Raw genomic sequence first — 60948 nt, forward strand, 5'->3', positions numbered from 1 at the left:
CGTGTAACAACCAGTGCAACTCAGAAAAGGCGACGGGTGATAGCAGTAGGCGACGCTCTTCTGAGAGGCACGGAGGCACCCATTCGCTGACCTGAGGCACTCTCTGGAGAGGTGTGCTGCTTAGCGGGGGCTTGTATCAGGGATGGCGCTGAGAGCAGTTCTCTGGCTGTTTCACGTGGGCACCAGTGAAGCATCCGGGAGCAGCCTGAAGATGATGAAGAAAGACTATAGAGCCGTGGGAGCAGCGATCAGGGACTCTAGGGCGCAGGTGGTTGTTTCACCCATCCTCCCTGTCAAAGAGAAGGGTTTGAAAGGTCCAGTCAAAGCTGGCCAGTCAATAAATGGCTACAGGACTGGTGCCACAGCCAGGGGTTTGGCTGCTGGAAGCCATTGTACACCAGGGTAATTACGATGTAGTTGCCATCACAGAAACATGGTGGGATGACTCGCATAGCTATAGTGCTGCCATGGATGGCTATAGACTCTTCAGGAAGGATAGGCAAGCGAGGAGAGGTGGGGTGTGGCCCTGTATGTCAGGGAGTGTTATGAATGTCTTGAACTAAATGATGGTGATAATGGGATTGACTGTTTATGGGTAAGGATCAGGGGGAGGGCTAACAAGGCAGATATTGTAGTAGGAGTCTCTTATAGACCGCCCAACCAGGATGAGGAGGCAGATGAAATATTCTATAAACGGCTGGGAGAAGTCTCAAGATCGCGAGCTCTAGTCCTCGTGGGAGACTTCAATTTGCCGGACATCTGCTGGGAATACAATACAGCAGGGAGGGAACAGTCTAGAAAGTTCCTGGAAGGTACTGGGCATAACTTCTTAACACAACTAGTGAAAGAGCCAACTAGGGAAGGTGCCCTGCTGGATCTGTTGTTTGTAAACAGGGAATGTCTTGTGGGGGATGTGATGGTCGGAGGCCGTCTTGGCAACAGCGACCACGAAATGATAGAATTCTCAATTCTGGGAGAAGCAAGGAAGGGGGTCAGCAGAACTGCCACCTTGGACTTCCAGAAAGCGGACTTTGGGCTCTTCAGGAGCCTGGTTGACAAAGTCCCCTGGGAGGCAGTCCTCCAGGGCAAAGGAGCCCAGGAAGCCTGGATGTCTTTCAAGACGGAAGTCCTAAAGGCGCAGGAGCAGGCTGTCCCCGTGTGCCGGAAGACAAGCCGTCGGGGAAAAAGACCGGCCTGGCTAAGCAGGCAGCTAGTGTTGCAGCTTAGGGAAAAAAAGAGGATATACGGCCTTTGGAAGGAAGGGCAGGCCGCTCAGGAGGACTACAAAGAGGTAGTGAAGCAATGTAGGGAAAAAATCAGAAGGGCCAAAGCTCAGCTAGAACTAAACCTGGCTTCTGTTGTCAAGGACAACAAAAAAAGTTTCTATAAATATATTAGCAATAAAAAGAGGACCAAGGATAATATCTGTCCTCCAGCAGATGGGGCCAGTAACGTAGTAACCAAGGATGAGGAAAAGGCTGAGGTACTTAATGCCGTCTTTGCCTCAGTCTTCAGCAGTAGGACCAGTTGTTCCTTGAGTTCCCCGACCCCTGAGCTAGAATACAGGGATGGGGAGCAGAATGAAGCCCCTGTAATCCAAAGGGAAATGGTGAGGGACCTGCTTCAGCACCTGGAGGTGCAGAAATCTATGGGGCCGGATGGGATCCATCCAAGGGTACTTGAAGGAGCTGGCGGAAGTGCTCACCAGGCTACTCTGCATCATTTATGAACAGTCCTGGATAACCGGGGAGGTCCCAGCTGACTGGAGGTTGGCAAATGTGACACCCACCCATAAGAAGGGCCGGAAGGAGGATCCAGGGAACTACAGGCCAGTCAGTCTGACATCGGTGCCTGGGAAGGTCATGGAGCAGATCATCCTCAGTGCCATCACACAGCACATGCAAGAGAACAGGGTGATCAGGCCCAGTCAGCATGGGTTTGTGAAAGGCAGGTCATACCTGTCAAACCTGATCTCCTTCTATGACAAGGTGACCCACTTGGTGGATGAGGGAAAAGCTGTGGATGTTATCTACCTGGATTTTTGCAAGGCACCTTTTGTTATCTACCTGGATTTTTGCAACACACCGTTTCCCATAGCATTCTCCTGGAGAAACTGGCTGCTCATGGCCTGGACAGGTGTACTCTTCGCTGGGTAAAAAACTGGCTGGATGGCCAAACCCAGAGAGTGGTGGTAAATGGAGTTAAATCCAGTTGGTGTCCAGTCACGAGTGGTGTCCCCCAGGGATCGGTGCTGGGGCCCGTTCTCTTTAATATCTTTATCAATGATCTGGATGAGGGGATCGAATGCACCCTCAGTAAGTTCGCAGACGACACTAAACTAGGGGGGCATGTTGATCTGCTTGAGGGTAGATTGGCTCTGCAGAGGGATCTGGACAGGCTGGACAGATGGGCTGAGGCCAATGGTATGAGGTTCAACAAGGCCAAGTGTCGGGTCCTGCACTTGGGTCACAACAACCCCATGCAGCGCTACAGACTGGGGACAGAGTGGCTCGAAAGCTGCCTGGCAGAAAAGGACCTGGGGGTGTTGGTGGACAACCGGCTGAGTATGAGCCAGCAGTGTGCCCAGGCAGCCAAGAAGGCCAACACCATCCTGGCCTGCATCAGGAATAGTGTGGTGAGCCGGACGAGGGAAGTAATCATCCCCCTGTACTCGGCACTGGTGAGGCCTCACCTCGAGTACTGTGTTCAGTTTTGGGCCCCTCACTACAAGAAGGACATTGAGGTGTTGGAGCGTGTCCAGAGAAGGGCTACAAAGCTGGTGAAGGGTCTGGAGGACAAACCTTATGAGGAACGACTGAGGGATCTGGGGTTGTTTAGCCTGGAGAAGAGGAGGCTGAGGGGAGACCTTATCACCCTCTACAACTACCTGAAAGGAGGTTTTAGAGAGATGGGAGCTGACCTCTTCTCCCTGGTGACAAGTGATAGGACAAGAGGAAACGGGTACAAGTTATGTCAGGGCAGATTTAGATTGGATATTAGGAAGCATTTTTTCACTGAAAGGGTTATTAAAGATTGGAATAGGCTGCCCAGAGAGGTGGTGGATTCACCATCCCTGGAGGTGTTTAAGAAAAGGGTAGATGAGGTGCTTAGGGACATGGTTTAGAAGTGGTGGTGTTTTTATCAGGGTAGGTTAACGGTTGGACTTGATGATCTTAAAGGTCCCTTCCAACCTCATTCTATGATTCTATGATTCTATGATTCTATGATTCATTGCCCTTCTCTAGATACCCTCCAGTACCTCAATGTCCCTCCTGTAGTGAGGGGCCAGAAACTGAACACACTACTCAAGGTGAGGCCTCAGCAGTGCCGAGAACAGGGGAACAATCACTTCCCCAGTGCTGCTGGCCACACTATTTATGATACAAGCCCGGATGCTGTTGGCCTTCTTGGCTACCTGAGCACGCTGCTGGCTCATACACAGCCGGCTGTAGACCCATACCCCCAAGTCCTTTTCGGCCAGGCAGCTTCCCAACCACACTTTGCAAGAACTGTAGCGTTGCATGGGGTTGTTGTGACCTAAGTGCAGGACCCAGCACTTCTCCAGCATCTGATTCCCATGACCTGCCTTCCTGGCCTGTGATGGGGGGTTCCCAGGAGAAGAATGCGGGCTGGGGCTCCAGGCACATGGGCCCATAATGGGACTCAGAAATCACCTGTGAAAGCAGGATTGCTGAGTCCATGGGGCAGGGAACCACCCCCCTCCCACAGCAGGGAGAAGACCCAGGGGCCCAGGCTGCCTGTCCCCGTGCTCCTCTCCTGCCCCAATACCAAATGGTGCCATTTGGTGCTCACTACAGCCCCGGTAAGAACCACTTTCTCGTTGTGCCTCCAAAGCACCGGCTGCCCCGAGGGCTGGCACCGTCTGCCCTTCGCCTCTCCCAGCCTCATGGGGGTCCACTCCAGTTTGCCCTAATCTGCCCTTCTCGGGGCTTACGCAATGGGTGGGAATGGGGATCTCCTTTACAGAGACACGCCAGGTGTCCACACTCCCTCAGTCACTCTGCTCATTGCCGTGGTACAGCCAGAGAGGACCCAGGCGTCTCGGCACTGGCAGGCGAGAGGGAACAGGGACACGGACACACACACATGCAGAGCATAGTTTTGCTGAAGGGGTTTATTGATCATTAGAAAGGAATGGCCCAGGGCTCCCAGGGGATCAGGTGGGGTCATCCAGGATGATCATCTCCTCATGCTGCTGGAGGGGAACAGGGCAAGGGTGTCACCACCAGTTCCTGTCCTGAAAGACAGAGCCCCAAACAAGACCCCCACTGTCAACTGGAACATGAGAGTGTCCTTTTCTGCCACTGTCTCTCTCTGCAGAGCCCTGGGGAAGGAGCTGGGAATTGGAGCCCTCAACAGACCCAGGACTCGACTTGGCTCTCCTGAGACCATATGGCACCCAGAGTCCCTCGCCCAGTGTGTCTCTACCCTGCGATGCCCCTAAATCTCCCAGAACCCTGCACAGCCCTCACGGTGATGCTTGGGGTGTGTATGGCACCAGAGACCCTGCCTGGCCTGCATGGTGACCCTCTGGGTCTGTAGAGCCCCACTGCGTGCAAGAAGCGGCATGGGGGCAGCTCTGTCCCAGTCACCCTGGGACATGGATCATGGACAGTCCCCTCTCTTTCCCTCTCCCTTAGCCAAGTTCTGCCCAACCCAGAGGGCTCAAGGATCCCACGGGGCTCAGCATCCTTTATGGGGCTGGAGACACCCTGATGCTGCTCACCTAGACATCAACGTCGACAGCCACACGTCTCTGGCGTGCAAGGTCCACCGCCAGCTCAGCCACAGGAGGCTGGGGAGAAAGGGAGAGTTAGGGACACCCTTGGGTGCACTGGGGTTTACTGGGAGACAGGGGAAAGCAATGGGGTCCTTGGGGAAGGTGCCTCCAGTAGGAAATGAGGTTGTACGGTAGTGCACAGAGAGCAGTGGGGGTCATGGGAAAGGGGCCCACTTGGGTACTGGCTGTGTTCTGGGGTATCCTGGGGTGTACTGGGTTGTAACGGGAGAGATGGGAATGCAATGGGGGCCCTGGGGAAGGGGGCCTCCCTGAGAAAAAAAACTAGGGTGCAGGGGTGTTTTCTGGTGTTCAGTGGGGTGCAGCGGGGTGTACAGGGGTATGCTCAGACACCCTGGAGCTTTGTGGCCATGGGAGAGGAGGGTCCAGGGCCAGCAGAACTTGTGGTACCCACCTCAGACCTCTTCACTCGCCCCAAACTGAGCCCGTACTGTAGAGAGAACATGAGACCTCACTCATCAGTGGTCGAAATTGCCCTCCCGTTCCCCAGACTGGATGTCCTCCCAGTCAACCCCACTACTTACATCCAGGTTATAACTTCCACTTGCTTCGAAGAACGCCTAGGAAAGGAAAACAAATGGGTGATCTGGATTAGACCTTGGTGGGATTGTGGGTGGGGCACAGGTGTCCCTAGTCTCCCTAGTCCAGTGGTGTTCCCCTGCTTGGAGGGGGAAATCCTTTCTGCTTCTCCCAGCTCCATTCCTCCAAGTTTCACCGGGGGTATATGTTTGTGCAGGGACCAGGGGTGGGGATGGAGACAAGGATAGCATGGGGAATTCAGGGCCTGCAAAGAGGATGGGGGTGGGTGTGGGGGGTAAAGGAGTTCAAGTGGAGGCAATATGGGGACTTCAAGCGAGGTGGTCGGTGTGGGCAGGAAAAGAGGACTGCAGAGGACCAAACCAAGGAGACTGGGAGAGTGTTTGGGAGTGGGGGTTGAAGGAAGGTGATTGGGGGACACTACCACAGTGGACAGGATGAAAGGCAAAAGACTGAGGGGAAAGACTGAAAGCAAGTCATTGGGAATGATAAACGAAAGAGTATTTGGGGACTCTAGAAAGGACACTGAGGAGATCTAAGGAGGTGATGTCTGAAGGTCACAAAACGATAGGATGGGGAGGCCCAAAAAAGGAGATGTGGGGGCACCAAGATGAGAAAGTGGCAGGTGCCATTAGAGGAGTTTGCAGTGGACTCTCCCAGGGAGGGGACAGGTCTGACCACTCATTGAGGAACTCAGGCTCTGGGCACCAGAAGGTTAATTGCAGGGGAAACAGAGACAACAGACAGAATTGCGGGAGGCAGAAAGCTGCATTGCTTTGGGCTGGAGGTGCATGGGAGCCTGGAGGAGCTCCTTGTGTGGGAAAGGGAGAGGCCAAGCTCACCACTACAATGTCATTCTGCAGGACAGCAGATGTCCTGCCGCCAGGACTCATCCTCAGCCTCGAGCCCCTCCACATGGCATTGGGGACTCACCTCAGCATCATTCGGGGTGCACAGCAGGATGGTGAAGAGGAGGGCGACGCTGAGCACTGCGACCTTCATCTTCCTCTGTGGTGTGGTGAGTCCCGGGTGAAGGCGGAGAAGATGAGGGGCAGATTTATCCCTGCCCAGACTCCTTGCCCCTCCCAGCCCCGAGAGTCACCAGGGCCAAGCCAGGCTTGGCAGAGACACCAGCCCTGGCAACAAGCCCAGCCCCGGCAGAGAGTCAACCCCCTCCTCCGGCACAGATCCAGCCACCTTCCCCGGCATCACTCCAGCTTCCCTCCCCGGTCAGCTACGCAGGAAACTGCTCAGGCATCAGCGGGTGGTGAGGGCAGTGTATCCCTGACAGCTGCACACCCTACGGAGGACAACCAGGGGCATGGGCAATGGGGACAGCTGGGTGACTGGCATATTCAGTCACTGGAGACAATGGGGAGCACGGGTGAGTGTGTTGGGTCCTGGGAGTTGAGGGCTGAGCTTGAGGGAAGTACTGGGTACTCGCAGTGCCCAGCTCCACCCCACCCCATTCTCCTTGCATTGCAGGCCCCAAACCGGTACAGTTCCGAGCCACAGGCTCCCCAGAGCAAAGAACAGAGGGGAAAATCCCGTGCCCTCCAGACAGCATCAGTGCCACTCTGCCGAGCTGCCCCTGCACTGTGGGTCCCAGTGGCCCTGTCCCAAACAAGGCTCTGGCTCCAGCCCTGTCCCTGGCTGGGACTTGGCCACAGCTCACCAGAGGCCCTTGTCCTCACAGAGTGTCCCTTCCATGCCCTCGTCATCTGCGCAGCCCAGTGCTGTCACTAAGCAGGATGTGGCCATTCAAAGGGACATGATGAAGGAGGTACTTGTGCCCGGGCAGCCACCCGCAGCTAATTGTGGGGACAGAGCTCTCCTGGTAAAAGGAGGGATGTTTGTCTCCACAGCATCACTGATAAGGTCTGTTTGCCCAGCGCCCATGGCACCAGGACCCCTTCAGCAAGCTTGGTGCTTCACAAGAGGGCCCAACTGGGGGGAGTCAGGGGGGATAAAGCATCTTGGATGCCGGGGCTCCCTCCAGCCCTGGCAGCGGGCAGAGCCCACAGAGGAGGGCAGTGCCGGGGGCACTGGGGAGAAGCACATCTTGGGGGTCCCCACACACTGGAGCCCAGAGGTTTCATCCTGGGGGAGCAGCCTGACACCCGGGGTGTAGCTGTCCTTCGTCAAAGCCTGGTGAGAGGGGAGTCCTGCAGGAGTGAGGCTTAGAGCTGATTGGGTGATGGAGCAAGACGTAACTGTGGGGAAAACACGGCCCTCACTGTCCATCTGTCCCCACTGACACGCTTCCAGCGCTGCAGAGCGGCCTCTCCCCTCTCCTTCTACCCCCATCCCTTCTCCTCCCCTTTCGTTCCTGCCTCTGTTGGTCTCCCTCTCCCTCCCTGCCTCCATCCCTGGGGTTCCTACAATGGGGCAGGGGAAGATGCATCTCCAAATGCTGGAGGGGAGAGCTGGGGTGATTGCTCAGGCTCCAAACCTATATACATGTTCAAGATGAATGGATGAACCAAGTGTTTCCACCAAAGCAGCAGTGCATGAACGTTTCTTTTCCCTCTTTTACAGAGGGAAAACACACCTTTCCCTCTGTAAAACAACGGGATACCTCGCTGCAGGTCAAAGCCTGAGGACAGCAACTGTACTACAACTTAATTTGGAAAACAAATGTGAGACAAATTCCACTGCCTCACAGAAGTGACTGCAGGAAAAACAGAGAAACCTCCACAATTGCTCTCAGCACTGCTCAGAGAAGGTTGAGGGAGACAGCACAAGTAGGAGAAGCTACACTTTAAACCAACCTTGTAAAGTCTCTTGTCCACCTCTTTGTCAAGCTGGCAACCTCGTGACATTACACTTTTCCAATAGGCTACTCTTACCTAAACATGACCGCGTCCTTTTAGGTGTCATTAAACAGCAGATGGGATCTTCCTGAACAGCACCTTTAAGGTTCAGTGCCCATCAAATGCCATCCACCTGGTTTGAATTGAACTCAAAGGCAGCCCTGACCTCTCCTAAGTCAGTATTTCTCAAGTATAAAAGTGCATCAGTTCTATTCAAAATAGCTTCAGAATACTTCAGTTCTTTTCAAAATAGCTTCATAATACAAATAACATCACAATATATTTAAAGACGATAAATAATTCAACACTCAGTCACTGAGCTATCTGATAAGTAACACAAAAAGCAGAAGCAGTCAAAATGAAAATCTTCCAGGTGACTGCCTGCTCTTCAGGCAATTTCCAAAGCAAATATTCAAGTCAGTTGCCTTAAATCTTTTCACAGCTGATCCACAGCAGATCTCTTATTTATAGTTAGTGTCCCGTAAATATAGAACCATACCCATAAGCCTTAATAATGACAGAGAATGTCATGGAAGAATCTGAGCCATTCACAGTTCTCGTGAACCACTTATCAGTGTATTTCTATTTATCCCTTTTCACGTGGATAAAACAACACAGTCTTTCTTCAGTTGTGGCAGGAGTCAGTATCATCATGGGACATGGAACAAAACCAGCGACAGCTTGAATTCACTGAAACTCAGGCAAACCTCCCACTAAACCTAAACCAGATTTTGACCACCAGCCTTTGATCCCCAGCTTGTGTCTCATAAAAATAAATCAGCCTCACTCCCTCACAGACAGAGGACTCAAATAGAGCACTCTTTTACTTTCAGACCGGTGACAGGGACTGCTGGATGGTTTTGGAAGGGCAATTGGGAAGCACAGTGCGGTAGCTTGAATTAGTGGCACACAAAACTCAGAGGATGAGTTTGCAGAGGAACATGTCCGCCTTACAAAGTATCCATGGATGTGCTGTCATAATGCTGATGTCCCATGAACTCAGTAGGGGCAGGAGTCCAATGCCTTCAATGCTGCTGTGGCTCAGTGCAGCTGGTGGGTTTGATGGTCATTCCATGAGGTTACTTCTGACCATCAGCTACACAAAGAGGCAAGTGAATACATGCTGCATCTCCTGACTGAGACCTTTACTGGCCTCCCAGTGCTAGCTCACACCACCAGTAAAAATGCTGGTCTTCTTGGGATGCAGAAATCCATAAATATCTGTCCTTTTGTCTCTCTCTTCTTCCAGTTGTGTGCATCTACAGGAGGCACAGCAGGGGTGCCGGAGCTTCTTGATCCAAAATACGCCCATCATCATTAGGAGGGTGTCCCCGCTGACAGAGGCACCAGCTATTCCCTCTGCTGTTTGGGCAGTTGCATCCTCGAAGAGAGGAGTGATGGCCGATCCCGTGCGTGTCACAACTGGAAAGAACGGTGCATAGACACTGCACTGCTGGAGAAGGTCTTGCTTGGCTTATGCGAGCCAGGCCAGCAGCTTCACCCAGCGGCCCTCCCCACTGAGAGGGGAGAGCTGAACCACTTGTGTACAACCGCACACTGCCCCTGCCCCACACTGGCCAGAGGGTGCTGTGCAGGGCCCCCGGGATGGTGATGTGTGGGCCAGGGGTGCTGTGAAGGAAACCCCCCTGGAAAGCTGGGGAAAGCTGCAGGGCAGGCAGGGGGGAGAGGGAAAGGGAGGCAGTGCCCCTGGGGAGACAGCTCCAGCCCCCAGGCAAACATCCCTCCTCTTGCCAGGAGAGCTCTGTCCCCACAATTAGCTGTGGGTGGCTGCCCGGGCACAAGGGCCTCCTTCATCGTGTCCCTTTGAACAGCCACATCCTGCTCAGTGACAGCACTGGGCTGGGCAGAGGACGAGGGCATGGAAGGGACACTCTGTGAGGACAAGGGCCTCTGGTGAGCTGTGGCCAAGTCCCAGCCAGGGACAGGGCTGGAGCCAGAGCCTTGTTTGGGACAGGGCCACTGGGACCCACTGTGTGGGGGCAGTTCTGCATAGTTGGACCCATGCTGTCTGGAGGGCACGGGATTTTTCCCTCTGTTCTGTGCTCTGGGGAGCCCGTGGCTGGGAACTGTACCAGTTTGGGGCCACAGTGCAAGGGGAATGGAGTGGGCTGGAGCTGGGCACTGCGAGTACCCAGTACTTCCCCCAAGCTCAACCCTCATCTCTGGGGGCCCAGCATTCACCAGTGCTCCCCATTGCCTCCAGGGACTGAAGAACCCATTCTCCTGGCTGTCCCCATTTCCACAATTGTCCTCCCACCACTCAGCGTTCCCTAATCCCAGGGATCCCCCGTACTCCAAGGAGAGGGTCAGTCCCAGCCCCGCGTTTACCCGAAGGGGCAGGAGAGGGCTCAGAGAGAAGTCTACTCAGAGACCACTGGTTTGAGGCTGGAGGCATCTCTGGGGGAGTCCCAGAGGGAAAGACTGGCCCAGGAGGCAAGGGGCACTGGGAGATGGCAGTGCTGGGAGGTGAGGGGCACTGGGAGATGGGGGAAGGTCTGTGTTTGAGGAGCTGTTGGAGCATGGTTTTGTGTTGGAGCAGTGGGTCTTCACCATAGCATGTCCAGCTGTCAGTGGCACACTGCCCACCCCCCCATCGCCCCCTGCTGATGCCTGAGCAGTTCCCTGTGCAGCTGCTCCAGGTGGGAAGGTGGAGTGATGCCAGGGAAAGTGGCAGGATCTATGCCGGAGGCGGGGGTTGACTCTCTGCCGGGGCTGGGCTTGTTGCCAGGGCTGGTGTCTCTGCCAAGCCTGGCTTTGTCCTGGGGGCTCTCGGGGCTGGGAGGGGCAAGGAGGAGTCTGGGCAGGGATAAATCTGCCCCTCACCTTCTCGGGCTTCACCCAGGACTCACCACATCACAGAAGAAGATGAAGGTCGCAGTGTTCAGTGTGGCCCTTCTCTTCACCATCCTGCTGTGCACCCCGGAAGATGCTCAGGTGAGTCCTCAATGCAACAGGGAGGGACTCAAGGCTGAGGATATATCTTCATTGCAGGTCATCAGATCCCACCGGTTTCTTGTCCTGGTGCCCCCACATCTCCCCTTTTTGGTGCTCCTCATCCCATCCTTTTGTAACCCTCCAACATCACCTCCCTGGGATCTCCTCTGTGTTCTATCAAGGGTCCCTAAACACCATTCTGTCAATTGTTCCTATTCCTTTTCTTTCTGTCGTTCCCCTCCGTCCTTTGCCTTTCATCCTGTCCACTGTAGTAGTTACCACTGATCACCTTCCTTGAACCCCCACTCCCAAACACTCTCCCATTCCTCATGTTTTGATCCTCTTCATTGCTCTCCCTTCTTCCCCCACCTACCACCTTGCCTGAAGTCCCCGTATCCCCTCCACTTGAAGTCCTTTATGCGTTACTTCCATTCCACGTGTTCCTGTCCATTCAACACCCCCAGCCCAGTCCCTCTGGGGTCCACTAATTCACCCCAGTGCCCCGTCTTTGGGTCCTCCCCACCCCCATCCTCTTTGGTGGCCTTGAATTCCCCATACTATCCTTATCTCCATCCCTGCCCTTGGTCCCTGAGTGAACAGCCATCCCAGGTGAAACTTGGAGGAATGGAGCTGGGAGGGGCAGAAGGGATGGACCAGAGCAGGAGGAAGCTGTGGGCCTGGGGGAACTGGGGACACCTGTGCCCCACTCACAGTCCCACCAAGGTCCAATCCAGACCACCCATTCACTCTCCTTTCTTAGGCGTTCTTTGAGGCAAGTGGAAGTTATGACCTGGATGTAAGTAGTGGGGTTGACTTTGAGGACATCCAGTCTGGGGAATGGGAGGGCAATTTCGCCCTCCCGTTCCTTGCTGGGACCAAGGACATCCCAGTGACCAGTGAGGTCTCATGTTCTCTCTACAGTACGGGTATAGTTTTGGGCGAGTGAAGAGGTCTGAGGTAGGTACCACGAGATCTGCTGCACCTGGACCCTTTCCTCCCAGGGCCACAAAACTCCAGGGTGTCCAAACATAGCCCTGTACACCCCCCTGCACCCCATTGAACCGCAGAAAACACCCCTGCACCCCACTCTTTTCCCAGGGATGCCCCCTTCCCCAGGGCCCCCACTGCATTCCCATCCCTCCCATTACAATCCAGTACACCTCAGGATGCCCCAGTACACAGCCAGCACCCAAGTGGGCCCCTTCCCCAGACCCCCACTGCACACTGTGCACCCCCATACAAACTCATGTATTCCATTCCTCCTCAGAGGCACCTTCCCCAAGGACCCCATTGCTTTCCCCTGTCTCCCAGTGCACCCAAGTGTGTCCCTAACTCTCCCTTTCTCCCCAGCCTCCTGTGGCTGAGCAGGTGGTGGACTTGGTGCGCCAGAGACGTGTGGCTGTTGACGTTGATGTCTAGGTGAGCAGCATCAGGGTGTCTCCAGCCCCACAAAGGATGCTGAGCCCCGTGGGATCCTTGAGCCCTCTGGGTTGGGCAGAACTTGGGTATGGGAGAGGGGAAGCGAGGGGACTGCCCATGATCCATGTTCCAGTGTTAGAGGGACAGAGGTCATCCCATGCCCTGGGGCATCCCAAGGCAATGACACCCTGGGCAACGGGCTTTGGTTGCGATATGTTTCTCAGGAGAGCCACGTCCAGTCCTTGGTCTGTTGAGCGCTTCAGCTCCCTTCTCCTTCCCCAGCTCTCTGCAGAGAGGGATCATGGCAGACAAGGCCACTGTCATGTCTCAGCCGACAGTGGGGGTCTCATTTGGGGCTCTGTCTTTCAGGACTGGAACTGGTGGTGACACCCTTGCCCTGTTCCCCTCCAGCAGCATGACCATGAGTTCTTCCCTGGATGACCCCACCTGATCCCCTGGGAGCCCTGGGCTATTCGCTTCTAATGATCAATAAATCCCTTCAGCAAAACTACGCTTCGCGTTTGTGTGTGTGTGTCCGTGTCCGTGTCTGTGTCCCCTCTCGCCTGCCAGTGCCCAGACGCCTGGGTCCTCTCTGGCTGTACCACGGCAGTGAGCAGAGTGACTGAGGGAGTGTGGACACCTGGGGTGTCTCTGTAGAGGAGATCCCCTTCCACCCACCGTGTGCCCCCAGAAAAAGGCAGATTAGGGCAAACTAGAGTGTCCCCCCATGAGGCTGGGAGAGGCGAAGGGGAGACGGTGCCAGCCCTCGGGGCAGCCGGTGCTTTGGAGGTTGTTACACCCCACTCTCGAGAGAGGGTGGGAAGTGACTCAGATTTGCAAATCCCCAGTGGTGTGGAGTAAGGCGAGACAACTCTCAGGGTCCATACAGAAACATTTATTAGATTCCCACAGTGATTAATATATGTCTTTACTAGGTCTCCTATAATGGGTTAGGTATATGACAAATTATGGCTAACGGTAAAACAATGTATTTCAAGTGGCAAAGTGCGCCTTGCGTGATGTACTTAACTTTAAAAGAAGAAGGGAAAAGAAAGAGAAACAGAGGGATAGAGAAAAAGAGAAAGAGAGAGAGAGGAGGAGATCACTGGATCTGGTTCCAGCATTTGTCCAGCCAACGGGGGTCTCTGGGTTGTAGAAGCACCCCTCTGTGGATCCCCAAGGAAAAACATCTCCCTAGGTGCAATTATTTTCCCCTTTTATGTTCTCAGTATCAGTATGACCTGCTCAGGTTTCCCTCCCCACTAGGTGACGTGTAGCATGATTTGGGTGGAGAGAAGAGTCCTATAGTCATGTATGTTTAGCATGATCTCGATAATCTTCATGAGCATATGCTGGGGTGTGAACTTTACAGAATCACGGAATCACACAATTATCAGAGTTGGAAGGGACCTCTAGAGATCATCTAGTCCAACTCCCCTGCTAAAGCAGGATTGCCCAGAGCACATCACTCAGGACTGCATCCAGGCAGGTCTTGAAAATCTCCAGAGAAGGGGACTCCACAACCTCCCTGGGCAGCCTGTGCCAGTGCTCTGTCACCCTCACCGTAAAGAAGTGTTTCCGTGTATTTGAACGGAACTTCCTGTGTTCTAACTTGTGCCCATTGCACCTCGTCCTGTCACTGGGAACCATTGAAAAGAGCCTGGCTCCATCCTCCTTCAACCCACCCTTTAGATACTTGTACGCCATAATAAGGTCTCCCCTCAGCCTTCTCTTCTCCAGGCCAAAGAGTCCCAGCTCTCTCAGCCTTTCCTCATAAGGCAGATGCTCCAAGCCCTTAATCATCTTAGTTGCCCTTCGCTGGACTCGCTCCAGCAGTTCCCTGTCCCTCTTGAACTGGGGAGCCCAAAACTGGACACAGTATTCCAGTTGTGGCCTCACCAGTGCAGAGTAGAGGGGGAGAATGACCTCTCTCGACCTACTGGCTACACTCTTCCCTATGCAGCCCAGGATTCCATTGGCCTTTTTGGCGACAAGGGCACATTGCTGGGCCATGGATAATTTACTGTCTACCACAACCCCCAGATCCTTCTCCTCCGAGCTACTTCCCAGCAGGTCCGCCCCTAACCTGTACTGGTGCCTAGCATTCTTCCTCCCCAGGTGCAGGACCTTGCACTTGCTTTTGTTGAACCTCATTAGGTTCTTCTCTGCCCAGCTCTCCAGCCTGTCCAGGTCACGCTGGATAGCAGCACGGCCCTCTGGGGTGTCAGCCACCCCACCCAGTTTGGTATCATCAGCAAACTTGCTGAGGATACACTCTGTCCCCTCATCCAGGTCATTAATGAATATATTAAACAAAATTGGACCGAGTATTGACCCCTGGGGGACACCACTGGTTACAGGCCTCCAACTAGACTCTGTGCCGCTGATCACAACCCTCTGAGTTCTGTCCCGCAGCCAACTCTCAATCCACCTCACTGTCACCTCATCTAGCCCATACTTCCTCAGCTTCCTAATGAGGATGTCATGGGAGACAGTGTCAAAAGCCTTGCTAAAGTCAAGGTAGATGACATCCACGACTTTCCCCTCATCCAGCCAACTTTAATATACTTTTTGTGAATAATGAGGCAAAGGTCATTCATCAGACACGATGGCCCCAAAAACAGAGAACTAACAATCTTCACAAGTTGAGCAGAAACCCCTGTCTTCACAAGACTTCCCCCACACAGATGAATCCTGCGTTATCGAGATGAGTTTTTTCTCCTGAGTGACACAAGAGAGAAGCAAGTGTTAGCCATATCAGTTCTTTGAGCACAAGGCCTCCATTATCCAGACTCCACATTATCCACCCCTTGGCTGCAGCCATATCTCAAAGTACTTGTGTTTGAGACGTTCCTCAGTGAGGCTCAGAGGGCCTCCCCTGTCTTTGGTCTCACCATTTGTTTCAGGGAATTTACAAGTCATCTCCTACAGTGATGAGTGGCAGCGTGACTTCATTCAGGCCATGATAGTCCACTGTTAGCCTCCACTCTCCATTAGATTTTCGCACTGGCCATATGGGACCATTAAAGGGTGAGTGGGTCTTGCTGATGACTGCTTGAGTTTCCAGTTGACGAATCAGCTTATGGATGGGAATCAGAGAGTCTTGGTTAGTGCCATATTGCAGCTGATGCACCGTTGTTGTACTGATTGGCACCTGTTTCCCATGCCAGCTCCTTGGGAAGATTAACCCTATCCCCACCAGACCGAGGACAATGGTACTGCAGAGCTCTGGGCATTCACACCACAGCCCCAGCCCCGCCGAAGGGCACAGGACCTTGTCGGGGCCAGAGAGAAGGGTTGCCAGCGTCCTCATCAGCCCCGGGGCTAGAGGCTGGACATTGCCTGAGCACTGTAGGACACTGACACTCTTGACCTATTCTCCTGTGCAGGGTATCCTCATCCCCACCCACATAAGGCCCCTGTCTGACAGACCCCTCTCCAGCGCAGCACAAGAATCCTGGTCCTAGGGCTCCTCAGGCAGCTCCTGCTAGCCAGTGGCAGGACAGTTTGCCCTGAGCTGGTGCAGTCAGAAACATGGTTTTCTTTCTCGTTTATTCCTGCTCCGCACACAGTCTGCCCTGATCTTCTCTTGAGATGTCCCTGTTCCCCAGAGAGCCTTTGCCCAGGTGAATGCATCTGAGCTGGCCTGACCGGCTGTTCTGATGCTCTGCCGAGCGAGGTGGCTGTGGTGCCCTGGGACTATGGGGTGGCTACCTATTGGCTGTGCTGGTCAAGCTGGAAGCAGAGTCAGAGAGACAGGGGTCATTGCATGTGAGAATGCTCTCCCTGGGGACCTGTGGCTGTGCAGGTGCTCGGAGCAATCGTGGGGCTTTTCAGAAAGTCACAAGGCGTTCAGATGTGTCCTTAGATCCAGGCCCTGGCTCTTCATTGGAGGTGATGTGAATCCCACTCCAGGCTCTCTTCCCTGCACCCGCTGTGCCTCCCCTGCCTCTCTTGGGATTGCAGAGCCATCAATAGCCTGTGTATTCTTTGGTTTAGCCCTTTACTTTTAGGAGAGTCCACTTGGCTTTTGGAAGTAGCATTTGCTGCCCACCCCCCAGCACAGGGTGTCTGTGAATATGCCCTGTGCTCTCCTGGCGGGAGACAGGACGATGGGCAACTGTAAGCAGCGCTGTTACATGTGGGACGGTCATGAGCAGATGCGTACTGCCCATTCATCATCTCCAGTGGCACTGTGCGACCACAAATGCGAGCTGAGTCAAGCCCTCCCTCCCTAACACATCGCCCAATGAGCTCATCCCCATGAGCCCATGGAGACCCCAAGCACAGCATCAGACCCTTTTAGCGTGCAATTCCTTGTGGGTATTCCTGACTCCAGCTAAAGGAAGAAGATCTCAGTCTTTGGACAGTGCACTGAGGACATCCCCTTTTATTAGCGGCTACATGGGAGGCCAGCTCTGACATAGCGATCGACACATTGAAAGAAGGCCTCTGGGTCAGATGGAGTGGGTCGGTGCCACTGGAGAAGTGGGATAAATTCAATTATTTGTGTACAGACACAATAATGACAGGACAAATGTGCGAGGCACGGAAGATGCCTGAGAATAACTGGCAATTACTTGTGGAGAGATGGGTGGCTCAGTCCTGCTGAAATACGACCAAGGGAATCAGTTTCCTCAGGGCATCCTTGAGCTCCTGGTTCCTCATGCTGTAGATGAGGGGGTTCACTGCTGGAGGCACTACTGAGTACAGAACTGCCACCACCAGGTCCAGGGATGGGAAGCAGATGGAGGGGGGCTTCAGGTAGGCAAACATGGCAGTGCTGGGGAAGAGGGACACAACAGCCAGGGGAAGGAGGCACGTGGAAAAGGCTTTGTGCCGTCCCTGCTCCGAGGGCATCCTCAGCACTGCCCTGAAGATCTCCACATAGGAGAACACAATGAAAATAAAAACACACAAAGAATAAACAGGCACTAAGTAAAAAAAGCCCAGCTTTCCTGAGATAGTGTGTCTCTGAGCAGGAGAGCCTGAGGATCTGGGCAACTTCACAGAAGAACTGCTCTAGGCTATTGCATTTGCAGAAAGGTATTGAAAATGTATTAGTAGTGTGCAGGAGAGCGTGGAGGGAACCACTGCTCCAGGCAGCTGCTGCCATGTGGACACAAGCTCTGCTGCCCTTCACTGCCTCCCACAGCATGGCAGAGTCCTCGTTTGTGGGCACTTGACTTTAGTGCTTTCTCCTGAGGGGACTTAATTTCAGAGGGTGTTTTTCCTTCTGAGTCTCCATTCCCTTCCCACCCCAGAGCACATGGAGTGTCCCCATCCTCCCCTGACCACTCCAGATTCCCTTCCACATGGACTGACATCTGCCATCAGCCCCATCACCTGTGACAGCCTGAGGAAGGTGACCAGGCACTTTTTGACTATTTCCGCTGCCCCTGGACACCAAGAAGAGAGCCTTTAATTAAGTGCTTGGTATCTAACAGAACGCAGCTATACCATGAGTTTATTGCCCCCCAAAAAAAGGAAAAGGTGCAAAACACTTGGAAAGGTCAGTTCCTTGGGTTTGTTGTTAACCACAACTGTAGAGAACCCAGCCTTCAGGCGCCACGCTCAGGACATCCCCTTTTATTGCAGAGATGCTATTAGGGAGGCAAGAGGTGACACACAGTTCTTCAAGGGTCAGACGCAACAGGACACAGTCCCAAGTGAAGGACTATGAACCCAAGCAATTACCTCTAAGTATGATTACCAGAAGGGGGGGAAGGGGGCGGGGGGTGGAAATTAAAGGCCATGTGTAAAATACATCCTGGGAAACGTGCAGAGAAGGGGAGGCAAATTATTTTTAATGGTGTGTTAATGGTGCCAGATCCATGGGATTGCTTTCCTCAGGGCATCCTTGAGCTCCTTGTTCCTCATGCCGTAGATGAGGGGGTTCACTGCTGGAGGCACCACTGAGTACAGAAATGATATCACTAAATCCAGGGCTGGGAAGGAGATGGAGGGGGGCTTCAGGTAAGCAAATAAGGCAGTGCTGATGAAGAGGGAGACCACGGCCAGGTGAGGGAGGCACGTGGAAAAAGCTTTGTGGCGTCCCTCCTCCGAGGGCATCCTCAGCACCACCTTGAAGGTCTGAACATAGGACAGCACAATGAAAACAAAGCACACAGAGAAGAAACAGGCGCTAAGAACAATAAGACCAACTTCCCTGAGGTAGTCTGAGTCTGAGCAGGAGAGCATGAGGATTTGGGGGATTTCACAGAAGAACTGGTCCAAGGCAATGCCGTGGCAGAGAGGTATTGAAAATGTATGTGCAGTGTGCAGCAGAGCATTGAGAAACCCACCGCCCCAGGCAGCTGCGGCCATGTGGACACAAGGTCTGCTGCCCAGGAGGGTCCCATAGCGCAGTGGTTTGCAGATGGCCACGTAGCGGTCATAGGCCATGACAGTGAGAAGAAAATATTCTGCTGAGATCAAAAATAGAAATAGAAATACCTGTGCAGCACATCCCAGGTAGGAGATGGCCCTGGTGTCCCACAGGGAATTGGCCATGGCTTTGGGGACAGTGGTGGAGATGCAGCCCAGGTCAAGAAGGGAGAGGTTGAGGAGGAAGAAGTACATGGGGGTGTGGAGGCGGTGGTTGCAGGCGATGGCAGTGATGATGAGGCCGTTGCCCAGGAGGGCAGCCAGGTAGATGCCCAGGAAGAGCCAGAAGTGCAAGAGCTGCAGCTCCTGTGTGTCTGCAAATGCCAGGAGGAAGAACTCCGTGATGGAGCTGCTGTTGGACATCTGATCCCCCTGAACAGAGGGGCCTGTTGAAGGAGGAAAAGACAGTGAGGAGTTAGGACAGACACCTCTGAGCAAAATTTGTTCCACATCACAGTAAGGTCCCCCAATTGAACTCTGTCCTTCCAGGAAGACGTTTGTGCAGATCCTGGCGTGATCCTGGTTTGTGCGGGCTGAGGGTGCAGTGGGGAGAAGGGGACTCTGCTGTGGGCTCCAGAGGAGTCAGTCGTGGTGTGCAGCAATGGGCAGACAGGAACCAGAGTGATCGCAGGTTAAGCCTACCGCTGATATGAAAGAGCTTTTGACCATTGTCACTCCCAGTTCCCCTGGCGGCAGAACACAGATGTGGGTTGGGGGTTTTGTTTATTTTGCTCCTGTTACCCCTGTCCCACCGGAGGAGTCATTTTTGAAGACAAAAGTCCCTGGCATATTTATTACACTACACGCACTATTTTGAGAGTCCTGGGAGGCAATAGGACAGAGCCTTAGCGCAGAAGGGGGAAAGCTGGTATGTCTATCCGTCTTGGACAGATGGACAGACCATCTGTCTAACTCATCTCAGCTCAGCTGTAGAAAGCTGAAGAAAAGCTCAGCTGCTTTTTCTTGCACCTCTTTGCTCTGGAGGATGATCACAGAGAGAGCAGAGGAATCCAGGTTTCAAAGTGCAGATCTTCAACCTCCACTCCCCAGTGAAGAGCTGGGAGCTTTTGGATGCCCAGGAGATGGGGTGTCCTTAACAAAATGTCAGCTTTATTACCAAACCGTGGACTGCATTGCCGAGAGACCCACAGGTTGGAAGGGGGCTGGGGCACCATGGACAAATCAGCATGGCAGGACCTGCAGGAGCAGTCACTGAGCTGTTACTGCAGCCTCATCACAAATAAACTGAAAACGAGAGCAAAAGCAACAGCAGGGATGGGTGGAGAAGCAAGGAGAAATGGCCCAATGGTTCTGCAAAGGCAGGTAACGCCAGGGATGGACAGAGGGATGCTCAGGAGAGTCTCTTCTGCCGGAGCTATGGCCACAGATGAGGCAGCTGCTGCCCTGGATGCCACATCCTTGAGGGCAGAAGCTCACTGGGCAGGCACACAGCCCCCTAAGGCACAGGGACCCAGCTCTGATGGACAGCCCTGGGCACCCCTGGCTGCACACCCGCCTGCACACCCCTGCAGCCATCCCCAGGACAAGGTAGTCCTGCTCCTCTGACGGTGCGGAGAACACCCTTATCCTCCTCTACACTGCAGTGGCAGTGCCCTGCAGCCCGAGACTTACCGTGCAGAGGGCTGTGAAGCTTTCTCCCACTGTGAGCTCTCAGCTGTCTTCCACTCCCAACTGCCTTTAAGCTCTCTCTGCATTGCTCATCTCATCCTCACACCTGAAGCTGTTCCCTCAGCCCTGCTGCGCTTTGCAGAGGAGCTGCTCCTGGGCAGAGCTGTCTCTCTAGAGCAGCACCAACTCACCAAGTGCTCCCTTTGTACCAAGAGCCCAGCCCAGCTCAGCAGCACAGCACCAGCCCAAGGCATTTTAATGACCCTTCTGGTGGGTTTGAGACACAGTCCATGAACCTCAGACGCTGAGATGAAGTACAAGAAACTTCTCAAGAAGCAGAACTTTGATGTCATCTACAAACCCAACACTTTCTTGGAGTGTTAATGGGTCCCACTGAGGACCATTACCAACAAAGCCTCCCCAGGGGCTCGTTAGAGCAGAAAACAGGAGTCAATAATGACAGGTAGGGAAAGGAAAATTAAAGGTGGCTCTGATGCTGAGGAAACCTGAATGTGTTACATTGAGCCAAAGGGCCATGCTCTGACCTGCAGTCCCTGCGAAAGGAGATCTCGTCCCTCACCCCATGCTCAGGGCTCTTCCTGGGGCAGTGTGATGTGGGGATATGCAATGCCGAGGGCAGGAATACGGCATGACACTTATGGGTGAGGCAAGGAGGTAATGAGGTCTTCATGAGAAAGGTTAAAGTACCTTCTGGTAGGACTTGGTGGCTAAGATAGTAGCCATAGCCATGGTGAAGAAGAGATCATGTCTGGTGGGGGCTTTCAGTGCCCCCTTCTTTCTTTGAAGGCGCTCAATTGTCTTTCATTTTCACCTCAATAACTCACTGCCCTTACTGATATCTCTCCATCCTCCCTGGCTTGTCCTTGAAAGACAAAGCCATGGGCTGGTCCAGCCTCCCTCTGGCTGCCCGATTGTTCCACAGCACTGCCCTTGCAGTGACATTTCCTTCTCTTCTTTTCTAGTCTCAACCTCCCAAGCCACACTTTGTGGCATTCTTCCTCTCTCCTGCTTTTTGAGCACTATGAAGTAAAGCTCCACCATCTCTGAAACCACCCTTCAAGCAGTTAGGGGTTGTGACTGCGATGCTCTGAGCCTCCACTTCACCACGCTGAAGGACCCCCAGTCCCTCAGTCCCCCCAAATGGGGCATGTGCTTGAGGCCATGAATCCCGTATTGGCAGACCTCCTCTGGACACTCTCCATTCCTCCCCACTTGTCTAGAACAGGAATTCCCAAAGAGGGACACGCTAGTCCTGAGGTGACCACACGAGGTTTCAGTGGAGTGGGATGACAGCTCCGCTGGTGTGGGTGACCCACACTCCTCCTAATGCTGCTCCAAATGCAGCTGGCCCTGTTCATGGTGAGCATGCCCTACTGGCTCCTCTGGCACCCCTGGTGGTGCCCAGGCCCTTCTCCTCAGGGTGCCTACTCAGCCAGGCAGGTCCCAGGCTGCCCTCTTCTACTGTATTAATCTTCCCCCTGATGCACCACTGGCCACTTCTCTGTGTAAAATTTCAAAGGTTTTCTGTTGCCCAAATCCCAGAGTTTCTCAAGCCCCCCCTGGACTGAAGCTCCCTTTTGTCAGCTGCTAACATTAATGTGCAGATGGTAACTCTGATGGTGGTGTCCCTCACAAGGTAACAGCACAGGGAGTTGCAGGGCACTACAAATACTAACAGGTGGTGCTACTTTAGTGCAACTTCTTTCCAATTTAGGATTATCCATGGTGACCATTTCATAAAGAGCTGCAAAGCAAGCAAAGCCAGGGCCAGTGAGGAAAGAGCAAAGGGAGGTCTGCTGTTTATGTTGGAGGGTACAAGAAGGATCAAAGGGAAGAAAAGAGGGAGAAAGTTAATGGCAGGTGAAGCTAAGGACTAGATCAAGGCTGGTTTGGGAGTTCCTGCCAAGAAGCTCTGGATGTGAGCAGCAGTGACTGGTGTGGGACAAGAATGACCCAGATGATCTGACCAAACCTATGTCTGCCTTACTTCCAGGTCTTGGAGAGTCTGAGTACTTTCCCTCCCATGATAAAGGGAAGAGCTGTGGTGGAAGGAAGCACAGAATCACTCATGTTGAAGGGACCGCAGAAGCTCCTTAGGCCAATGGCCATCTCACAGCAAGGGCAGCTATCAGGTTACACCAGGTTGCTCAGGGATTTATTCATGTTGGCTTTAAAACCTTCCAAGGAACGACACAGCACAACATCACTGGCCAGCCTGCTCCAGTGCTTCACTCTCTTCGTGGGTAAACAGTGTTTCCTCACACACATCAAGGAAGAACCTGGAGGCACCTTATTGATGATTTCTTGGGAGCGGTAGAACTGTCATCTTTAGTTCTGCCCAAAGCCCTCTCTTCTCACAATTGAACAACTTCAGCTCTCTCAGCCTCTCCTACTGACGCGGTCAACCTTACCAATGCATGCCTGAGACATTTAGGGTTCTTACAGTCCGAACAGATTTGATTGGATTTCCAAGTTACCGCAGGGATATTGGAATATTGTCACTCTCATATCATCACGTTCTGCATGTGTCGCTCTCATTGGTCACCCTGTTGCAATGCACAGCTGTTGCAGGCTGTAGGGACAGCCTGTTCTGTCTGAACAAGCAGTCACCCACAGTGAAACACTGAGCTGATGATGGTTCAGGCCCTGGTGGCAACAGGACACCACTGTGAGGGTCTGGCTCTGGGGCTACCATGCTTGGTGCTAACCCACATGCAGATGAGGAATTAATGGCTGCAAGAACCACAGTACCCGTCATCAGAGATGACAGGTTTATCACAGAACTGTTCAAGTTGGAAGGGAGATGGAACGTTTCCAGACCAACCTCCTGCTCACAATGAAGTTAACGCTGAATTCCCCCCAAGTTCCTTCCAATTCACTTTGTCTGAAAGAGTCCTGAAATCCTCTTCTGAGGACTTTGTCAGAGATCCTCAGTGAACTTAAATCTTGATTTCTGTTGCTGCCAGATAAGGCTAGTCAGAGGAGACTGTGACTGCTGGCAAGCTGCTGGCAGGCTCTAGCAGCTTCTAAGGAGCTCTGTCAACTGTCCTTGATGAAAGGAGGCATTGCTGAGAGTCTGATGAAGGTTGTCCTTCTTTTGGACTATTAACCCCTGCTGCTCTTCCACACGAGCACCAATGACCCTGTCCCAGGACACCTGGAAAACATGAAGCATGACTATGTGACTCTGGGTGCGCTGGTCAAGGGCAGGGGGGGTGTAGGTGGTGATCTCAGTCCTTCTACTGAGGGGAAAAGGTTTGAGGAGAAGTGGACAGATCCTGCAGGTACACAATTGGTTGTGCATCTGGTGTCAGCCACAGAGTTACTAGAACCATGAGACACCCTCTGAGGACCAGTAACTGCTTGGAAGAGAAAGACTTCACCTGTGGAAGTTGGGGAAAAGTGTCTTTGATAACAACGGGACCAAGCTGGAAAGAAAACTTCAAACTGGAATTGATGAGGAAGGGAGGGAATGACCAAGAGTCACATGAGGAAGTGATGGGTGTCAATGACAGGAAAGGGTCTTGCAGGATGGTAACAAAAGGGTCATGGTAATCAACAGAGCAGTACTGATGGGGAATCACCCAAACATACACATCTCTAAGGAGACATGATGGAAGGGCTCCCACGCCCTTTCTGGGAGATCAGCATGACTGGACAGCTCTTTGGCCACTTTTGGGGCCATAACAAAGTCACACCACCACTGAGTGCTGCCACACCAGACATGATAGAATTCCAGTAGGAACTGGAGTCAAAGGCAGCCAAGGGCTATGCAAAAATTGATACCACTGAGTTTCTTTCTTGGTCTCTTTGGCAGCAGAGTGCAGGCCAGAGTTTGCTTTCACCTGGAGGAGTACCCCGTACGCCTGGAATCGACTGCCCCAGGGGTGGAAACACAGCCCCACCATCTCCCATGGACTGATCCAGACTGCACTACTGCGCTCCCCAGAGGAGCAGGGGCTGGAGCCCCTTCTCAGGACAGACTGCTTGCCAAGAAGCCACAGCCATGCGGGAAGCTCAGGAGGCTTTTTCTGGCACTTCACTCGGCATTTGTTTTGACATATGTGGTGCTTTTCTGTGACTATTCTTTCTGCACAGAATACCGTAAAAAGACAACCATTTCATAAAAGATGGTCGTAAAGTCCCTGTTAAAGGACAGGAAAGATCCCCATGAGCTGTGGAGGAAGCCAGGGAGATTGTAATAAGTACCAGGAAGATCCAGAAAGCTCAAGATCCTGTCTGAAGAGTGTGTGGCTCTGAGCAGCAGTGATTGTCCTTGCGTAGGACTTGACTGGCTGCCAGGTGCCCACCGAGCTGTTCTGTCACTGCCCCTCCTCAGCAGGACAGGGAGAAAATAAAATGAAAAGCTCATGGGTTGAGATAAGGACAGGGAGATCGCTCACCAGTTACCATCACAGGCAAAACAGACTTGTAATTTATTGCCAATCAAACAGAGGAGGATAATGAGACAGAAGAACAACATCTAAAACCACATTCCCTCCACCCCTCCCTTCTTCCCAGCATCAGCCTTGCTCCTGACTGCTCTACGTCCTCTCCCAGAGTGATGCAGGAGAGTGGGGAATAGGGATTGTGTTCGTTTTGTATCACTTGTTTGTGCCACTCGTTCCTCCTCATGCTCTTCCTCTGCTTCCTTCCAGAAGCCTCCTGCAGTGTGGGCTCTCCACAGCGTTGCAGCTTCCTTCAGGGCACATCCACCTGCTCTGCTATGCCATCCTCCACGGGCTGCAGGTGGATACGTGCTCCACTCTGGATATCCACAGCCTCCATGTGCTGCAGGGGTCGGCCTGCCTCACCATGGTCTTCCCCACAGGCTGCAGAGGAATCTCTGCTCTGGCACCTGGAGCACCTCCTCCTCCTCCTTCTTCACTGACCTTGGTGACTGCAGAGTTCTTTCTCTCACATATTCTCACTCCCCTCTCTCAGCTGCTGTTGCGCAGCTATTTTTTACTCCTTTTTAAATGTGTTATCACAGAGGCACTACCACTGTCACTGATTTGCTCAGCTTCGGCCAGCGGTGGGTCTGTCTCATAGAGGCCTGGAACTGGCTCTGCCCAACGTGGGGGCAGCTTCTGGCATCTGCTCACTGAAGCCGCCCTGGAGTGCCCCCCACCAAAACTCTGCCACGTAAAGCCAATGCAGTGTGTCTGGGAAGGTGGGTCAGGGGATGTCAGTGAGTTACAAGCTGATGGCCGATGGCTTTAGCAAATCCTCACAAGCAGGCTTAAAGATCATCAACCAGGCTTGGGCATCCCGCTTGGTGAAACACATCAAGATCTTTCAGAGCCACTTCAGCATTTCATTTTCCACCTGTAACCGGTGCCTCTGACTGCCTGTTTCACCAGAACCCAGCGATGGTCTCCTTGTCAGGCCATGCCCTCCATGCTCTTTTCAGTGATGGCCCTCAGTGGGGCCTGCTGACATGCTCAGAAACTTGAAGGTTTGCTGCTGACTCTTTACTTCCATAGAAGCTTGTTCCACCTTTCAATAACTGCAGTTCAAACATTTGACACCAGAGGGCTCATAAACACCCAAAAAGCCCTAACAAGCCAAGTCTTGGGGCAGAGTTTTCCTCAAGTCCTCAGTTCTCATGTGGTTGATTAGTGAGATTTCAAGAACCCACTCAAAGTGAAAAGAGTTGAATAATAAATAACAATAACAAAGAATTTGTTCTTTTTCTAGTTCTTTTTTTTTTCTGCTTACAGATTACATGAGGTCAGCAATCAATAGGGGATGCTGTTCCTGAGCGCCTCTGAATGGACAGCCTTAGACCAATGGAAAAAATGTTTTTCTGTCAAGCACAGATCCCAAGGCCCACCACAACGCTCCCTGCTCGGACTCTCTCAGTCTTCCCTTTTTTTGCCTACTATGAGTCACACGGTGAATTCACAAACTCCCTCAATTCACAGAAGGAAGCAAAGAGACACAGTTAATGAAGTGCTCTACTTTGAATAGCCAAACCTGCACTCATCCCAATGCATCAGGGATAAAGGATCCATTTCAAGTAGACTCTGCAGCACCTACACCAACTCCTGTTTAATTCCCTGCAGGGTAGGGTACAGGTGGCTCCTTTGCAGGTGGAGGCAGGGATGAGAGTGATCTCCTCTAATGTTGGAGAGCTGGGGTGCCATTGCCCAGGCTTCCTTTCCTACCCAAGGAAGAGAAACCAGTTGTCTCAACTGTGATGCTTTGACACAGCCTGTCTGGTGACCAGCTCCTGCTCCAGAAGTGCTCCTGTAGATCATGGGTCACCGGGGGGTCCCAGTCCTATGTGGGGGCTTCAGTGCTGCAGCTCTTGCACTTCTGGCTCTTCCTGGGCATTTACCTGGCTGCCCTCCTGGGCAACGGCCTCATCATCGCTGCCATAGCCTGCAACCATTGCCTCCACACCCATGTACCCCATGTATTTCCTCCTCAACCTCTCCTTCCTTGACCTGGGCTCCGTCTTTACCACTGTCCTAAAATCCGTGGCCAATTCCCTCTGGAACACCAGGCCCATCACCTATTTGGGATGTGCTGCTCAAATTTTTTACATTCTCTTTTTAGTTGTAGCAGAGTATTTTCTTCTCGCTGTCATGGCCTGTGACCACTATGTGGCCATCTGCAAACGCCCGCACTATGGGACTCTCCTGGGCAGCAGCTGATCATACCTGTTTCTGACAGATTGGACTACAGACCTCCCGAGCTTTCTTCCAACCTCAGTTCCAACCTCAAGCAGGGACGCCTCTCAATGTTAGAGATTCCTTACCTGAGACTAAGAGATCATTCCTTGCCCAAGGTGGAGATATGCCTTACCCACAACGGATCCTGAGTAAGTGACAGCATGCTGAATGACACACTGCGAATCCATATAGCTACCCACATATTTTTAATGTTGTAAGAATAATTCCATTAGACATGAACCGTTGACCACGTCTGAGACTGATGGGATCCAGCCAGACCTAGGCTTCAAAAAGGAGTTTAGAAGGCAAGGAGGGCCACACTGAACCTCATTACTCAACAGAAGGGTCATAGAATCATAGGGTTGGAAGTGACCTTTAAGATCATCAAGTCCAACCATCAAACTAACACTGGCAAAAACACCATTAAACCATGTCCCTAAGCGCAACGTCTATCCATCTTTTAAATACCTGCAGGGATGGCGATTCCACCACTTCCCTGGGCAGCCTGTTCCAATGAATGACAACCCTTTCTATGAAGACATTTTTCATAATCTCCAATCTAAACCTTCCCTGACGCAACTTGAGGCCACTTCCTCTTGTCCTATCGCTTGTTACTAGCGAGAAGAGACGGACCCCCACCTTGCTACAACCTCCTTCCAGGCAGTTGTAGAGAGCGATAAAGCCTCCTCCAAGCTCCTTTTCTCCAGGCTAAACGACCCCAGTTCCCTCAGCCGCTCCTCATAAGACCTGTTCTCCAGACCCCTCACCAGCTTCACTGCCCTTCTCTGGATATGCTCCAGCACCTCAATGTCTTTCCTGTAGTGAGTGGCCCAAAACTGAACACAGTACTCGAGGTGGGGCCTCACCAGTGCCGAATACAGGGGAACAATCACTGCCCTGCTCACCAAAATATTCCTGATAGAGGCCAGAATGCTACTGGCCACCTGGGCACACTGCTGCCTGATATTCAGCCGGCTGTTGTCCAACATCCCCAGGTCCTTTCCTGCCAGGCAGCTTTCCAGCCACTCTGCCCCAAGCCTGTAGCACTGCATGGGGTTGGTGTGACCCAAGTGCAAGACCAAGCATGTGGCAATCTCATACCTTTGGCCTCAGCCCATGGACCCAGCCTGTCCAGATCCCTCTGTAGACCCTTCCTGCCCTCAAGAAGATCAACACTCCTGCTGAACTTGGTTTTGTCCACAAATTTACTGTTGGTGTACCCAATCCCCTCGTCCTGGTTGTTTATAAAGATATTAAAGAGGACTGGCCTCAGTGCTGAGCCCCTGGGGACACAACTTGTGACCGACCGCCACCTGGATTGTGAGGGAGTTTTCCTGGAGATCTCACAGTCAGCAGCACTAAAAGGCAGCAGAGCTCCCTAGAACAGCATCTTCCAGGCTTGGTGTGGTTGCTTAACCTTGGCTGGCTGCCAGGTGCCCACCAAGCCACTCCATCACTCTTCCTCAGCAGGACAGGGGGAAAAATAAGATGAAAAACTTCTGACTCTAGATAAAAGCAGTTTAATAAAGAAAAAAAAGGCCCCATGTGGAAGCAAAGGAACCAACCAAACAAAAGATTTATTCTCTACTTCCCATCAGCAGGTGATGTCCAACTACTTCCTGGCAAGTAGGACTTTGGTTGCTTTAGAAACCCCTCCTCCTCGTTTCTCTTTGCTTTTATTGCTAGGTGTGATGTTATATGGTATGGAATGTCTCTGTGGTCAGTTTGGGTCAGCTGTCCTGGCTATGTCCCCTCCCAACCTCTTGCCCACCCCCAGCCTACAGGCCTGTGTTTGCAGTGGGGCTTTGGAGAGACAGCCTTGCTGCTGTGTGAGCACTGCTCAGCAGTAGCCAAAACATCGGTGTGTTATTAACAACATTCTAGCAACAAATACAACAGTAGGACGGCACTGTGAGGGCTGCTATGGGCAAAGGTAACTCCATCCCCGCCAGACCTCACTCTTCCTAATGACTGGGTTGATCTCCCGCCTTAGCTGCCCTGCAGGCCGCCATCCCCCGGCCTGTCCTGCTCGCCTTGCTCAGGTACGGTGGGGCTGGGCCCTGGCTGGGGAGGCACCACCTGCGTTGCCAGCCATGGTCTCACCATTGGCTCCCAGCTCGCCTTCCTTTGGAGAGCAGCCCAGCTCTTGCTGCTCCCTGTCAGGGGAAGAATGTCTTCTGACCAAGTGTCAACATTCTTAAGAGAAAACCTGCACCTGACCTCATCATCTGGCCTCACTTCTCATTCTCCAGGCATAAAATACCCACAAAGGTATTTAGGAAGTATAACTCATCCCACTTAATGTGGACAACTGAAATCACTCTAGAAGCATCGGTTTCCTTTTATGGACGATATCCTTTCCTCCAGGTGAACACATGCTCCCCTGGGCCAATGGGAAAAAAAAGAATTTGAATGAGGGTAACTCATCAGAGGTGCTCTGCACAGATGAACCCAAAAGCAATGGATTGCCCTCAGGAAGTCTCCCTGCATTGATCACAGCAGAAGCGTAGAACAGTTCAGACTTTGCAGCCGTCTCCACGGTGTATAAAGTTACCTGAAACTAATCGTATCCCCTCCGTTCTCGAGCTATGTGCAGGTATCACTTCTGTTTCTCCTCCCCCTCACAACTGCCTTCCTGGCTCTGCAAACAGGGCTCAACGTGCACTCACCCAGAATAAATCATCAGGAGCTTGCCTTCATACAATGACTGGATAAAACAAAGACATGTATAAGAACGTTCACATTTTCCTCTGTGTGCCACTGGGAGTTGGATCTCATTAGGGTTTCCTGTGCTGGCCCAAGAGTCATACCGCTCTCTGCTCACACAGCGTTCTTGAAGAACAATATACAACTCCAGGAGTGGCTGATAGGTGTTGCCTCTGCCTTCACTTGCAGCACAGTGTAGGCCTCGGCAGGTAACTTACTGTTCTCTCATGTCTCAGCTCTGGACACAGAGAAAAGGCCTGAAATTTCTGCGTTCTCAAAGACCGGAAGTCCAAAGTTCCTGGTGGTTGGATACTAAGGTTCTCATACCTCCAGCACACACCACGATTGGAATACAGAGATATTAATGTGGATTTTCTCTGCCTCATTACTTCGACAACCTGGTCCAGTGGGAGGTGGCCCCGTCTATGGCAGGGGGCTTGGAACTCGATAATATTTAAGGTCCCTTCCAACCTAAACCATTCTATGATTCTATGAATCATATGTTTGCCCTCCCCACCCCTTTCTCCCTACCAAATACACTTACAAAATCTCTTCTTAGACAGAAAAGATTTCCTATTTCCTGAAGATTATCACACTTCTCTTCAAGCCCACCTTGGGACCATCTTTCATCTGCTGGTTCCTCAGGCTGGAAATAAAGGGTCTCATCAAAGAAGTTATGACAGTTTTGAGAAGGGACACTGCCCTGTTATAGAAAATGTGGTGATGTGAAGGCTGGACATGCAGGAAGATGCAGCTACTGTAGCCCAAGATGACAAGGATGAAGGGAGAGAAACATGCAGAGAATGCCTTTTGCCATGAGGAAGCTGACTACAACCTAAGAAGTATGGTACTAATGATGTACAGGTAGGACCTTGCTGTCATGCCCAGGGAGCCAAGGAGAATGATGCATGAGGCTCTGAAGGAGATCAGCTCAATAATCTGTGTTTCTGCACAGGACAACTTCATCAAAAGCACACTGTCCTAGAGGAAGTGCTCAATACCCTGCAGAAGGGCAGCCTGGCAACCGGGACAGTGGAGACACGGATGGCCAGGAAGCCTGCAGTCCACAAGCCCACCTTTAGGGCTGAAGGTAAAGCTGACTGTTCATGAGCACAGGCGGCTGAAGAGGGTGGCATATGGCATCATAACAGTCGTAGGACATGACAACCAGAAGCACAAACTCAGTGCAGCCCAGAAGGCAGAGGAAGTAGCATTGAGTTAAGCAGCCTGCGTAGGAGATGGCTTTGCTCCCTATCAGCCAGTTTCCGATGGCTTTGGCTGGGATGGATGTCATGATGAAGTTCTCCACACAGGAGAGGTTATAGAGGAAAGAATACATGGGCCTGTGGAGGTCTCCTTCAGCAAGAATGAGGGAAATGATCAGCAGGTTTCCCACTAACATGACCAGGTATGAAGGCAGGAGAGAGAATGCCATTGGGCCCTCCAGAGGGATGGGAAGCCCAAGAGGGGGAACTCTGTGAGAGTCGTGTGGTTCAACATTTTTTAACAATTTTTTAAAGAACCACACAACTTTGTAAAACTTTTCAAAGATTGTTAACAAGCCCCCAGGGAGGCTTTGGCAGTAATGGCTCTCAGAGGGACCCATTAACACTCCAAGAAACTTTGGAGTTAACATCTGACTTCTACTTCTTGAGAGGTTTCTTCAGCTTCCTCTGTGTCTGAGGTTCATGGACTCAGCACCAAAATCACCAGAGAGGTCATTAAAATGCCTTGGGCTGCTCCTCTGCCGCTAAACTGGTCCAGGCTCCTGGGAGGGAGGAGCTCATGGCAAGTGGGCGTGCTGCAGGAGACAGCTCTGCCCAGGAGGAGCTCCTCTGCAAAGCACAGCAGGGCAGGGTCCGAGGGCAGACGAGCGAGGCAGAGAGGGGTTGAAGGCAGTTTGGAGCGGGAGGACTCTGAGAGCTCACAGAGAGAGAAATCTCCACAGCCCCTGACACGGTAAGTCTCTGGCTGCGGGGCAATGCAGCCGCAGCTCCTGCAGGGATCTCCTAAAGCTGCCATAGCCCAAAACCTACGGGATCTCGCTGCAGTGTAGAGCAGGAGGACGTGCTCCAGAGCAGGGATCCTCTGCTGCACCATCAGAGGGAATGGGCACGATGGCTGCCTTCTCCCGGGGACGGCGTCAGGGCTGTGAAGGTGTGTGTGCAGGCACAGGTGCCCAGGGCTGTCCTTCTCAGCAGGGTCCCTGCACCCCAGGGGACCGTGTGCCAGGGCAGGGACTCTGCCGCCTGCCAGGGTCAGCACTCAGCCTGTCCAGGGAGCGCCCCACAGCCTGTGGCAGAAGCTGTGGGTCGAAGGATTGACCCCCGGCAGGGCAGGGCAGGGCAGGGTCCTTCTGCTGTGGAGAGGCTGCTGCATGGGTCAGGTTGGCTCACAGCTCCACATCACCCCAAGAGGTTTCACAGGGGACTTCTCCAGAAGCCCATCAAGACAAGGGCTACCTGGGAGTTGTCCTGGTTTCAGCTGGGATAGAGTTAATTTTCTTCCTAGTAGCTGCTGTGGTTTGGATTTGGTATGAGAATAATGTTGATAACACATTTTGTTTTATTTGTTGCTCAGTAATGCTCATAGTAAGTGAAGGACTTTTTCATCTTCCAATAGAAACTGAGAGGGACCATAGGCAGGACAAGCTGGGCAAAGGAACATTCCATACCATCATGCTCAGTACATAAATGGTGGGTTGGCGGGGAGCAGGAATCTGTGATCGCTGCTTGGGATGGGCGTCGGGTGGTAAGCAAGTGTATTGTGCCACTTTTAGTTTTTGTATATACTTTTACCATTATTATTTTCTTTTCCATTACTGTTATTTTTAACTGTCTTTGTCTCAACCCATGAGGTTTTTAACCCTTTCTTCCCTCTTCTCCCTACCCTTCTGGGGAGGGGAGTAGGGGCTGGGGAGGAAGGTAGTGTACTCCAGTGTTGTCTTCTCCCCCCAGGGCTGAGGAGTGACCTGGCTCTGCTCATATCACTACAGTTTTAAGACATCCAGGACTTTCCTTGAGGTTTTCCTGCAGGAATATGCTGAGCAGCTCCACTTCATTACAAGTGGATGACCGATGAGGTAAAGAGTGAATTTCAGAGGCTGTCACACCCTTTTCCAAATCCCCGCTGCTGCGGAGCAGGGATGACTCCTTGGGAGCCCACAAGAAGCTCCCGAGCCCACAATTGGACAGCACAAACCAGAGCTCCAACATGGGAGATTCAAAAAGTCCCTGGAAAAAAGGAGAGATGCGATGTGTGTTTTCAGGGGTTGAGGATTTGAAGGGCAGGGAATGGGAAGAGATTTGCTCAGAGCTGCCCTGAGTTGTGAGTGTGCTTTCTCAGTCAGCAGTACCTCGTGAATCAAGGCATCAGATGTCCAACGGCAGCTCCATCACTGAGTTCCTCCTGCTGGCATTCGCAGACACACGGGAGCTGCAGCTCTTGCACTTCTGGCTCTTCCTGGGCATCTACCTGGCTGCCCTCCTGGGCAACGGCCTCATCATCACTGCTATAGCCTTCGACGACCGCCTCCAAACTCCCATGTACTTCTTCCTCCTCAACCTCTCCCTCCTTGACCTGGGCTCCATCTCCACCACTCTCCCCAAAGCCATGGCCAGTTCCCTGTGGGACACCAGGGCCATCTCCTATGGGGGATGTGCTGCTCAGGTATTTCTACTTATATTTTTGATCTCAGCAGAATTTTATCTTCTCACTGTCATGGCCTATGACCGCTACGTGGCCATCTGCAAACCCCTGCACTATGGGACCCTCCTGGGCAGCAGAGCTTGTGTCCACATGGCAGCAGCTGCCTGGGGCAGTGGGTTTCTCACTGCTCTGCTGCACACTGCACATACATTTTCAATACCACTCTGCCAAGGCAATGCTGTGGACCAGTTCTTCTGTGAAGTCCCACAAATCCTGAAACTCTCCTGCACAGACTCAGACTATCTCAGGGAACTAAGGCTTCTTCTGTTTAGTACCTCTTTTACTTTTGTGTTTTTTGTTTTCATTGTGGTGTCCTATGTACAGATCTTCAGGGCTGTGCTGAGGATGCCCTCGGAGCAGGGACGGCACAAAGCCTTTTCCACGTGCCTCCCTCACTTGGCCGTGGTCTCCCTGTTTATCAGCACTGGAACGGTTGCTTACCTGAACCCGTCCTCCATCTCCTCCTCATCCCTGGATTTAGTGGTGTCATTTCTGTACTCTGTGGTGCCTCCAGCAGTGAATCCCCTCATCTACAGCATGAGGAACCAGGAGCTCAAGGATGCCCTGAGGAAACTATTGCAATATACTCTATTTCAGCATCAATGAGATAACTGTCTGTCTCCTATGACTCCCAGCATATTCACAGAATACAGCAGGATGATCTCTTGTTCATGAGCTTCTATTTTACTTTCTTTTTCTTTCTTTCTTTCTTTCTTTCTTTCTTTCTTTCTTTCTTTCTTTCTTTCTTTCTTTCGTCCTTTCTTTCTTTCTTTCTTTCTTTTTTCTTTTTCTTTCTTTCTTTCTTTCTTTCTTTCTTTCTTTCTTTCTTTCTTTCTTTCTTTCTTTCTCCTTCTCTTTTTTCTTTCTTTATTTTCTTTCTTCTATTCCTTTCTTTTTTTTCTTCTTTTCTTTCTTTTCCTTTATTGCCTCCATCCTTCCTCTGTTTTGCTCTTTTTCTCTTTATTCCTTTCTATTTCTTTCTCTCCTTTGTTCCTTCATTTCCTTGTTCATTCCCTCGTTCCCTTATTCATTCATTGGTTCGTTCTTTCCTTCTTTCCTTTTTTTTTCCTTCTTCTCATATTTTCTCTCTTTCTCTCTTTCTTCTCTCTATCTCTCTTTCTCTCTTTGTTAGACCTGTGGTAATATTATTCCTAATCTCACTTCTTAAACATTTAGGTGTATTTTCTTGCCCAGTGACCTGGTGTACATGAGAAGCCAGATTCCCCCTGTAGTTGAAACAAAACAGAGGCGGCAGCAGAAAATCAAGTTTTAAACCCCCTGTTTCTGAAAACTTTCCTGGAGCTGAGGGTGAATCTCCTCTGACTCTGCAGTCCCAGCATGGGCTGTAAGCAAGCAGAAGGCCAGGGGATGTCCCGCTGGAGAGGGATTCATGATACCCTGTTGTACTGGCTTTTGATGGGATAATTCATTTTATAGTGGCTAGTATGGGGATATGTTTTGGATTTGTGGTGAAAACAGTGTTGATAATATGGGGACAGTTTAGCTATTGCTGAGCAGGGTAACACAGCATCAAGGCTTTATCTGCTCCTCTTAGTTCCCTGAGAGCAAGTAGGCTGGGGGTGCACAAGAAGTTGGGAGGGGACACAGCTGGACAGCTGACCCCAACTGACCCAAGGGATATCCCATACCATATGATGTCGTGAACAGTAATAAAACCCGGGGAAAGAAGAAGGAAGTGTGGGATGTTTGGATTTACGGCATTTGTCTTCCCAAGTAACCATTACGCTTTCCTGGAGATGGCTGAACACCTGCCTAATGTTTGGAAGTACTGAAGGAGTTCTTGATTATGCTTTGCTTACTCACGTAGCTTTTGCTTTGCCTATTCAACTGCCTTTCTCTCTACCCTTGATTTTTCTCAGGTTTGTCCTTCCGATTCTCTCCCCCATCCCACCCAGGGGGGAGGGAGCCAGGGGCTGTGTGGTTCTTCGCTGCCTACTGGGGTCAAACCATGACACCTCTTTGAAACATCACACACCAGATTTAGTGCAGCACTCAAACGCAGAGGCACTGGAAATACCCCACGGTCCTACCAAGCCCCTTCCTTGGCCATAGGCCCATCAGAAGTGGAAGCTGGAAAGGGGCTCATCGGCAGTGATCCCTGTCCATCTGAGTCTGCTTCCCACCCTGACCATCACAGCCAGTGCAGGGTCACCCCGTAGCCTCAGGGCACCACAGTCCTCGCCCGCTAAAGAGCAGCACTTTAGCTCAGGGCCCTGTGGGGAGCATGGGCAGGGGTGCAGAAACAGCCGGCCAAGCCAGCACGGACACACTCATATGGGAAAAGGCTCTCTGTGATCGCGGGTGTCCCAGGAGAGGAGCAGGAGACCATGTGTGTGGAGGGGATGAAGAAAAAGAGCGACCCATGCCCGTGTGTCCAACTGGGGCAGTCTGCTGTGCCGCTGGCAGAGCAGGAGCTGCAAGAGGAGCCCCAGGGCAAGGACCCTCCTGCTGTCCTGGGGAGCGGGACTGGCACAGGGGGGCTGCAGGCTGCTGGTGAAGGGCACCTCCTGGGCCTGACAGCAGGAGAGGCACTGTCACAGACCTCTCTTTCATCCTTCCACGTCCAGCCTGCAGCCCTGGGGCTGATGGGGAAGCTGAGACCCTTCTCTGCCCCCCAGCAGCTGCTGTGCCCTTCCGTGGGGCTGTGGGCTGAGTGCCCAGAGCTCTGCAGCACCTTGCGGCAGGCACTGCCATGGGGTCAGCCCAGACTGGGCTGCTCTGCTGGGCTGGGAAGATGGCAGGGGAGGTGGGGAGAGCAGGGGAGGGCCTGGGGTGAGCTGGAAAGTGCCTGGGAGAGGAAAATTCCAGTGCGGAGCTCAGCTGTGTGAGTATGAAGGTTGGGTGCACACAGGAGTGTTCTGCCAGGCCTTCTGGCAGAGACATGAAGGATCAGGAGAGCAGGACCTGGTCTGTGCCATGGTCCGTGGATACACTAGCGAAGCTGCCCCAGGGTGATCATCAGCAACCAGCCCCTCACGGCTGCCACTGCCAGCAATAGCCACTCACCTCAGCTCAGAGAGGTGGTTTGTGCCTCCACAGAGGGACATAAAATGACCAGATCAGAAGATTTTTCTTGCATTACAGACTTATGAATACACATTTCCTGTGTGTGATGGGATGAACTTCTGCCTTCCATTGGTTTCGACATATCTTCCAGGAGGACCTGTTCCCTGACTGTACCAAGTACAGAAGTGAGGCTGACTGGTCAGCAGTTCCCAGCATCCTCGTTTTTACCCTTTGTCAAAATGGGCCTGATGGTTCCAGTTTTCCAGTCACTGGGGACTCCAGCTGACTGCCATGATGTTTGAAATATGATGCAGAATGGCTTGAAAACTGCATCAGTCAACTCCCTCAGGACCCTAGGATTTATTGAGTTGGGTCCCATGGACTTACGTATGTTCAGGTTCCTTAGGTGACCTCAAACCTAATCTTCTGCTACAATGGGAGGGATTTAATTCTCCCAGTCCCTGCTTTGAAGTTCATGGACTTGACAGACAGGGGAGGACTGACTGCCAGTGAAAACTGAAGCAAAAAAAACGGTTGAGTAATTCAGCCTTCTCCATGTCAGCTGTTACTAGTTCTCCTGTCCCATTTCTTAGGGCAGGTACATTGACTTGAAACTTCCTTTTCTGGCCAACATACCCATAGAAGCCCTTCCTAATATTCTTCACATCCCTTGTCAAATTCAGCTCCAGCTGTGCCTTAGCTTTCCTGATCCCCCCCACACACAACCGGGCAGCATCCCTATATTCTTTCCAGGATACATGTCCCTGCTTCCACTGTCTCTGTGTTTCCTTCTCACACTGTAGTTTCAGCAGGAGGTCCTTACTAAGCTGTGCCAGCCTCCAGCTTTGTATGCATGTTTTCTTACACGTGGCAATCAAGAGCTCATGCGCTCTGAAGAAAACGTCCTTAAAGAGCCGCCAGCTCTGCTCAGTACCTTTGTCTTTGAGGGAAGTTTCCTCAGGGGGCCCATCCACTAGCTCCTTAAACAACAGAAAGCTTGCTCTCCTAAAATTCAGGCTCCTGATGGTACTCTTCACCAGGCCCGTACCCCTCAGGACTGCTAATTCCACCAGGGCACGATCACTGCATCCCAAGCTGCCATCAGTCTGGACCTCTCTAATTAGTTCTTCCATGTGGGTGAGCAACAGGTCCAGTGGCACTTCTCTTCTGGCCAGGCTGTCTATCACCTCAATGAAGAAATTATCCTTGACTCTCTCCAGGAGTCTCCTGAACAGCTTACAGCTTGTTGTGCTGCTTGTTCAGCAGATGTCAGGAGGACTGAAGTCCCCCAGCAGGATCAGATCCTGCGATCACGATGCTTCCTGTAGTTGAAGTAAGAATGCGTTGTCACCAGGCTCCCCTGGGGCAGGTGCTCTGTAGGAAACACCAGACACAAGGTTTCCTTTGTTTGCTTGGCCACTGGTTTTCACCCAGAAGCTCTCAACCTGTTCATTGCTGGTTTTCCAAGACAGCTCTGTGCAGTCAATCCAGTCTTTTACATGGAGGGCAACCCCCCGCCCCTCCTTCCTTGCCTGTCCCTCATGAACAGTTTAGAGTCATCGATTGCAGTGCCCCAGTCATGTGACTCATCCCACCCCATTTCAGTGACAGCAGTCAGATCAGAGCTCTCTTGCTACACAGGGCTTCCAGCTCCTCTGCTTTGTTACCCAGCACACCTGCATTGGCACAGAGGCATTTCAGCTGTGCTATGGATTATGTCACCTTTTTAGAGGAAGATGCCCTAATTCCTTTGAGGCATTTCACAGGGGTTTCCCTGGTGGTTCCTAATACATCAGCAGCCCCTGGCTCTTCTCTGCAGCAAGAAACTCCACCCCCTTCCGCCACTAAGCCTAGTAAGTCCTTGTGAGTCTTGTGAGCTTGTTGGTGAAGGCCCTACTTGTCCCACTCGGTCAGGTGAATCTCATCAGCTCCCAAAAGATCCAGCTACTCAAAGCTCTCTCCATGATCACAGAAGCCCAAACCTTGAGTGTGACACCAGCAGCCACAAAGCCAGGCATTCACCTATTGGGTTTCTCTCCCCCTTCTGAAGCCCCTTCCTCTGACTGGGAGGAGAGAGGAGAACACCACCTGTGCCCCTGATCCTTTTAGCATTGCTCTGTGGGACATGTAGTGTCTTCTGGTGGTTCTCAGTTTCCTTCTGGCAGTATCATTAGTCCCTATGTGGAAGAGGAGTGAGTGAAAACCTGTAGGGTTCACCAGGCTCAGCAGCCTCTCAATGACATCGCAAATGTGAGCTCCTGGTAGGCAGCAAACTTCTCCAGAGAAACTGTCTGGAAGGCAAATGGTTGCTTCGGTGCTTCTCCATAAGGAATCTCCAATTACTAATACTTTATGTGCTTTCTGGTGGCACTGGTTCTAATGCGGGTGGGTGGGTGGATCAGCTTTGCACGGTCGGCTTTTCCTGAATCCTGCCCATTACTCACCTGCTCTTCATTCTCCATCCCCAGAGCATCACATCTGCTACACAGAGGCACTTCAGGGGAAGGGGGAAGGTTCCTCCTGCCCTGACCAGAGACAAGGGACCAATCTCCTTCCTCTCAGGACTTACTTGTGTCAGTCAGCCTGAGGTGGAATTCAGGCTTACCCTCCCCTTGGGCAGCATTAAGGCAGGGCTGGTGCTCAGCGTGGCACAGCGCACAGGACCACGCATCCATCTCTCCCTCATGTTCCCGGATACTGCACTGCCTGTTGAGCTCCTCTGGTAACACACCTACTGGTTTGAGGAGTTCTTCCAGCTGGGCACACTTGCAGCTATGATGGCCATTGCTTACTAGGGGGACTTCCAGGTGCTGGAGCTCCATGCAACCTGAGGTCTGGACAGCTATTTCAGTCCTTGGGAGTTCTGTTTTGGTGGAGGTGACAGCATAGGATGCCTTTAGAGCTTCTGCTTGCATTTCAGCCTCCGCCTTGCACTTGTGCTGCCTGGACACCATTTTCTTTGACCAGGACACAGTCTCTTTGAAGTTCCGAGGAAAAATGGCTCCTTTACATCTAAGATGGCAATTCATTTGAAATATGTTGTTCTTCTAATTCTAATTCCCTGGAGACCTCAAGCTTCTGGGTGGGCTTGCACAGCCACCAGCGTGCGGGGGTTACCATCAGGGCTGCAGCCTACGCCTGCCCGGGGAGCAGAGGAGGCAGCAGCCCGACAATGGGCAGAGTGCGCTGCCCGTCTTGTGCAAAGTGCCGGGCAAAGGGTCGCACTGCTCCCAGCTGACACCACTCCCTGTTTGCACGCCCTCATTGTGCTGCTCCTCAGGGACCAGTTATATGTGGCGTCCTGTGGTTTGAACTGGCCGCGGGAACCAATGCACCGCACAACTCTCGGCTGACCCCTCTTGCCAGACCTGTTGCCTGCCGGCTGGTCCCTCCACACACACAGCCCACAGGTGCCAGGGGCCCAGAGACACCCTCAGGCACCTCCGGGCACCTCACAAGCCTTGACATCCTCTCAGCATGCCGCAACAACTGCTGCTCCACTGCCGCCACTGCCCAACGTTTAAACTCTGGCAGGAGCCATTACTTTCAGGTTGGTGTGGCTATTTAATTCCCAAAGTGCTGCAAATGAAAGTGTCACTGACGGTGAAATAAGTTTCAGTAGCTCCAAAGTTGCTGAAGATTGTTTTCTTTTAATAAAACTTTCGTTCTGGCTGGGAGCACAAGTGCCGTGGTTTAACCCCAGACAGCAGCGAAGCACCACACAGCCACGCGCTCACTCCTCCCAGTTGGATGGGGGAGAGAATCACAAGAGCAAAAGTCAGGAAATTCGTGAGTTGAGACAGGAACAGGTGCATAAGTAAAGCAAAAGCCGCGCACGCAGGCAAAGCAAATCAAGGAATTCCCTCACGACTTCCCACGGGCAGGCAGATGTTCAGCCATCTCCAGGAAAGCAGGGCTCCATCACGCAGAACGGTTACTCGGGAAGACAAAACGCCGTAACTCCAGAAGTCCCCCTTTCCTTCTTCTTCCCCCAGTTTATATGCTGAGCACGACGTCATGCGGTGTGGAACATCCCGTTGGTCAGTGGGGGGCAGCTCTCCCGGCTGTGTCTCCTCCCAACCCTTTGTGCATTCCAGCCTACGCGCTGGCGGGGTGGTGTGAGGAGCACAAAAGGCCTCGACTGCGGAGCAACAACCACAAACCTGAGGGTGTTATCAACCACTCGGCAGGAAAACAAATAGTCCCACCGCCTCCCAGCAGCCACAGGGGCCATTGGCCCCGGAAGACTCTCTCTCTTCTGGTCATGTGCTCTGTTGTGATTGGCTGGCAGGACCGGCCGCTCCCTCCAGTTCACCCGGAAATACATCAGACCAGGAAGGCCCTTCCCCTACATGCACAGGGGCTGCCATTTTGGTTTGACCACCATTTTAGGTCAGGGTGCCGCTATTCATGGCAGTGAGCGGCCATTTTGTTAAACATCATTCTGCCCTGGGATTGGCTAATGGCCATCTTGTGACATCGCAACACCCACGTGTTCTCAGGCAGCCCCTGTGATTGGCTGTCTGTCTCCTTTGGCCTAGGAAGTGCTTGGATATAAAATAAATATATTACTATTCAATATATACACATATGGAAATAGATCTGCAAAAGGAAGTATATAATTCTATTAGTGAAATATTTTCTATATATAAATAGTTACAGTATTTTCATATATATCCTTCTATATATGTATATACGTATACACATTTTTCACAAATAAACATTTTTTAAAGCTACAGAAATTAATATACACACAAAAGTAGATGTGTGAAATGTTCTGTAATGATGATTAATTTACTGAAGAATTAAAGTTTAAGTGTGAGTAGAAACAAAAGGAAAAGTCCGGGTCAGGGTCCCCCACTTTACCAGGCGGCAGAACATGCCATGGCAGCTCTGGGCTGGGGGAGATTCAAGAGGGTGAAGGGGTACCCGAAAGGTTCTGAGGCATGGACAAGCTGCGACAAGCCCAGGTACTGTTGCCCCCTCCCTGGAGACCTCCATGGGGCCCCCAGAACAAATCCTGTCAGGTGCAAATAAGGGCCCATTCCTGTGAGCAGCACTGGGAGGCCCCCACAGCCCAGCCCAGCGCTGCAGGGCGGCCGTGCGGGCTGACTGGGGCAGAGTGTGGGCTTTGAGCGGTGCTGCAAGACACAGGCCATGCTGGCTATGAGAATGGAAAACCAGGACAAAATGCCACCTGCAGAAGAACATGCACATGGGGTCAAAGCAGAAAAGATGCAAAGGGGCTCCCCAAAAGCACCATGTGCTCGAGGGAAAAGAGCCAATGGGCCAGTGAACTGCAAACTGCATTTTGAGGTGTCCCACCAAGAAGTTGGGTAGATTGGGGAGCCCCCTTTCCTCAAGGTTGTGGAGGAGATGACAGATCCCTGTCAGACCACCGTGGGGTGCAGGGCAGTGCTACATGTTCTGCCTTGCCCTTAGGTGGATGACCTGATTGACATTTTTAAAAAAACTCCAATTAACTGAGTGAGGGGAGAAGTCAGGAGTGGGCTGGGACTTGTCCACGTCCACCTGAGCCACACCATCCAAACCCCGTGTGCTGTGTGTATGTCATGTCAAAGGATGGGGAAGGGGGTGCTGGTGGTTGCTGCAAATGCATTGAACACTGCAGGACCTGAGCAGGATGACCCCACTTATAAAACTGTCTTTACCTCAACCCATGGTTTTGTTCTTTTGTTGTTTGTTTTTTTATCATTTGGCCTTCCAATTTTCTATCACCTCTTTCTGTGGAGGAGTGAGCAAGTGACTGAGAGGGGGTTCAGCTACTGGCTTGGGTCACCTCTAAAGGTGAGAACATACCAAATGCTATATTACTCTGAGGTCACGGCTGCCAGAGTGACCAGGCCAAGAGGAGGCTTATGGTTTGTGTAGGAGCTTGTGAGGTCACTTGTTCCCTCCTATCTCATAGTTGAGCAGATAGCAAATAGGTAGATGTGTGGTGGTCAGGTCTCTGGTGCCAGAGTAGCTGATAGAGCAGGAGCAAGGCCAGGGCTCTTGTATGAGCCTGTGAGGTCACTGGTGCTTGTGGTGCTGATAGGCAAGAGGGAGACACATGGCTTGCATATGTACTTGTGATGTCACTCTCAGCTGAGTAGCTGATAAGCCAGGACCAGATACACAGCTTGTGTAGGGCCTTGTGAGGTCACTGGAGCCTGAGTACCTCACCAGGAAGTACATGGCAGATGGGCAGATATGTACTTATAAGGTCACTCTCAGCTGACAAGCCATGAGCTGACCCATGGCTTGTGTAGGTTTTGTGAGATCGTCCATGTCTCAGTACCTGGCAGGCCAGGAGCAGACCCATGGTATGTGTCTGTGCTTATGAGGTCACTCATGCCTGAGTAGCTAGTAGGCCCGGAACAGGCCTATGGATTGTGTAGGTGCTTGTGAGGTCACTGGTGCCTGAGCATGCCAGGAGAAACGTGTGTTGCGTTGGATATTTTGAGGTCACAGGTGCCTGAGAATCTGGTAGGCCAGGAGTAAGCACCTGTCTTGTGTAGGTGTTTGCAAGGTCATTTGTGACCAATTAGCTGGTAGTCCAGGAAGAGGCCCAGGGGTTGTTTAGGTGCTGGTGAGGTCACTGCTGTCCTAGTGTCTGATAGGACAGGAGTAGACCCCTGGGTTGTGTCGATTGTTGTGGTGTCACTGGTGCCTGAGTTTCTGATAGGTTAAGAGCCAAACAATAGCTTGTGTACGTGTTTGTGAGGTCACTGTTGGCCGAACACCTGATAGGCCAGGAGCAGGCCCATGCAGATTTAGATGCTCTGACATCACCAGGAGCAGGCCCATGTCAGGCTTAGATGCTCTGACATCATCAGAGGCTGAGTGGCAGATAGGCCAGGAGTATGTACGTGGCTTTGGAATGAGCTTGTGATTTCACTGGTGCCGGAGTAGTTTTTATGCAAGGAGTAGGCATGTGGTTGTGTGGGTGCTTCTGATGTCATTAAAAGAGTATTTAGATCCCACCTAAATAGGGCTTTTTGGAAGAACCATCCTCAGCAGAAGCCCATAGTGAGGTCACCATCAGTATAGGTCCTGAGCACACAGCAGCAGAAGTAGGAGAGTGTGAGGTCACGGTCAGTATAACCCATGAGCACACATCTTTGGCAGGAGGAGGGATGTGAGGTCACGTCACCGATGGAACCCCGTGGCCGTGGGGTCGGTGCAGAGCAGCCACATGCATCACTGGGGCCTCATGGGGGACGGGAGCTGCCCGGCGGCGTGCCTGTGAGGCCGAAGGAGCAGCCCCTGCAGCCCTGGCTGGAGCAGTCAGGGTGGGGGTGTCTCGGGGGCACGGTAGGGATGTGCCTGGGCACAGCGCCAGGAGGAAACCACAGACTTCCTGCCCGGGCGCTGCGGGGGGAGCGCGGGGAGCGCTGCGAGGCCACGTGGGCTGTGGGTTGTGCACCTGCAGGCTCCAGCTCCCGATCCGCCCGCGGGGAATAACGGCCCCTCGGTGACACGCTGAGAGTCAGGGACACGTCTGAGCCTCTGGGCTGCATGTCTGCTGCCAGGGCAGGGACGTGTCCCAGCTCCAGCTGCTGCGAGGGACCGACCATGGGCTCTCTGGGGAGGCCTGGACAAGCCAGCACTGCTGGGATGGAGCTCTTGACCTGGGCAAGGCCTTTTCCCGGCTGCTGCTCCCAGCACAGAGGGGTCTGTAGCAGGGGCAGGGGTGGTTTCCTCCCCATCCTGACACAGACCCCTGTGCAGTCCCAGCTCCATGGCTCCCACAGCTCAGGGACAGCTGGACACTTGCCACTTGGGTTCATGGATGAGGCCGGCGTAAGAGATGCTCAGTGCTCCCAGTCCCCACAGCGAGGTGCAAGGAGTGACCGACTCATATTCCCTCCACACCAGCTTGTCCCATGACAATCCGCCACCACAGCGACCGTGATACGCGCAGTGGGACATGTATGTCCTTCATATATGGTCATGAACGGCGCTGGAGAAGTTCATTGGAGGGCTGGGCTGTGTCGGAGGGGAGATAGCTCCCGATAATGTCTAAAAAGGTGCTGCTGCTTCGATTGGCTCCTCCTGCAGCTGGGTCGGCATCTGCAGAGATATATTACCCTCCCATCATCATTGTCCCCATGAGTCCCCAGGAGCCGTGACAGGGAACAGGGTGCAGCAAAGCCGTGCCAGCAGAGCAGGAGTCTAAGGATGGGAATAGAGGGATCCATCTCCCGTCTGGTGCTGGGGCTGCTCCTCTTGGTTCAGCTCTGCAGAGGTAAGTGCTGGCTCCCTTCTAGTGAGCACCGGTGGGGTCATCAGGATATCTCTGGGAATGGGATTTCCTTGTAGGCGCCACTGAGGTGAGGGTCAGAGGGCACTCAGGTCTATGGACCTCATGCCTTTTCCTGCATCCATCTGGGTGGGAGAGGGTATCTCCACTTCTAGGGCTCCAGTGTTTAGGTCACGCCATTTCTGGCTGCATTTATAGACACCCCATCCCGGGGTATTCTTTTGGGATCGCCTGTTCCCCAGTGCTGTTCCTCTGGAGTTGGTGGTGGCTCAGCTGATGACAACAGCACTCAGCAGTCCCCAGGGCTCAGCAAACCTGCAGAGCGCCCCAGAGGGTTTGTGTGCTGCTCACTGCCCCTATGTTCTGGGGGACGCTAACACCAGGAGGGCAGTTGTGCCCTACACGGAGAAGGGGACTGGGGCATCTGCACATGGAAATGTCCTTCTTGGGGCCCCAGCAGTGATGCCAGTGGCAAGAAGGGGACATGGGTTGGCCGATGCTCAGGATTGTGTTGGTGCTCCCTTGGGACATGGAAAGCCCTGGGGTGGTAGGTTTTTGTGGTGCCAGGGCAGGTGGTGTGCTAGCGGAGCTTCAGGCCTGGGGACACGGTGCTGTTAAGGGGTGCTGGTCTGGGGAGGAGCAGGTACCCTGTGCAGGGCCTGGGGGTACAGTTTTTGGGTGGGCATGGGCAGGGGGCCTTTGGGGTGGGAGAAGGTGCTGAGGGCTGTGGGGCAACAAATGGCCCCGTGGGTCTGGAGTTAGCACCCCCAGCCTGCACAGCCCACGGGGAGTGCAGGGACACTCACACTCCCCCAGGGGAAGCCCAGAGGGGAGAGGGCTCCCACCCTGGTGGCCGTGGCTTGGCCCAGGCAGGGGGGACCCCAGACCTGCAGTCTGGGGCTCAGTGTTCTCCTGACCAGTCCCATGTCAGTGTTTGAAGGGGCTGCAGAGGTGAGGCTGGAGGACGGCAGTGGGCGCTGTGCTGGGAGAGTGGAGGTGAAACACCAGGGCCAGTGGGGGACCGTGTGTGATGACTCCTGGGACCTGGATGATGCTGCAGTGGTTTGTAAGCAGCTGGGCTGTGGGTCTGCTCTTAAAGCTCCTCGGAACGGACACTTTGGGGCTGGATCTGGCCCCATTTGGATGGATGATGTTGATTGTCACGGCAATGAGTCTGCCCTGTCTGACTGTACACACCCTGGATGGGGTCAACACAACTGTGATCATTCTGAGGATGCTGGAGTGATATGTTCAGGTAAGGAGCCAACCCGTTCAGCACCTTTGGGACTGGGACAGGGGAACGGACCTGTCTGTGCCCTCCGGGAGCCATGAACGGGTGCCAGAGCAGGGTGCGGTGTGACTGGTGCACTGCCAAGCTGGGGCTGTCATTGCTGGTGTCCCTGGTGCCGGAGGAAAGACCAGTGGGATCCCACCCTGGGCGTCCACCCACTGCCAGGCCCCAGGATGGCCCAGCCCAACCTCAGTCAGAGCCTGGGTCTGGGAGATGAATCCCCCTCCATGACCCGCATTTTCTGTTGGTTCTCATCTTTTTTTAATGCTTAGAGGAGGGGTGCCAGGGGGATGGGACCAGTCTTTTTTTTCAGTGGTGTCCAGTGACAGGACAAGAGAGATCAGGCACAAACTTGACCATGGGAAGTTCCATCTTAACATGAGGAGGAACTTCTTTACTCTGAGGGTGGCAGAGCACTGGCAGGGGCTGCCCAGAGAGGTGGTGGAGTCTCCCAAACTGGAGACATTCCAAACCCACCTGGACGCCATCCTGTGCAACTGCTGTTGGTGCCCCTGCTCTGGCAGGGGGTAGGACTTGGTGAGCTTCAGAGAGCCCTTCCCAACCTGACCATTCTGTGATTCTGTGATTCTCCTCCAATTCAGCCAGGACCTTTCTGGCATTTCTGAGTGCTAGGTTCCCCTGTGCCAGGTGCACCAAGAGCTGCTCAGACGGCCACCCACAGCCCAAGGGAAGGGCACAGAGTGGCCAGGGGGTTTCGGGTTGTGCCTTCCGGCAGACAGAAGTTCTTCAGCCAAAGCCAAAGGACTGCTCAAAGGGGAAAAGCGCTGGCCTTGGGCAGAGGAGCAGGGTGGCACACAGCAACCTGTTCCTCTCCCAGGGTCACCCTGCAAGAGCCAGCCCATGGGGACATGGCGCTGTGCAGGCAGTGTTGACCCACCTGCCCCAGGCCCGGGGTGCCCTGTGTCACAGGGGCTTTGCCGGCACATTCTGGCGCTGCTCAGTGCCCGTCCTTGCAATGGGAGTTGGTGTCAGCCCAGGGCTGCTCCTCTCCCGCTCTCCTTCCCTCTGCCTTCCCGTTAATGGCCACATTTGTGTTCCTGGCCCTAACTGAGGCAGGTGCCAGAGTCAGGGGCTGGCACGGACTCCGACTGCTGATGTAGCCATGCCACACTTGTACCATGTGGCATGTCCCATCTAACAGCAGTGTCCCAACAGCCTGAGACGGCCCTGAGAGAAGGGTGTGTTTCATGCGATTCCAATGGATTCCTCAGCCTGGCCCTGATCTCGGTGGGCAGAGCAGGCTGCAGCAGCCGACAGCGTCTGAGCCCATGTCCCTGGGTCCCAACGTGCTCTGGGTGCTGCCTGGGAGCTCAAGGTCTCCAAAATGGCAGGAGTTTGTCTGAGCAGTGCCTACAGCTGGGGGTTGGGAGAGAAGCAAGACTGCAAGTGCTGTGCTGATGTCTGAGGAGCGGCAGGGTGTCCCTGGGGTATTTGTGCCAGCAGAACCCACTGGGAGCTGCTGAGAGGCTTGTGGGGCTCTTTGCCTGTGGCCACCTCAGAAACCAGGTGGGACATGGGCCCATGACTCCAAAGGGCTCTGGGAACTCTCAGGAGTCTTTGATTTCTGCAGGATTTCTCCAGCTAGTTGGAGGGGACAACCCCTGCTCAGGACGAGTGGAGATCCGTCACAGGGACGAGTGGAAAACTGTCTGTGACTCAGACTTTGGTCCCAAAGCTGCCAACGTGGTCTGCAGGGATCTACAGTGTGGCACAGCCCTATCTGTCCATGGGGCAGCTCACTTTGGAGAAGGGGTTGGTCCCATGTGGGACAGGGAGCTCCAATGTGTGGGGAATGAATCCTCCCTCATGTTCTGCCCCAAGGGGTCCCCCAGAGACCAGCCCTGCACCCACATGAACGCCGCTGGTGTCACCTGCACACGTAAGGACTCACATTGGAGTGTTAAACACCAAGGGGCGTGCTGGGGATGGGGGAGAAGGGCAGCGACCGTGCTGTGCTGGGCATGAGGAGAGAAGGGGTGATGTGGTTGTCTGCAGCCAAAATATCATGCAGAGGGAGGAGGATGATGGGCTCCTCTCCATTTGGCCTCTCCTCCAGCTCCTGAGAGTGAGAACACAAGTCCACCCTCTCTCATCCTTCTCTGTCCCCAGAGTACACAGGGTTCAGGCTGGTGAACGGCAGCACGGCGTGTGAGGGGAGGGTGGAGGTCCAGGTGCTGGGGACCTGGGGCACCCTCTGTGCCTCCCACTGGGATCTCTCAGAGGCCCAAGTTCTCTGTTGTCACCTCGACTGTGGATTCGCTGAGTCTGTTCCCAGAGGAGGGCATTTTGGGAGAGGCACTGGCCCCATCTGGAGAGACTCATTCCACTGTGACGGGACTGAATCCCACCTGGGCCAGTGCTTAGTGACCTCACTGGGGATGTCACCGTGCTCCCATGGGAACACCGCTGCTGTCATATGCTCAGGTGAGTGCTGGGAAAACACTCAATTAACTCCATTTTTTCCTTGTGTGCTACATGGTCTCCCAAAGCAGGGGGCCCTGTGGCAGTGCAAGGTGTCACCAGGGGACATCTGGAGCACTTTTCCTGCTCAGACTGACTACTCCGCTGTGACAGAGCAGAGGACTGAACAGGGGCCGGTGTCTTTCCCCCTCAGGGCAGCAGCTCCGGCCCTGGGGCCACCGCCAGGCCCAGGCTCCTTTACCTTCCCACAGTGGGATGGGCCAGGAACATGGCTGTGGGGCTTGTTTCCATCCCTCTGCCTGCAGGCAGCCCTGTCCCACCCCACAGAGAGTCCCACAGAGCCCAATCCCACAGCAGAGGTGCTGCCTGGGGGCCACCAGCAGCAGCATCAGACCTGGGGGTGAGCTGCAGAGTGGGGCTGGCTTCTGGTCAGCACAGGACCCAAATTTTCCCCATTTGATGGCAAAGGCCCACCTTGCTCTGGCTCCCAGTTGCCCATCCCAAGGGATGCAGGATGGCAGAGACACATCTGTCATGTGTCTCAGCAGTGGCCACTCCTGGCTGCTGCTCCCTCCTGCGGGAGCTGCCCCAACTGCCTTGGCAGGGACGTGGTCTGTGGCTCTGCCCCACCAAGAGCAAAGCTGGCGTCTTACTCAGGAAGGCTCAGGGACTGGGAAAGCACCCCATGGAGTCCTGGACAAGGAGCTCTCCTTGGGGGCTGGAGGCAGGCAGGCGAGCTGCTTCTGCAAGGAATTTCCCTTCTGGGCCCCTCTGCAAGGGTGCCAGAGCCTGGAGACATGCTGCAGGCTGCCAGGCTCCCCAATGCCACCAAGGACTGGGGCATGGCTGCTCTCCCCAGGCCCAGATCGCTTTGCATCCGTGCGGCTGGTGGGTGGAGGAAGCCGGTGTGATGGGCGAGTGGAGATCTTCCAGCACGGGACGTGGGGCAGAGTCCTGGATGACCAGTGGGATCTGAAGGAGGCCAGCGTGGTGTGCCGGCAGCTGCAGTGTGGAGAGGCAGAGACAGCCTACAACCCCCCGAAGCCTCAGCGAGGGATGGGTCCCGTGGGGCTTCGAGGGGTCCGGTGCGCAGGGCATGAGGCCAACCTGACCCTCTGCAACACCTCCCTGCCTGAGAGTGCACTGGACGCAGGGATTGCCGAGGACGTGGCGGTCATCTGCTGGGGTGAGTGGCACTGCAGGGTCCCCCAGGCTCTGGGCTGGGTGGGCAGCCAGCCCGTGACGGCAGCTGGGGTTTCCTCCTGCTGCAGGGAGCCGGTGGGTGCGGCTGGTGAAAGGGCCTGGGCGCTGCGCTGGGAGAGTGGAGGTCTACTACCAGGGACGCTGGGGGACCGTCTGCGATGACGACTGGGACCTGTCCGACGCTGCCATTGTTTGCCGCCAGCTGGGCTGTGGAGGGGCGGTGGAGGCAGTTGGCTCTGCTCGGTTCGGAAAAGGCTCCGGTCAGATCTGGCTGGATGGAGTGAACTGCTCTGGGGCCGAAGCTGCTCTCTGGGACTGCCCGGCAGGGTCCTGGGGGCAGCACGACTGCGGGCACAAAGAGGACGCAGGAGTCGTCTGCTCAGGTCTGTGCCGGGGGCTGCGGTGGGAGCCCAGTGCCCAGGCAGGCTGGGATGAGGGGAGGGCCAGCAATGGCCGAGGCTGTTACTGGCCACCTCTGAGCCTCTGACAAAGCCCATCCTGGGGACACCCACCCACAGGTCCCCTCAGTCCCTTTGGGGGTCCCTGGGGTGCTCAGCTGTCCCTGATGGTTTGCAGGGAGGGCAGGGTTGTCTGTCCATCAGGGACATTTCTCTGCCCGTGGGTGCAAGAGGGACTTGCTGGCCGTTCCTTTGCCTGGCTGAGGGTGTGGGTTGTGCAGAGGTGTCCCTGCTGCCACAGCCCCACACCAGCCTGTTCCCCCTCGGTGCCTTTCCTCCCAGAGTTTGTGGCCCTGAGGCTGGAGAACAGCAACAACTGCTCCGGGCGCCTGCAGGTTTTCTACAATGGGACGTGGGGGAGCGTTTGCTCCAACTCAATGACTCGCAAAACGATGTCACTGGCATGCAAGGAGCTGGGCTGCGGGGACATACAGACCCTGGAAACACAACTGCCCTTCGGCAGGATTTCTGGCCCTGCCTGGCTGGATCGTGTGCAGTGTGGGGAGAAACACAGCTCCTTCTGGCAGTGTCTGTCTGATCCCTGGAACCCACAGTCATGTGATGACCTGCGAGATGAGACCCACATCACCTGCAATGGTAATTCTGAGCTACCTGGGCACCAGCTTCTCCCCAGCTCCTGCTCCTTGCTGGGCATGGTCAAACGCAGAGACAGGCTCTGCCGAGGCTCTTCCTTTCCATGCCAGATACTTCTGCTGCTGGTAGCAAAAATGGGACTTCAGCCCTCAGAGCCCCACACATTCACCAGCAGGGGAATTGCCAGCCGGGCTCCCAGCTTTGCCTGGGCAGGGAAGAGGTTTTTGGAGGCAAGGTCTCAGAAGGGAACAGCCAGGGGTCCCAGGAGTGTCCCTTCCATGGACACCCTGCTGCTGCTGTGAAGTCCAGGGTCCCTTTGGGGCTGAGCAGTCAGGGTCCCTCACACTGCGTGTCCCCTGAGTGACCGGGGTTCAGGTGCTGCCGTAATTGAGGTGCCACGTGCATAACTCAGCCCCGCTCTCTGCTGCACTATGCCCTGCAACAGCCCCTTCACCGCAGCATTTCCTTCTGCAGGGCGTCAGCCAAAATTGCCCCCGGCCCCAACGGCTGCGTGCCCCAGCACCACGAGCTGCACAGGTAGCTGCTCCTCCACGTGCCCCTCTCGCCTGGCAGGGCTCTGCCTGCTGTCCCGCTGCCCTGGGAGCTCTCTGCCTTCTCCAGACAGGGAGAAGATTCGTGCCGTGGGAGGCGAGAATGGGTGCTCTGGCAGAGTGGAGGTCTGGCACCGTGGTTCCTGGGGGACAGTGTGTGACGACTGGTGGGACATGAGGGATGCCGAGGTGGCATGCAGGCAGCTGGGCTGTGGCCCTGCGGTGTCTGCCCTGCACGAGGCTGCATTTGGGGAGGGGACTGGCCCCATCTGGCTGGAGCAGGTGGAGTGCCGGGGGACAGAGCCATCTCTGCAGGACTGCTGGGCCCGGCATGGGGACAGCGGTGCCTGCCGCCATAAGGAGGACGCTGCTGTGCGCTGCTCAGGTAAGCGGCAGGGCTTGTGCCCCTCACAAGGGTATCAGCAAGGAGCCGTTTCCCCCATTCGGTCCTGTCATGGCTCCAGAGGTCCTGAGAGCAAGGCCATCGCTGCAGAGCACGGGAGCCTTTTGCCAAGTAGGCAGCAGCTTCTGTGGGATGTCCTCCAGCTTCTGCCTGCAGGGCCCTGCAGCCCCCAGGGCCATCACTGGGCTGCCTGCTCTGTCCTGCCCTGTGGCCAGAGTAGGGCCATGGGCTCCTTTCTGGCCACCCTCACCAGCGGTGCAGGAGGGGCAGTTTGGGTGGGATGTGTCAGGGATGTCTGCACATGCACACGTGTGCACACAAACACACACACACACACACTATGTGACAGAGAGGAGGCTCCCTGGTACCTGCACACCCACCCATCAGCCCTATTCTCCTTCTCCTTCCTTGCAGATGCACCCAGGACGGCAGCACCAACCCCTCGAGCAGGTAACCTGTCCTCCCCACTGGCGCTGGCTCTCCTTGGGCCCAGGCTGTGACCCACAGCCAGAGGGAATGGGCTCCTTTCTGGGGTGTGAATTCTCCCAGGAGGAGGCACCAGGGTAGCAGGGAGGTGGGGAGGTTGGGAAGGAGTGTTATTTAGCCAGTAAGGATGGAGCGTGGCCATCCCTCATGCCCTGGAGTCCCCTAGTCAAGATGCAGTGGGGATCAGGACTGGGCTGTCCCAGCCCCTCACCTCTCCCAGGCCTGGTACTGCCCTTGGTTCCTTCCATGCAGATCTCACCCGGGGCCGTCTGAGTGGCAGCGGGAGACTCTCAATGCCCGTCATCATCTGCATCATCCTGGGAGCCCTTCTCTGCCTGCTCCTGGCCCTCCTGGCCGGGCAAGTGCGACGCGCCAGGGCTGGGCGAAGAGGTGGGTCCCTTCCAGGGGAAGATGCCTCCTGGCAAGGCCAGGGCTGGTGTGGGCTGTCAGTGAGAGGTACAGGCAGAGTTGGGAGACAAGAGTGTTTGCTCTCCCATCCCATCCTCTCTCTGACCACCCCTGGGCCAGCTCTGCCTCTGTCCGCAGGCTCTGAGAGAGCTCAGGAGCCCTTCCCTGAGGCCGTGTACGAGGAGATCGGTTACAGCCCAGCATGGGAGAAGCAGGCAAGGTTCAGCGGCTCAGGTTGGTGCGCGTCCCTCATTGAGGACACATCTACAGTGCCTTCCCCCTGGTCCCCACCCAGGGTTGACACCCCCTGCAGCCCCCTGGCCAAAGGTCCCTGCAGCTCTGGGGCTGTGGGGTGTGTGGGGAGAGCAGAGAGGTCCTGGTCCCAGGAGAGAAGCTTTCTCCCCACCAGCTCTGCCCACCCCAGCTGGGGACGGCCCCTCTTTGCCTGCCCCAGCACCCTGGGGGACACATGAGGCTGAGGGAAGGGGCTGTCCCAGGGCAGCTCTGGGAGGCCCTTTGAGAAGGGGTTTGTCCCAGGAGAGCAGGGTGAGTCCTCAGCCCTCGTCCCCATGCAGCCGTGGCTCTGTGGGTCCCCCATCCCCAGCAGCACTGGCCACAAGCCGTGTCAGCAGAGCACACTCCTGGAACACCCATTGTGCCTCTCTCCAGGCGCCTCTTCAGAGGGGTCCCTGACCAAGCTGCAGACCTACCCCATGGACAGCAAGGAGGAGGATGGTCCGGGGCCAGCCCCAGGTAATGTGGAGCAGGAAGGGGTGGATCTCTCCTCCCTGAAGACATGAGATGGACAGCAGTGTCACTGGGTGTCAGCGTCAGAGTTGGAGAGGACATGGGGGGGTCTTCTGTGGGGCTGCCAACACCAATGTCTGAGCCCCATGTCCCTGCGCATCCTCCCATCCTCTGCTCTGCAGATGTATCTTCTCTCTGTCACCAGCTCCCCTCTCCTTTCAGACGTCCCTGTCCTGGCCGGAGGTGACCCAGCGGATGGCTATGATGATGCCAGGGAGTTTTCTGACCCGGGGGAGGATCCTGCCCCTGGGCAGGAAGACTGGGAAATGCCCAGGTTGCCAGAGGAAGGAGCAGGGCCCAAGGATGCACCCGGAGGTGAGAGGGGGAGATAGCGCTGCCGGTTCCTGGGGTGCCATCCCTGGTGCTGGATGAATCGCTGCCATACTGAGAGCCCGACCTGCTGGGACGGGGCCACCTGCCCCAGGAGTTTTCCTTGGGGGAAGTAACGGTGAGAGAGGGAGCTGAACATCTCCGGACTGGTGAGAAGGGAGGAAGGAGATGTAGAGTCCAGAAGGGGCACCCCATGGGGTGAACATGCAGTAGCATGCCTTGCTGCTTGCAGAGGCAGCCCTGCGCTCCCAGAGAAGTGCTGGGGCCCCTGGAGCTAAGGGGGATGTCTGTTCCCTGTCCCTAGAGAGCACGGGCTACGATGATGCTGAAGAGGTGTCTCTGGCGCATCTCCCTGAGGACACAGAGGCTGTGACACCGGATCTCAGTGCACAGCAGTCCCTGAGCACTGGGCCAGGAGAGACCGTCCCTGCCATGCAGCGGGGTGCAGCCAGGAGAGAGGAGAGGTCTGTGCAGCTGGGAGAGCCGTGAGCACTAGGGAACCGTCTCCCTTTTCCATGGGCAACAGAAACTGCTGGGTGGTTGCTCTATTTTTAATCCCCTGTTTTTATACTGTGCCCGTGTATTTGGTCTTATTAAAAGCCTTTGAGTCTTCGAGCCAGAGCTCTTCTTGCCTGCCCAGGAGTTGTAGTGTCTCCCTGAGGCCAACTAGGGGGAACAGAGAAGGAAAACATGGGAGTGGGGAAGATACATGTCTTGGGGACAGCAGGCTGTGAGAGCCCATGGTCCCTCGGAAATGTTTCTGCTGACAGAGACATTTCCACCCTGCCAGTCACACTTTCCAGCAAAAAGGATTCTCTGCAAAGTCCTGAGATACACCCAGTGCGAGCGCCCATCTCCTCACCCCGGGGTTCCCCAGTTGTCCTTTCCTGCAGCTTTGCCTGGGCCACGCTGGTCCCATGTATGCAGTGACCATATGTGTCAGCCATTGCCAAGGGGGTCTCGCCCTGGGAACGCTGCTCTCCCATGGGCTTTCCACAGCCGCGCTCTGCCCAGCGTGGGGTACCAGTGCAGAGGGTTGGGGTCTCACCCTCCCATCTCTCAGGCAGGTCCGTGGGAGCTGCAGGAGCAGGCACAGACCCAGGGCACAGTGACAATCCCGCTTTGCCACAAAGACCGGACCCAGCCTGCAGGGCCAGACTGTTCAGGCCCCAAAATGCCATGAAACGGGCTCTTTCTGCTCAGGTGTTCTGCCCCCTCACACATCTCTATTAGGAGGAGGAGGAGGAGGAGGCAAAGCTCTGCCATGTGCCAGAGTCAGGGAGAACTGTCACAGCTGTGGGAGGGAAGGGCTGGTGGGGAGGTGGCCTGGGAAGGACAATGGGCTCTTCTCTATGGTTGCCATCTGGGGCAGCTTGAGTTTACAGGTCAGTGTCCATCCTGGCACCCATCATCTCGTGTTCAGAAGATTTTCCCACCTCTCTTCTTCTTTGCTTCACTTTTATACCTCATTTGTCTGAATTTGGGCCCACTGTTCCTGGGGACTGGGCACCCTGCAGTGAAAGGCCATTTCTCCCATGGTTTGGTTGCAGGTAGTTTTGGTGGGGAAACAGTGGGGACACCATCTCCTGGTCCATCTGCCTGTGCACAGCTGTGGACAGGCCTGTGTCTTGCTCTTCCCACTTGCATGGGGTGGATGGGGACCCCAAACGCCCCCTAGAACAAGAGGTGGGTTCTGGCCCCCCAGTTCCACCTCTGCAGGGCTGTGCCTGACCTCAACAGCTCCGGGTGCCCTGAGCTGAGGCTCTGCTCAAGCCAGTGGTGATGGCAGAGGGAAGAGGACCTGGAGACAGGGTCAGGGTAAGAGGTGTCATCCCTCCAGATGGGAGTCCCACAGGTCTGTCCAAGTTCATCCAGCTCAAACATGCCTACCTGCTGGCACAGAAGGGTGCTTCCCACGTGCTGTGGGATCTTCACCTGGAGACAGGGCAATCTCAGACCCTGGGAAGCCACCAGGGCAGCGTGGCTCTGCTTCCAAAGGACACCCGGGCTGGAGCAGCACCCTCACACCACATCTCTCAGTGCAGCCAGAAAGGATTCCTCGTGTGCTGCTGCTGATGTCTACCTCCTCCCTGAGATCTCCTCACAGGCACTCTGCTGCCCAACCTTGTCCCTGGGTGGTGGGTGGGGTGGGTCTGTGGTGCAGGCAGTGACCTGAGCTCAGGTCCAGCACAGCCGCCTGCCTCTCTTCTGAGAGGGGGCTCAAAAGAGGCAGAGCCCTCCTCACCCCACAGCCAGGCCCTGGGTGGGCAGGGCAGGCCCACAGTGCCTGGAGAGGACCAGAGGCTCCAGCTCCAGCCTGTGCCCGCCTGAGGCTGGGGATTCAGAGAAGAACACCCTTGGAGATGCCGGGGATCAAACCAGGGACCTCCCACATGCAAAGTGGGCCCTTGACAACTGAGCAACATCCCCTTCACACTTGTCAGTAGAAGAGACATTCTGCTCCCATGACGTGTCTATGACAAGGCAGCCCTGTTGTCCCCTGGGTGCCCAGGGACCCTCTGCACAAAACAGCACTTGGATCCTCCTGCGATGGGGGAAGGCCGGACTGCCTCTCCACTGGGGCCTAATCCTGGCACAGGGCTGAACTGCAGAGCACTGCCCCTTCAGCGTCTCTGCAGGGTGATGGGGCAGAAGGAGGCTCTTGCTGCAGGCACTGCTCCCACGCTCTGGCCCACCCTGGGGTGTTTGGATGGAGAGGAACAAACCTCTTCCCCTGAGCCTCCTCTGCCACCCCGGACAACACAACTCTGTGCCACATCTGTCCCCATCTCCACAGGAGGAGCAGTACAACAGGGTGAGGGACATGGTCTCCCTGGGGTGAGGTGCCCCCAGGCTCTTATGACACCCCAGGGTGTGTGGTGGGGGGAACATGGGGGCAGAAATCTCACAAAGTCTCTCCAGGTATTGGGCCTCCTCCTGTACCCTTCTGCCCCACAGCGTCCCTGGAGGTGGGGTGAAGGGCAGGCTTCCATCTCCATGGGGCTGATGCCCAGAGAGGGGCACAGAGGTGTTTTATCAATCACTGCAGCAGGGGGGAAAAGGGGGCCAAGAAACTCTGCTCAGGATGGAGTGTGACTAAACAACACTGACGCCCGTGCACTGCAGTGGGTGACCCTCAGCATGGCTTTGCCAACTGTCCTGGGCACATCAGAGGTGTGGCTGCAACACCCCCCCACAGGAAGGATGCTGCCATCCAGGCCTCGGTTCCAGGGAGTGCCCTTCCCTGGGACTGGGGGGACGGTGGCCTCTGGTCTGGGAACTGAAGACAAAGTGAAGGAGGCACACGAGGAGGGGAGCAGAGTGTGCACCATCAAGCGTGACAAAGAGGAGAGGAACAGGGTCTTTTCAGAGACCCTATAGAGGAGAGATCCCCATCTCTGTGGAGCAGGGAAGGGGGGACAGCTGGACATCCCCCCAAAGCAGCACTGAATGGAGACTCCTGCCCAGAGGGAGGATGGGGACTTGTGGCGCTGGAGGAAGGCTCCTTCTAAGCCGCAGATGCACAGCTCCAGGGCAGCGCCAGTGCTCTGGCAAAAGGTGAGGGAGCAAGCATGGCTGGGGCAGGCTGGAAGAAGGCTGAGGGGCTCTGCAAAAATGAAAGGGAGAAAATCATTGCTGAAGCCCGGGGTTGAACCAGGGACCTTTAGATCTTCAGTCTAACGCTCTCCCAGCTGAGCTACTTCAGCCCTGCCCCAGCAGCCACTCTGCCACCTGGGCCAGGGGCCAGGCTGACACACACGAGGAGTGCTCCTCTGGGAAGTTCCCAGGGAGAAGCTGTGCCCAGCCCCGGACAGAGGGGACCTGGCCCCTCCCAGCCTCCAAGGCCAGGGGGGCTCCAGGTTTGGGTGGAGGTCAGCTTACACTGGGCATGCCCAGATGTGTGTGGGCCTTGTACAAACCTGACAGGAGTGAAGGTGTTTGGCAGACCAGGCTTGTGCCACTGCAAAGGTTGAGGGTTGAGAAAGCATAGGGCTGGTAGAAAACCATCTGCCAGTTCCCTCGGGACACAAAGATGAATCTCATCAGGTCCCATGGACTTGTGCAGCTTCACGTTCCTCAGATGGTCTTGAACCTGGTCTTCTCCTACAGTGGCCAGTTCCTCACTCTCCCAGTCTCTGCCTTTGCCTTCTGTGACTTGGGTGGTGTGGCTGGAGCCCCTGCCAGTGAATACCGAGGAAAAAATGTCTTTGGGTACCTCAGCTTTCTCCATGTCCCAGGTTACCTGGTCTCCCATTTCCTTCCTGAGAGGGCCCACAATTTCCGTCATCTTCCTTTTGTCACTGACATACCTATAGAAGCTTTTCTTGTTGTCCGTGACACCCCTGGCCAAATTTAGCTTTAGCTTTCCTAACCTGATCCCTGGCTGCTCGGACAATTTCTCTGTATTCCTCCCAGGCTACCTGCCCTTGCTTCCACCCTCTGTAGGCTTCCTTTTTCTCTTTGAGATTGCCCAGGAGCTCCTTGTTCACCCATGCAGGCCTCCTGGCATTTTTGCCCAACTTCCTCTCTGTTGGGTTGCATTGCTCCTGAGCTTGGAGGAGGTGATCCTTGAATATTAGCCAGCTGTCTTGGGCTCCTCTTCCCTCCGGGGCTTTATCCCATGCTACTCTGCCAACCAGATCCCTGAAGAGGCACAAGTCTGCTCTCCTGAAGTCCAGGGTAGTGAGCTTACTGTGCGCCCTCCTCACTGCCCTAAGCCTCTTCAATTCCACCATCTCATGATCACTGCAGCCAAGGCTGCCCTTGAGCTTCACATTCCCCACCAGCCCCTCCATGTTGGTGAGAACAAGGTCCACCATGGTCCCTTTCCTCATTGGCTCCTCTGTCACTTGGAGAAGGAAGTTGTCATCGACGCATTGCATGAACCTTCTGGATTGCTTATGCCCTGCTGTGTTCTCCCTCCCACAGATATCAGGGTGACTGAAGTCCCCCATGAGGACCAGGGCTTGTGAATGTGAGGCTGCTCCAATCTGCCTATAGAGGGCCTCATCAGTACAGTCTTCCTGGTGGGGTGGCCTCTGTCAGACCCCTACTGTAATGTCACCTGTCCCTGCCCTCCCTTTAATCCTGACCCATAAGCTCTAGTTCCATTCCTTATCCATCCCCAGGTGGAGCTCCATGCACTCCAGCTGGTCTTACCCTTCTCTGACAGGTGGACCCCATCAGGCCCCAGGGGACCCGGTTTCTCAAAGTGAGTCTCATGGTCTAAGCAGCCAAACCCCTGGCTGTGGCACCAGTCCTGTAGCCATTTATTGACTGGCCAGCTTTGACTGTGTTATAAGTTGATCTCACAAATTGATGCGAGACAGAGTCAATTAAAAATTTGGAATATTTATTTAGCAAGCGGCAGCAAGCAAAACAGCGCTGGGCGGCCCGGGAGTCTCACTCCGCCAACGGCTCGCGCCCGGTTCCCGAAAGTCCCTGGTTTTATACTCTTCTTTTTCCGGTAGAGAGGCACTCTGCATCTGCACGACACGACTTGTTGCTAGGGGGTCGTTTTCTGCTTTCCTTTTCCTCTTGGTTGTCGCAGGGATGAAAGATTCATGTCTTCCTCACATCATGTACTCTTCGTCTTCATGAGCCCCCCTCCCCTCCTCCAAGTCTTTTTCACATCCTACTTTGTTTGCATAACCTGACCTTTGCAGTTTTAGCCTTGCTCGCTCAACAGGATGCTGGCTATCTTGCAACAGCAGGTTCAGCAGTTGCCTTTTTGTAAAACAATGTGACAATGCGAGTTTCTAGGTTTGGTGAACAAACAGCGCTGAGCTTATCACAATTCCCCCCTTTTACTTTTTACTATTTTGTTCATCAAACCGCTTAAGCGCTTGTGCTTGAGCTTTTATTGTGCTTGAGATAACCTCCTGTCCAGATGGTCCTTGAGCGACTGGTTGGATCAGCAAATGATCTTCTGTTACTTATTACAATCTTTCCCCCCTTTTTCTTTTATTTACAAGAAATTTGCTGATCAAACCTGGACAGTACTTCACAAGCTGCATTTAACTCAGAGTTTTCATCTGGTATAATCTTCATTTCTAGTTTTGATTGCTTTATTACTATTAGTTGCACTGGTTTTAACCTATTCTTAACAAAAGCTACAAATCTGTTAACAATAACAAGGCCCGAAGGTTAGAATTAAGAACAGTACTATGAGGGGGCCCGCCAGGGTGGAAATTAAGGTAGTTAACTATGGTGCCAATTGAAGGGTTGGTGCTCATTTCTTGAGGCCGTGGTAGTGAAAGGATACCAGCTTTCATTTCCCCACTGTTTAATACCTCTCTGCCTGTCCTCGTCTACTCTCTTGCAGAGAGCAACGGGATATCAATATCTTCTCGGCAGCAGCAGGTAGTCTTCAGGGGAATTTTCTGGCTTTCCTTTTACCACACCTCTCTCACTTTAGTAACTCTGCTGTTAATTTATCAATAATTCTTAAATATATTTCCACCTGTTTTGTTGCTGGGCCTGTTTCCAGAGGAATCTTACAGCACACTGTCTTAAGGCTCAATACCAGTTCATTTCATATACCTCCCAGGGTTCACATATTGATAGTTCTCACCCCCAAAATAATTTACAGATTTTTGCTTGACTTTCTGATTCTTGATATGTCAGATTTTTGCAACAATTCATACAGCAAGATTGCATGTTAAACGAGACACATGACTACTTCTTACTAAACTTTGCACACTTGCAAACAACCCAACATAGGTATCTGTCCTGGTTCCGGCGAGGATGGGGTTAATTTCCAAGGAGCCGGCAGGGGAGGCACGTATTCCATACCACGTGACCCATGCCCCGCTATAAAAGGAGCTAGCCGGGGCGGGGGAGTCAGTCGCCACTCGGGGGCGGGTTGCGGTGGTTCGGGTTCAGTCGGTGCGCTTCGCGGCGGTACTGTAATCGCGTTCTTGTATTCCTTTACCGGTGTTATTGTTTTTCTTTCTTTCTTTTCTTTCTTTTTTCCCTTTGTCTGTTCTGTTAAATTATAATATTTCA

At 54.0% G+C, this 60948-nt stretch overlaps 3 protein-coding genes across 3 annotated transcripts; 2 read left to right on the forward strand and 1 right to left on the reverse strand.

Annotated features, from left to right (window-relative positions):
- Positions 1 to 17142: 17142 nt before the first annotated feature.
- Positions 17143 to 19293, reverse strand: LOC309683902 (olfactory receptor 14J1-like; the record flags this gene model as incomplete). Its single annotated transcript, XM_082499886.1, has 2 exons — positions 17143 to 17424; positions 18637 to 19293. The coding sequence occupies 2 exons, from the start codon at positions 19291 to 19293 to the stop codon at positions 17143 to 17145; spliced, it is 939 nt and encodes a 312-aa protein (XP_082356012.1).
- Positions 19294 to 33341: 14048 nt separating this feature from the next.
- LOC309683904 (olfactory receptor 14J1-like) lies at positions 33342 to 34280 on the forward strand (the record flags this gene model as incomplete). Its single annotated transcript, XM_082499887.1, has 1 exon — positions 33342 to 34280. The coding sequence occupies one exon, from the start codon at positions 33342 to 33344 to the stop codon at positions 34278 to 34280; it is 939 nt and encodes a 312-aa protein (XP_082356013.1).
- An 11611-nt stretch (positions 34281 to 45891) lies between these two features.
- Positions 45892 to 54429, forward strand: LOC309683905 (antigen WC1.1-like; the record flags this gene model as incomplete). The annotated part of the gene is made up of 10 exons (XM_082499888.1): positions 45892 to 46222; positions 48389 to 48703; positions 49566 to 49886; positions 49972 to 50286; positions 50644 to 50958; positions 51577 to 51891; positions 52648 to 52785; positions 52942 to 53037; positions 53473 to 53556; positions 54245 to 54429. 10 exons carry the CDS (start codon positions 45892 to 45894, stop codon positions 54427 to 54429), a joined length of 2415 nt encoding a protein of 804 aa, XP_082356014.1.
- Positions 54430 to 60948: the final 6519 nt, after the last annotated feature.

Source organism: Vanellus vanellus, assembly GCF_965231255.1.
Source record: "Vanellus vanellus genome assembly, contig: HAP1_SCAFFOLD_35, whole genome shotgun sequence".
Classification (NCBI taxonomy): Eukaryota; Metazoa; Chordata; class Aves; order Charadriiformes; family Charadriidae; genus Vanellus; species Vanellus vanellus.